The following is a 70,023-nucleotide window of genomic DNA, read 5'->3' on the forward strand; positions in this document are numbered from 1 at the left end:
CCCAAGACGCTGGACAGGAAAAGGTCTGGAAAGAAGCAGACAAGCGACACTCTGGGGGCCTCGGGAGGGCCAGTCTGCAGTCTGTGGTCAGAGCAGGACAGGGCACCTCGTGGGGAGTGAGGGACAACGAGGCTTAGGTCGAGCTCTCCCCAGGGGCGGGCTCCTCATGCTCTGTTTCCCATTACAAAGCAGAAGCAGGCCGAGTGGGCCCCTGGGCTGCAGGGTGGGCCTGGGCAACACAGGACACCTACCTTGAGGGCCTGGAGCCTGCGACGTGGGGACGGGGCTCCTCACGCATGCATCCCTGGGCTGGCACCGCCTCCCGGACCTCATCTGCCCACCCTTCTTTCCCGGGAGATGGGGGAGAGAGTGGAGGAGTCTCGCTCAGCCGGGGGTCCAGTGGTTGAGGACGGCGGCCCGCCCCTGACGCAGAAGGCAGACCCACAAAAGTAGGGGGAGGCTGTGCCCTTGTTTGATGACAAGTGAGGGCGCTGTTGGAAGGGGTGGGGTGGTGGGGTGCTGGGATCGACCTGCCACGTAGGTGGTGACCAGGGCTGAGCACGTGTGGTCAGTGAGCTGTGACCCCCCCATGACCTCGGTGAACGTGAATAAAACAATAGCAAAGCTCTGAAACCCTCCACTTTGTAATATACCCTCCAGCCCAGCCCCCCAGCCCTTCCCACAGCTCCCCGCCTTCCCCAGCTCCCCACCGTCCCCCACAGCCTGCCAGCCCTGGAGGAGGGCCAGACACCCTCACACCTGACAGAGAAGCCGGGCAGTGTCCACGTCATGTCAGTTTCCTCCTCACTGTATTACTGGAAACATGTCTGGGATTTGGGGCTTGAGGGCGTAGGTGAAGGGCTCGCATATGCTCATGGGACCCTCCAGCGAGCGAGTAGACCCGGCGGGCACCGGGGCCCTGTAAATGAGGAGCACGCGCCAGGTGACTCAGGTCCTCTGCCCATGGCCACCTCCCCAGGGACAGGATCTGTGGGGACAGAGCCTGGGAGGGGACTCCACGGCAGCCGGCTTCTGGGGCCCCACCTGCTGGGTTCCCACCCACGCCCCACCCCCTACCTGGATGACACCCTGTGTGCCCCCCTGGTCCCCCCCTCCCCTGCCAGGCGTGCCCACCCAGACCCCAGGGCCCACCATGCAGCCCCGTGGGGGCAGGAGGTCTGGAGAGCAGTGATCCGGGCAAGCTGTGGAAGTGACCCCAGGCGACAAGGCAGACCCCGCTCTCTGTCCACAGACCCTGACGCTCCCCACTCCCCAAACTGCAGGGAGCCCCGAGTGTGGTCCCAGGGTCACCTTGGTCCCCTTACTCTCCCTGGCTTTGCACACGGACCCCTAGCCTGGCCTGGACCGCCCTCCTCTCCACCCACTCTACCCAGCTTCCTTCTCCTGTCCGACTCTCACCTGGGTCCCGGGAACACCCCTCTGTCCTCCAGCCTTGGGGAGGCGGGACTTCCCCCATCCCGCACCCTCTGCCTGCAGAGAGTGGGCGGCCATGCAAGCTGCGGCCCCGGGAGACACTAGATGGGAGGGCATGCGTGGCTGTAGAGGGCTGAAGCGTGCCTGCCCCACACCCCCCAAACCCCTCCCTCCAGGACGTCCAGTGGATGGACACTCGCCACTCTGATGCTGGATCCACCCGAGGGCCGCGAGCCAGCCTCTGCCGGTGGCTTTGTGACTGTGAGGGGCCAAGAGCCTGGGAGAAGAGGCGCTGGGGGTGGGCAGGGGCATCGAGCTGGGCCAGCGGAGGGGCCTCCTCCCTGCCCGAGGACCTCGCAGGCTCCTCCCGCCCCTGGGGGAGGCGAGCCGGGACCCCGCAGTGCTGGACACGTTGATGGTGAGTAACTGCCCAGGGAGCTGCTGTCCTTCTGCTCCTGTCAGTCTCAGAAATGCTTTGGCTGTCGTCCTGAAGCCAGGGGTTAAAAGACCGTCTGGGCTCCTTGTGGACAGAGCCCGAGGGCACTGGGCCCAGAACCACTGCAGGAGGTCATGAGCCACACCGAGAGGGCCAATGGGCCAGACGGTTCTGTCAGAGAGGCAGCTCCCGATGCCCAGGGGCCTCAGAGGACCAGCGGCATCGTGACCCCCGTGAGCAGGCTTGAAAGGCGGGGGCCCACGGCCACGCTTCTGAAGGAGGCTGCCTGCCGGGGGGACGGTGTGCTGTGGTCAGGCTGATGGCCGGCGGGGAAGGAGGGCATTCTGACCCTCATGAGGGGCTGCCCGGGGCCCCCACCATTCACGGTGCGCCCCGGCCAGTCTCCAGCTCTGAGTGCCTTGGTTTTCTCCCCAGTAAGTGGGGGCGAGAGGGATGGCTCTGGCCGCACCGGGAGGAGAGGATTTCTGCGAATGGTCTGAGGAGGGACCTGGCACAGAGAACGCCAAAAGATGCCAGGTCCTCAGCAGATGCCACGGGCTCTGTGCCACCCTCCCCCAGCGATGGGGTCACCTGCATGAGAGTCCTGTTATCATGCAAGGCGGTGACTGGGTGCCCTGTAGGCTCACTGTGGGCTCCAGCACACAGACCGCTGTCTGACTTGCCGTGAGGGAAGTGTAGACCTGACTTGGCGCTGGCCCAGCCTCGGGGGCTGCTCTGCATCCTCTGGGGGTGTGCGTGCTGGGAGGATGAGGAGCACACAGGCCCGGGCAGCCCCCAGCCCACCTCACCCGCGCAGCCCTAGCCAGAGCGCCCAGGCCTCACCTGTGGCTCCCCTTGCCCCCCGTGCTTCTCGGAGACCCCAGGAGCCCAGTGGACACCTGGAACCTAGAGTGGGGGGTTGGCCCCAGGGGCGGCCCCAACCCGTAAGATGCAAGACCCCGACCAGCACTTCCTCTGGTCTGAGGTCTTGGGAGCCCCGGGCGGGTAGCGGGTCGTCCGTGTTCCAGCTTCACCCCTTCGGTTCACAGCTCCACCCAGATGCCCGCCTCTGCCCCCAGGACCATGTCCCCTGGACCATGTCCCAGATGGGGAATGCTGGCCACGCCCACTGCAGGACGATGCTGGCAGGGCTCTTGGTTTGGGGGAGACCCTCAGGTGCTCTCGGTACCCTGGCAGGAGCAGTGGGCAGCTCTTTGTCCGGCGTCTCCTGTAGCTCTCACAGGTGGGGACCAGGGGCCTCTGTCTCCAGGGCCTTTACTCCCATACAACCAGGGCCTCACCTACGGCCTGGACACGAGTCCACCTCCACCACAGAGCTGAGGCCCTGAGGCCTTCTTGGGGAGCATCTCCAGGAGAATGGCCCTGGTGCCCAGGAGTCTTGGAATGCCGGGGGACACAGCCTGTCCAGCCCGGGTGCGTCAAAGGCCCCTGGCACAGCTCACATCTAATGCGGACGCTTCTTCTCTGAGTCCTAGGACCTTGAGACATGGCCCCCCGTGTCCCTATCCTGGCCCTGCGGTCCCTAGGCTCCCATGGGAAGGGGGGCTCTTCCAGCATGGTCCAGCCCACCTTTCTGGCCCCATCAGGTTCCCTCCATGGCGAAACAAACTGGGCCAGCCCTAGACAGCTGCGGAGACTCTGGGTGTCCAGGGCCTGGAACTCAGGGCTGCAGGCCAGCTGCCATCCTGTGTGCCATCCTTGTGATCCTCCAGGAGGAAGCAGCTCGGAAAAGACTCTCCTGCATCTGTTCCACCTCCAGGGCTGGAGTCCCCACTGCCTGCCTGAGCCCAGAGTCCTGGCTCCCAGGCAGAGCCTGGGCTTGGCGCTGCGGGCCAGGCAGGGCCTGAGCTTAGCAAGATTGTCGTTTCCACAATACAAATACAGGCCCAGGTAGACCAGAATCTCAAATAATCAACGACTGCCTTTTAGTACTGGGGCGTCCTGCATTTTTCTGCCCACCCTGGGCTACTGCAAGCTCCCCACTGCCCAGCCTCCCTCCACCCCAGGCCAGGATCCCCTGGGCTCAGGAGAATGCTTCTCACGGAATGAACCAGGGTCTGGCCAGAAACGCTCACAGACCCCCCTAAAGGCAGGAATGATGTTCAGGGAGAGTCACGTGGGCCTTTTAGGCATTTAACTGGCGAATCTCAGCTGGGCTCTGCTCTCCTCGGATTCCGTGGGCCTGGCGCCCCCTGCGGCCCACTCCCGGGACATCCTCCGCGGCGCCCGGCGTGGGATCCCTCGGGGCGCAGGGACAGTCCAGGTTCCGGCCTTGCAGCGCCGCGGGTCCACGCCCACCTGGACATGGTTTCCGGTGGTGTCCTCCTTGAGTGGGCCTTCCCAAGGCAACTGCGTCCTCAGTCCCCTAAGCTCTTCCCGTGGATTAGACGTCACCAGCACAATCAGAGGCGCGGGAACAAATAGTTGAGGGTGAGGGGCGCCCCTTCCGCTCGCAGGGCCGGGCGCGCGCTGCCGGAGGGGTCCTGGGCGGAGCGAGGGCAGCAGGGCCGCCAGGTGAGCGGCCGGCCGGACCCGGCTCCCACGCCGACCGGGTGGGCCCGCGCGGCCCGACCCCCCAGGTGCTGACCCTGCGCCCTCCCCCCGCACCGGACACTCGGGACTCGGGGCCGCAGGCTCAGAAAGGGAGCCCGCCGAGCAGGGGCCAGCGTCCCCCGCTGGGGCCGCGCCCGAGGGACAGTGACCGCGCGAGCGAGCCCCTCCCGGGCACCCGGAGGTGGGCTGTCCAGAGGGGCCCTGCGAGCCCCGGGAAGCCAGGGCTGAGAGCCCCCCGAAGCAGATCGAGGCCTCGACGCGGGGCGGGGGTGCCTTGATCGCCCTGAGCCGAGGGTGGTTCACGGAGGGGCTGGGGAGCAGGAGCCTCCAGGAAGCAAGGGCGGGAAGCCCGTGGCCAGGGCACCTGTGGCTTTGGGCTTCGTGACGAGCCGGGGTCTGGCCTGCGTAGGGACAGCTGGAAGGGTCGTGACCCGGGCGCCCTCGGGCCCTTCCCGGAGACCCGGGTGGGCGGCCGCGCCGGGGAGCCGAGTCGGGCGGCAGGGGGCGCCCGGAGACCGCCCGATGGCAGCGACCGCGGCCTCACCTGGAGCAGCGGGAGCGGGGAGGAGGCCCCGAGCCCCCAGCCCCTCACGCCCTTCTCTCTGCCCAGTGAGCCCAGGAGGCAGACGGGCAGCTTCTGGCACTTCCTCCAGGAGGGCCTGCAACCAGAGCTGCTTCCCAAGGCAGGCGCGCGGGGGAACCTTCAGAGGGTCCTGTGCGGGCGGGGGCAGACACAGTCAACCAGGCTGCAGGGATTTCACCCATCACACTAGCGTCTGCTCCAGGAGAATGGGGGCTGGAAATGCCGCCGAGTTACAAGTCTGCAAGTGGTCCCCGTGAGTACCAGGGCCAAGGACTTCTTTGGGCAGCAGCTCTCAAAGCCTGGCCCTGGACCTGCTCAGCACCCTGGTGAAGTAATCGAGGTGCAGAGCCCCGGGCCCTCCCCTGAGCTCTAGAATCAGAACTCTGAGAGGCAGGGCCCGGGAAGGTGCACTCTGCCATGTCCCCTTGGCGATTCTGACACTGTCCGCGTGGACAGCCTGCTCGGGCCTCCCGCGCCACGTGTGCTCTGGAGCCCTAGCACGGACACCTTCTGGGGAGTCCCAGGCTCCATCCCGCCACCCGCTGAATCACAGCTGCGCTCCGTTCTGTCAGGGTCCCCAGCCGTGTGAGAACCAGGGTTCTGGTCCCGCCAAACAACAGCTGAACACGGCTGGATGAGCACAGCCCCTGCAAGGGTCACTGCGGGAAGGCTACTGGGTGAGGGGGCAGAGGGGCAGGCCCCAGTGGGGTTCTGCAGACGCGGTTCTCCAGGTGGGACCCTCCAGGTAGCGCCCTCCAGGTGGGCCCAGGAGGGTCTGTGCCCAGGCCAGCAGGGGAGAGTAGCTTGAAGAGCTCGGGAGGCGAGAAAAGGTGTGGAGGGGGACATGGGGGTGGTTATGGGAGATCTGGACGCTTGGCCCAGGCCAACAGGTCATAAGCAACAGGGAGTATCTGGTGGTCGGTTTTTTTTTTAAAGATTTTTTCTCCCTTTATAAAAGTAAACAAATGCATAGTTATCAAAGGGGAAAGAGTGGAAGAGAGATAAATTAGGAGTTTGGGATGAACATATATACACTACTGTATATAAAATACTCAGCGAGTACCTACTGTGTGGCACCGGGGACTCTACAATACTCTGCAATAACCTGGAAATAAATGGAAAAAGAATCTGAAGAAGACGCACAACTGAACCACTTTGCTGTACACCTGATGTCAACACAACATTGTACATCAACTGTGTTGCTTTTGTTTAGTCACCAGGCCATGCCTGACTCTTTTGCAACCCTGTGGACCGTAGCCACCAGGCTCCTCTGTCCATGGGATTCTCCAGGCAAGAATCTGGGAGCAGGTTGCCATTTCCTTCTTCAGGGAATCTTCCGACTCAGGGATTGAACCAAGTCTCCTACACTGGCAGGCAGATTCTTTACCACTGAGCCACCAGTCAACTATACCCCAATGTAAAATAAAAATTAAGTTAAAAAGAATAAATTAAGGAATATATTATACCCAGAAAGAAGAAAAAGCATATCCCTCCAGCTCCCAACATCATCACTGCTCATTGATCGTAGACTTTTTCTACATTGAGTGTGTTTGTTAAGGAAACAGTTGTAAAACAAGTACTGGTAATTCTATTTCATTGTTTCCTAGCATCATAGGGGCATTTGCACATTGTTGTCACACGTGAAATTGTTAACATTGCCACCAAAATCTTGGTCTTCTCTGCTCACGGAAGCTGAATGAAAAATACAGGCAGAGCCTGGAGGAGGTAGAAAGCTGGCTTCACTGTCAGCCAGCAGAGAGGGGGACACAGTGGGCCCCCGCCCCACCCGTGAGGGCCCGAGGGGCTTGCACGAGGCAGGGGCTCACGGGCAGGAGTCGGTGATGAGGAACGGAGGGGACAGGATCTTGATTCCTTCCTTGTTCCACAGACAGTCATAAGCTGGCGTCAGTCTCCCAGGAGCTGGTCTGGCAGTCAGGTGGCTCGGCGGCCTTCTCTCTGATGTGTAACGACCAGGGGAAGTGCGTTGGAAGGGTGAACACCAGGTAGGGATGCGTTTAGCATAGAGTCCACGGAGGAAATGTGACTGGCAGCTCCGGCAGCGTTAGGGGGCAGAAAAGCAAACAGTCACAGACCCAGCGTTAGGGGCCCCTGAAGCAAGAGGACGGGGAAATCTCAGGCCGCTCACTGTGCTCATCGCTTGTTCCCAGGAGGGGAAAGAGCAAGCTCACCCCCGCTTTCCTTTCCACGGCAACATTCGCCATGGACAGCATGCGGTGACGACGGCGGCAGGGCGGCTGGTTCTCGCTCCCTGCCCCCCACCCAGCTCCGCCTCTCCCACAGAACATCAGGGTCCCAGGCCCACTGAGATGCTGGGCCCTGAAGGCACAGACGTGAGAGCCACACAGAGACGGCTTCCCACGCTCCTTCCAGACAGACTCCACTTCCTCAGCTCCCCCCGCACACGCTCCACATAAGTCCTATTCCTACATACCATCCCCAGCCCGTCAGGCTCCTGGTGGCCCTGTCGGCAGAGCAGGGGAGGCAGGAGAGCGGCCCAGGGGACCAGACGGGTCAGGATGGTCTCGGGGACTGGGTCTCTGGTCTGATGTCAATGCTGCTGTTCCCAGTGGTCAGGGGCCTCCGTAAACCACAGTACCAAGTGCAAAGTCAAGTCTCAGAGCCAAGAGCCTGCAGGAGGTGCAGGTGACCCCGAGGTGCAGGTGACCGGGCGGCTGCAGCCCCTTAGTGAGGCTGTGGAGTGAGGGCTGGGCTTGGCAGCGTCTATGTGTGCTGGAGAATGTGGGAAAAGAAAACAGTGAGCTAAGAGCTTAAATTTCCAGCCCAGGAGACAAAGAACCAGAAAACTACGCTGTGCAGAAAAGAGTTAACAGACAGGCCCACCTGTCCCCTCGAGAGAGTCGTTGACCTGCTCAGGAGGGACTCCCGTGAGGCTGGCCCTGGGCTGGAGCTCGGGGAGGGTCCTTGGGGAGGAGGAGGGCCTCGCTGCCTTTAAACATCTGCAGAGTGAGGCTCCTGCCTGCGGAGCACTTCCTCTGGGGCTCTGGAACCTTCCCCAGGCACAGCTGCCTGTGACCACCACCCCCACCAGTAAAAGCCCCGGGTGCTGCGTGTCTACTGGGCTCCCAGGGAGATGGCCCCTGCTGGCTGGTGGCAGGGATGGGGGCATGTTGTGCGTGGGGCGGGGCTCTGGAAGCTCACGCCTGGTCCCCGGCCTGTCCCCGCCTGCCTCCCTTCTCTGCCCTGAATTCCAGCTGAGTCCTGGGGGTCCCCCCAGCCAGTGTGGGGGTGGACCTGGGGACCCTGATACAGTCACAGAGTTCCCAGCTGAAGACACTGGCACAGCTGCCCTAAGAGAATTCCTCTCCTGTAGCACAACAGAGCCCGGATTTCTAAGAACAAAACCCAGGGTCCGGTCTGGAGTGTGGCCGCGTGGCAGGAAGGTTGAGCAGACCACCTCTTCTGGTGAAGCTGGGACCAGAGCCCCTAAACTCTGCCAGGTCTTCTTTGCCAGAAGACACTCCGTTGCAGAGAAGAGGCCAATTCTGACTCCACGGTGAAACTGTTTGACTTGCTTTCCATTGGTTTTGTTATTAGCATCATACAGAACGGCCTGCCTGGGAGAATCCTGCCGCTCCGCCTGACTGTAAACCAAGTGCCTTTTGTTCAGAACCCGGTCCACCAGTAGATGGCAGGAAGGAAGAGGTCAACATGCCCCCTGCCTGAGGCTTGCCGTTCTAGGAGAAGAATTAATCTTTGCAAGATTAATGGCCTTTTTATTTTGCTTCTCACCTCCCCCCATCTCCAATCTATAAAAGAACCTGGCATCCAGACCCTGAAAACATCGTTATTTTGAGGGGCTAGCCTGTTGTTTTCTTGGTCAGCTGGCTTTCCGAATAAAGTTGTTTTCCTTGCCTCAACACCTGTCTCTCAGCGAGCAGAGTGAGTGTGGACTTGGTAACAATCATTCCTCCCTATCTGGGGTTAGTACCGCACACCGGGGAACCAGTGATGGTCACCCCCTAAGGAGCTGTCTTGCCGGGAGACACTTCATCGCTGCAGGGAAGCTGGTCACCCCTAAGGAGCTGTCTTGCCAGGAGACACTTCATCACTGCAGGGAAGCTGGAAGGCGCCTGTCTGGAGACACCCTCCCTTCCTGCCAACTCGGCTCAACGGTGACCTGTGGGCAGGGGCTGCTGGTGGCTCCCCAAGGGTCCCGTCCTGCCTGCCTGTCCCGGGGGCAGCCCTGTGATTGCCCTGTTCCTGCAACCCCATCAGACTTAGGCTGTCTCTCTCCCGGTAGAAAGGAAGTGGTTTATTTTGGGAAATGATGTTGAATTCAGTCCTAAACATCTTAGTTCTGTGCAAGGACAACTTTCTCCCATTTGATCTCTGGATCAGACTCCCAGAAGTGGTGGACTCCTGGCCGTCTGCCAGGGTCACCGGAGCCCTCAGTCCTCTGGGCGGGGATGGAACACTCAGCGTGACGGTTCATGGAGGTGACGCCTCCCCCCGGCCCTTTATAAGGACGAGCCTGAGTGTCGGCTGCAGCGCCCGGCGAGAGCAGCTGCAAGGTAACTGCCAGGAGGGCAGACGCCCGGGTCCGTCCTTAAGTGGCTCAGAGATAGGCCGCCCGCTTCTGAGTCGTGGGTTTAGCCCCGGAAGGACGAGGCCACTGACGTCGAAGTTGCCATGGGAACACTGAGCTGTTTTCCCGGGAGGTGCCTGCCTGGAGGTGGCGGTGGGGGGGGAAGCGGGGGGAAGCGGGGCAAGCAGAGGTGGCGGGGGTCCGGGGCCTGGGTGGTCTCACCCGTCTGGCTTCCTCTGGCTGCAGGTGGACCTACGCGCATCGGTCACTGGGGTCACCCTGGGGAAGATGCCGGCCCGCCTGCTGCCTGGGCTGGCGCTTTGTCTCCTGATGGCACCTCTGGCAGGTGGGGGCCGTGCTATCCTGGTGGGCGGTGGGGTCCTGCCCGAGGGCCTCGGGGTGACTGCTCTCCCTTTCCTCCTAGGGGCCAAGCCGGTGCAGGAGGAGGGAGGTACCGTATTGCTCTTGTCTCTGCTCTCGTGGGTGGTGTGGGTCTTGTTTCTGGTCTTGGGTGTCCGGTCCTGGCAGAAGGGGGGCTGGGTGGCAGTTGGCTTCTGGCCCAAGCTGGTGAAGCGGAAGCCCTGGGTCAGCTGGAGGTCGAGCCCCACAGGGAGAGGGACTGGAGCCTCTTCCCTGGGGACACACTGGGCAGGAGGGACCCCCTGCGCCCCCTAGGACCGGGCATGCCCACTTCAGACTCCCCATCTCGGGGCAGAGCGTCCAGATTCCAGGCCTGGGGGCCAGGGTCTCCTCTGGGTCCCCCCTCGGACGCCCCCACGTCCCACCACGGTGTCTCCACCCTGCTCAGTGTCTCCAGGACGACGGGGCCAGACCCCCCACCCAGGCCTCGCTCCCCTCCTGCGCCCCCAGCCAGGGGCTCAGAGGGGCAGGGCCGACTCAGCCTGCTCCCCGGATGACCAGGTGCTGTGCTCCCGGGCACAGCGGGCTGGCCCAGCCCCTGAACCCGGTGCCTCCCTCCAGACCCCTATGCCGAGCTGCCGGCCATGCCCTACTGGCCTTTCTCCACGTCTGACTTCTGGAACTACGTGCAGCACTTCCAGGCCCTGGGGGCCTACCCCCAGCTGGAGGACATGGCCCGCACCTTCTTTGCCCACTTCCCGCTGGGGACCACCCTGGGCTTCCACGTCCCCTACAGGGAGGAGTGAGCATCCAGGCCAGGGGCCCCCCACCCCACAGGAGCTGGCGGCCTCGTCCTTAATAAACTCCTGACTTGAGTGCAGTGTACCTGCGGCGGGTCTTGGTTTTCTTTGGGGAAGCAGCTCCACTCAGCCCCTCCGCCTCTCGCTTGATGAACCGGCCTGGCCCCTGTTGACCGGCAGGGAGCTCAGACGATAGGCTCTGTCCACGGAGCACTGGCTGCGATTCTGCCCCATCCTCCCACTGAACCTAGGAGGGGCCCTGGAATGCAGGTGGAGAAACTGAGGCATACAGACACCAGGCAACTGCCTGGCATGTTGAGAGAACCCAGACCCTGTCCAGGCAGGCTTGCCCTAGGGCCCCCGCCTTTGGCCACCGAGCTGGGCAGCGAGCAGACCTGCAGCGGCTACCCTGGGCTGGAGGCCTTGCCCAGGCACCACCCATCATGCTGAGCTCACCCTAGGGCAGCTGGTCTTTCAGGATCTCCAGGGGCTTGGGCGCTGGGTCTGCAAGCAGAAGGCCCCGGAATGTGACTGCCAGTGCTGCAGACTCAGGGACTCAGGGGTGGGGGGAGTGGGCTGTCCATCCTGGGCGCCGAGGAGCGGAGGGCCACACGGACAGCATGGACAGGGTGTCAGGGACTGTCCTCCGGCCCTGGGACAGCTGCTCCTCGGTGGGGGACCCCACCGCCCAGGTGCAAGGGCTGCGTCAGATGGCGAAGAAACTGGTTTCCTGGGCTGCAACCAGCTTTTCTTTTACAGTAAAATAATAGAAAGCGCTTACTATTCAACTTCTGTTGTTGTTCAGTTGCTAAGTCGTGTCTGACTCTTTTGTGACTCCATGGACTGCAGCCCGCCAGGGTCCTCTGCCCATGGGATTTCCCAGGCGAGAATGCTGGAGTGGGACGCCATTTCCTTCTCTAGGGGATCTTCCCGACGCAGGAATCAAACCTGGATCTCCTGCAGCGGCAGGCGGATTCTTTCCCTGGTGCCACCTGGGAAGCTCGTTCAACTTTAGACACTAGTGTTCGTGCTGGTGCTCAACCACAGAAACTAGCCCACATAATAAGAATTGTGTCAGGTCTCATGAAACTTGTGCGCTGCACATTATGTTCGGTGGAAACACGTGATGGAAATGAATTTATCCTTGTGCAGCTTCAAGGCCTTCCCTTTAGCGTATGAAGCAGGAAGGTCACTCTGAGCGTTGTCTCCCCGCCTCTGGCACAGACACCAGGCCAGGCGGGGAACGGCCCCGGAAGGGTGGGGGGGAGGTGGCCATGGTGCCCAGGCGCCGGCCTCGGGAGCCACCCACCGGCTCCAGGTGTCCAGTCAGGCTTCTTGCCCTCCCCTCTGCTCCACCTCCTGTGGTCACGGGCAGCTTCCCTTCTCGTGCCCCAGCTTAAATTCTCAAGAGTTTGTTGGCCTAGCCAGTCGATTTGGGAGAAACCAATACATGCTTTGTTTCTTTTCCCTCCTGAGCTAGTTTGAATTTGGTTTCTGTAAATTAACTGCAGACACACAAAAATTCCTGGTTCCTGTGATAGCCCACCTGTGGCAACTGGGCCTCAACCAAACACACCAGACAAAAGGCACCTTCGCCTCTCTGGACAGCAGGCTTCCCTTGGCATTGATCTGTGCATTAATTCGTGTGTGTGTGTGTGGTCATTTGCATGCCACTTGGATGTTTGTGCTCCCAGTTATGCTGAGCATTGGAGAGTGAAGGTCCCAGACGCCCCCGTAGGCCACTCCAAGGACCCCACCCCACGTGCCTCCAAAGGAAGGTCCTGGGGTGCCCTGGCTGGAGCTGTGTCCCCACTCGGACACACCACAGCTGCTCAGGACACGCGGCTGCATGCCACGTCTTCCAGGCCTAGCTGCCCTCCTCCTGTTCTCAGAAGGAGAAACCCCATCCCCAGGCCACCCTCGGCAGACACCCTGCCTGCTGCCGCGGCCCCGGGAGCAGCTCACTCCCCGCTTGGGACTCAGCCTTGGCTGTGGCCCTCCCCGTTCACCTGACACACAGCTCCAACTCTCCTCTGGGCACCCCTCCAGCCTCCTCCACAGTCGGAGCCCCCACTTCCCACCCCACAGCCCGCGTCACCGACAAGCACCAGCCACGGCCACTGTCTTCCCTGCCTTGGTCGACGATGGCTGGGGCACCACACGCCCACTGTGCCGAGCAGTTGATGCCCACGTTGACTGAGAAACATGCATAACCTTAAGGTCAGAACTGCGTTTATTTGGCAGACATGTTGCTGTCGTTGTTCAGTTGCTAAGTCGTGTCTGACCCTGTGCGACCCCGTGGACTGCAGCACACCAGGCTCCCCTGTCCTTCACCATCTCCCAGAGCTTGCTCAGATTCATGTCCATCGAGTCAGTGATGTTATCTAACCATCTCATCCTCTGTCGTCCCCTTCTCCTCCTGCCCTCAATCTTTCCCAGCATCAGGGTCTTATTCAATGTGTTGGTTCTTCGCATCAGGTGGCCAAAGTATTGGAGCTTCAGCTTCAGCATCGGTCCTGCCAGTGAATATCCAGGGTCAATTTCCTTTGGGATTGACTGGTGGGATCTCCTTGCTGTCCCAGGGACTCTCAAGAGTCGTCTCCAACACCACAGTTCAAAAGCTTTCTTCAGTTTTCTTTATGATCCAACTCTAACATCCATACACGACCACTGGAAAAAACCATAGCTTTGACTAGACAGACCTTTGTCGACAAAGTGATGTCTCTGCTTTTTAATACACTGTCTAGGGGAGCCTGGTGGGCTGCCATCTATGGGGTCACACAGAGTCGGATACAACTGAAGTGACTTAGCAGCAGCAGCAGGTTTGTCATCACTTTCCTTCCAAGGAGCGAGCGTCTTTTAATGTCATGGCTGCAGTCGTATTTGACAGGGATTTTGTAACTCAACACAATGAGCTCTGTCCCTGCTTCCACGTTCTCCCTGTCTCTGCTAGCACAGGGCTGGGACTGGATGCCATGATCTGAGTCTGGCAGGCACACACCAGGGCCTTGAGCTGGGGAGACAGCCTCCTGGATCACTGTGATGGGCTGTCTTGAAGAGGTAAGGGAGGAGCCAGAACATTTGCCAAAAAAGACTAGGTAGTTGGAACATGAAAAAGAGTACTGCTAATTAAAGAAAACCGGACATCTCAAGTTAGTGAATTTGGTGCTTCTCTATGTTTGGGAAGATACAAGAATCTGGGCTTATTGAATCCATTGCCCTGACATGCACCTCAGCTATCTGGGGCCAGCATCCTGCCTTTCTTCCTTCTGAATCCCCTCTGGGTGCAGGGTTGGGGGCAGCTGCAGAGGAGGATGGCCTGACGGCCTCACGTTGTTTATTTACCGATGGGATACCGCATTCTTCGCCCACACCTCTGTCCTGGAGCACTCACAAATAGGGCCCTTTGCCTCTCAGAGGACATGGGCTGGCAGTGATCACCAGCAGCAGCCTGCAGCCCCCGTGCCCTTGGGCCCCCAGTGCGCCCTGACCTGGCTCCTCCTGTGCGGCACCACCGTGCTGGTTCTGCCCGTCCGTGAACATCAGCTTCCCTGCGCCCAGCTCTCCTGGAGACCTCGCCCCCCATGGGAATGGGGGCTCCACGCTTTGAATCCGCTCAGGAGGGGAGCCTCTTGGTGCCAGAGGCCCCAGCGTCCCTGGTCTGACTTTCACTCAGGCACTTGAGGTGACTCGTGTCGCAGTGACGCTGGAGGCTCACCCACATGTCCAGTTGCTTCTCCCTTCTCCCTGGTCCACCCACGCCCGACCCATGCAACAGTCCCAGCTCAGTCCCTGTTCAATTCCTATCTCCCTGGAGCCACCCTCCCCTCCCCCACCCCCAGCTCTCCCACAGCCCAGCCCCCAAGCCCACCCACTTCTGCCCCTGTCACTCAAACATCGGCCCTCCTTCCTACCCTCTTCCCCCCTTGTCCTCCCTTCTCATTCACGTTCTTCTTTAGAAAAGCTTATGACAAAATAAAGATAACACAAGATTCATTATCTGAGCCATTATTGAAGGGCATTAAGTGCATTCACACTGTTAGGCAGCAGTCCTCACCCTCCACCTCAGACTAGCTCCTCGTCCCAAACTGAAACTCTGTCCCCAACAAAAGCTAACTGCTCTTCCCATCAGTTCAGTTCAGTCACTCAGTCGTGTCCGACTCTCCGCGACCCCATGAACCGCAGCACGCCAGGCCTCCCTGTCCATCACCAACTCCCGGAGTTCACTCAAACTCATGTCCACAGAGTCGGTGATGCCATCCAGCCATCTCATTCTCTGTCGTCCCCTTCTCCTCCTGCCCCCAATCCCTCCCAGCGTCAGACTCTTTTCCAGTGAGTCAACTCGTCGCATGAGGTGGCCAAAGTATTGGAGCTTCAGCTTTAGCATCAGTCCTTCCAATGAACACCCAGGATTGATCTCCTCTAGAATGGACTTTGGATCTCCTTGCAGTCCAAGGGACTCTCAAGAGTCTTCTCCAGCACCACAGTTCAAAAGCATCAATTCTTCGGCGATCAGCTTTCTTCACAGTCCAACTCTCACATCCATACATGACCACGGGAAAAACCATAGCCTTGACTAGACGGACCTTGGTTGGCAGAGTAATGTCTCTGCTTTTCAATATGCTATCTAGGCTGGTCATAACTTTCCTTCCAAGGAGTAAGTGTCTTTTAATTTCATGGCTGCAATCAGCATCTGCAGTGATTTTGGAGCCCAAAAAAATAAAGTCAGACACGGTTTCCACTGTTTCCCCATCTATTTCCCAAGAAGTGATGGGACCAGATGCCATGATCTTCGTTTTCTGAATGTTGAGCTTCAAGCCAACCTTTTCACTCTCCTCTTTCACTTTCATCAAGAGGCCTTTGAGTTCCTCTTCACTTTCTGCCATAAGGGTGGTGTCATCTGCATATCTGAGGTTATCGATATTTCTCCCGGCAATCTTGATTCCAGCTTGTGCTTCTTCCAGCCCAGCGTTCCTCATGATGTACTCTGCATATAAGTTAAATAAGCAGGGTGACAATATACAGCCTTGACGCACTCCTTTTCCTATTTGGAACCAGTCTGTTGTTCCATGTCCAGTTCAGCCCTGTCCTATTTTCTGTCTCTATTAATTTGGTTACTCTACAACCCTTATGTAAGTGGAATCATATATTTGCTTCTTGGTGATTTCACTGAGCATGGTGTCCTTAAGGTTCTTCCGCACTGCAGAAGCAGTCAGAATTTCCTTCCTTTTAAAGGCTGAATAATAGTCCATTGCATTGAAGCACCACATTTTGCTCAACCATTCCAATGTTGATTCATATCTATTTGAGTTGCTTGCGCATTGTAGCCATCGTGATGAATGTTGCTGTGAACATGGCTGTACAAATACTATCACTTCGGGACCCTGCATTCAGTTCTGGATATATGCCCAGAAGTGGAATTGCTGGACCATATGGCAAATCTGGCTTCCCAGCTGGTGCTAGTGGTCAATAACCCTCCTGCCAACACTGGAGACGTAAGAGATTCGGGTTCAATCCCCGGGTTGGGAAGATCCCCTGGAGGAGGGCATGGCAACCTACTCCAGAATTTTTGCCTGGAGACTCCCATGGACTGAGGAGCCTGGTGGGCTGCTGCTGCTGCTAGGTCACTTCAGTCGTGTCTGACTCTGTGTGACCCCATAGACGGCAGCCCACCAGGCTCCCCCGTCCCTGGGATTCTCCAGGCAAAAACACTGGAGTGGGTTGCCATTTCCTTCTCCAATGTGTGAAAGTGAAAAGTGAAAGTGAAGTCGCTCAGTCATGTCTGACTCGTAGCGACCCCATGGACTGCAGCCCACCAGGCTCCTCCATCCATGGGATTTTCCAGGCAAGAGTACTGGAGTGGCTTGCCAGTGCCTTCATGGGCTAGTGCTTGGCAAATCTGTTTAATCTTCGAGGAACCTCCGTGTTGTTTTCAAGAACAGCTGCACCATTTGACATCCCAACCAGCAGTGCATAAGGGTTCCCATTTCCCCACATTCCCCCAACACTTGCTATTTTCTGGGGTGCCGATAGTAGCTGTCTCGATGGATGTGAGGTGGTATCTCCTTATGGTTTGGTTTGCATTTTGCTGATGCACAGTGACACCAAGCATCTTTTCATGGTTTGTTGGTCATTTATAAACCTGCTTTGGAGAAATGTTTATTTGAGACCTTTGCTGATTTTTTAATGAGCCACTGTGTTCCTTGTTGTTGCATTTTAGGAGGTCTCTATACATTCTGGATATTAACGTTTTATCAGATACACAGTTTGCAAATATTTTCTCCATTCTCTGCTTGCCCTTCACTCTGCTCACCACTCACATTCTTTAATGGGTAATTTCTTGGGCACCTATCTGTGCCAGCCCATTAGGGCCAAACTGTCTGTGGTGGCGGGCCACCGTGAAGTCATCAAGCAGCTTCTCTTACGTGCTGACAGGCAGCCAAGACCTGTCCACCGCAGGCCAGACCAGGACTGTCCTCCCCCGACCTGCCCTGCTGCTGCTGCTAAGTCGCTTCAGTCGTGTCCGACTCTGTGCGACCCTATAGACGGCAGCCCAGCAGGCTGCCCCGTCCCTGGGATTCTCCAGGCAAGAGCACTGCCCTAATCAAGACGAATGTAGGAGGGGACCATAGAGTTGAAGGTCCTCCGGAGTCTAGACCCGCCAAATGGCGGTGGGGATGGGGAGGGGGAACCATAGAGTCGGCCGCCTTCCGGCGTCTAGACCTGCCGCGACGGGGCCCGCGCCGGAAGAGGCGGTCGGCGGGCCGGAAGTGAGCCGGGGGCGCCGGGGCTGCGTGAGGAGATGAAGCCGGCGGTGGACGAGATGTTTCCCGAGGGCGCCGGGCCGTACGTGGACCTGGACGAGGTGCGGCGGGCCGCGCCGGGCCGGGCGGGGGAGGCTCCGCGGCCAGCTCTCGGCGCCCTTCTCTGCCGGGCCGCGGGGAGGCAGCGGCCTGCAGGGCCCCGCGCTCGCCCTCCCCGCGGTGCCGCCGCAGCGCGGGCCCCTGGGGCGCCTGAGGGCGGCGGCCGGGCTGAGCCGAGCGACGGGGCCCGGAGGGCAGCCCCGGGCGTGGGCGCCGCCCTGGAGGGCGTGCTGCCGGGCGGCGGGGCGGGCGCGGGCGCGGGCCGTGGGTGGGCGCCGCGCGGCTGCCTCCCGCCGCTCTGGGCCGCCGCAGGTCCCTGTGCTGCTGTTAGTGGGCTCCGAGCGTCAGGCCAGCGCCCCAGGCCCGGGGCCTCCGTTTCTGCCTGTCACAGCCCCGGCCTGCGTGCTCCCGGAGGTCGCTACACAGTCATTGCCAGCCCAAGTGTCTGGGGAGGTTGGCGGTGCGGGTTGTTAGAAGCCCTCCTAGGGCTTAGGGGTGGCCCAGCAAAGCCTTCGGAGCGCAGCTGGCTGCAGCCAGATGCCGGAGGCCGTGCTGGGTGCGCTGGGGACGGCGGAGGGCGTCTAGGGGAAGGCACGGTTTCGGCTTAACGTGCGGGCCAGACCTTTAGGTGCCTGAGAGGGAGCCGGGGGGTAGGGGCGCGGGCGGAGGGTAGCAGATATTGAATTGCTCCCCGCTGTCCTGGGATGGGTGGGTTCTCCAAACCCCACCCCTCCACTAACCCTGCTTCTCAGCCCTCACTCCAGGCGCTGCCTTAGGCAGGTGTGGGGTCCCTGGAAGCCTCTACTGTGGGGGTGATGGGGTGGTGTGAACCGAAGAACAGGAAACCGGAAGAGGGTCTGAATGAAGGCCAGGCCTCCAGGGACCGAGTCCGCACCGATGTCGGTGCAGGGTCGGGGGGACGGGGCGCTGGCTAACTGAGGAGAGAAGGGAGGCCTCTGAGAACCCTGGTTGCTGAGAGCAGCCGCCCGCAGCTCTATGGGGAACTCAGGAGCTCCTCAGTGGTCTGAGCCGGAAGAAGTGGACAGCCAGCCTGGAGGGTGCTGGGAGTCAGGGTGCAGAGGGACCTGAGGGCCGGCTGGCTGGGGTGCCGCCCCGAGAGGCCTCTGGTCTAGTGCCCCATGTTACCTGAGAGACTCAGAGTCCTCACGCCGCCGCCGAGCTTTGGTCCTGATGTTTTTTTACTGCCCGCGTTGAGGGGTGGCCCGTGATGACACCCCCACCAGAAGAACCCCAGGTGAGCAGGTCAGTTTCTCAGGGGAAATGACTTAATTCTCAGAAGAAGCAGGGGGCATTGAGAGCAGAGGGATCGGTGGGCTCAGTGGGGGCCTCTGTGGCCAGGCCAGTGGGGACAGGAGCCCCCTCCCCGGGTGTGTGCAGGAGAGCTGCCTTCCAGGCAGGATTCTCCGTAAAAGGCACGGAGGAGCCTAAGAACGCAAGACCTGAGGGGACCTTCCCATCATTCCTCCAAATGCTGCCTGCCTCACCCCTGCTCCAGCCACTTCCTTCTCTGGACTGAATTTGGTCCCTCACCTGGACACTTTCTGCCCAGCAGTGGTGTGGAGCCCGTGAGGCAGTTAGCCTTCATTCTCTCTGAAAACCCCACTGACGTAACCTTTCCTTCCCCCCAACCAGGCAGGAGGCAGCACCGGGCTCCTGATGGACTTGGCAGCCAATGAAAAGGCAGTTCACGCAGACTTTTTTAATGGTAAGGACGCTGGGATTGGCTTGCCAGTTTCAGGCTGTGTTTCTTCTGCAGGTTATGGGGTGGAGCAGTCTCTTGAGATGAATGACGTGGGTTGTGGCCAGGTCCTTTGTTCTTGGACCACGGTGCAGCTGTGGGAAATGGGCTGCCCTGTTTTTCAGGAGGGAGAGGAGCGCCCGGCCCGCGTGCCAGGTGTGGAGTCTGAGTGCGGGAGGCGCACCTGAGCCCGAGACTGGCGGCCTCCGCCTGCTCCGCCTGCCAGGCTGTCTCCGCGCTCCTGGCGGCTGTGCTCTGGGCTCCTGCGTCCACCCGGGTGCTCGTCCCCGGTGCCTGTGCCGAGTGACAGCCGCCCTCCTGCTCTCCCTGTGCCTCTTCTCTGAGACCAGCAGCTGTCTGCAGTTTGAGGAACATGGGTGGAGTTTTATGAAATAACAGTGAAAAGCAAACTTTATAGGAAGTCTTCATCCACGTTTGAGGGTGTATTTCTCTTGTTCCCTTCCGATTTCTTAGGGCGTTGTTCCTACAGATTTATTAATCCTTACTGAGGGTTAAATCGTAAGTAGAAACACAAGACCGCTTTCTCAGGAGAGTTCAGTGGTGTTTTCTCTCTTGTCATCCTTCTTTCATGCGGGGTGCCTATCACTGCAAAGAACTTTGGTCACTGGTCAGCTAGGATGTTATCTTGCCCTGTTGGATTTTGCTGGCCCTAGATCCCTCTCACGCCCGAGCCCATTTTCTCTGTTCTGTTCAGGCCCCCGTTGGCTAAACAGAAAAGCCAGGTTGCTTCATGAGGACAGGAGGTGACATTTGGGCCCCTGGAACTGAGTAGCATTTAAGTTTTTTAGGGGAGCGGGTGTGGGGGGCGTGGGGTGCAGAGTCCTGAGCCTGATGGGTGGGCACAGTGCCTCCAGGCCGGGTCTCAGGAGGCGGTCCCTGCAGGGGGTGGGGGTGCCTGGTGCGGCTGTCCCCGGGAGCAGCTGTGTGGGGGCTGGTGGCCCTCGTGGTTCGTTCACGCTGCACATCCCCAGTGCATGGCACACGGGAGTTTAGTGTTTTTCCCCTCTTGTGAAAGTAACACCCATGGTGGAAGTTTAGAAAATTTACACAGAAGGACGTAATGCTGAACTAGGTTTTACCCCTTGCAGATGCAGTGCTCCTTGATCTGGCGGCATTTCTTCCAGTGGGAATGGGGTCGGGCTGTGATTTTCAAGCTAACCAGAGGTCCGACCGACTCTTTTAACGGGAGTCTCACTGGCTCTGAGTTCTCACAGCGCTCCTTCCCTCCACCACCTTCCTCCAACCCCCCGCCCCCGCCCCCACCCCGCGTTTCCACTCTCAGGCTGCGAGCCTCCGGGGGCTTCCACCAGCCGCCCCTTCACCTCCACGCAGCGTCAACACGAGTGGGGCCCTGGCTGTGCTCACAGGTGCAGGTGCTGCCCTGCACAGTCCTGGCTGTGAGGGTCGCCCACAGGATCCAGAGCACACTGCCTCTTTACTCGAGGTTGTCGTGTAAATGGAAAAAGCCTAAAGGTGCCCGCTGGACCACTGTCCTGTTGGCCTACGTCAGCCCTGGTTGGGTGAAGTTGAGAGCCCGTCATGGGGAAGTCGTGTATCAGATTGTCTTCTATTTTCTCTCTGGTTTTGAACGACCGCGTGACCCCTTTATGTTATGTCTTCCGTTATTGACCTTGTGTGACCATCAACTTGTGGTTTTGTTCATTTTGTAGATTTTGAAGATCTCTTTGACGATGACGATATCCAGTGAGGTGTGTCCAGCGGTGCGTTTGATCGAGCTTCGCCACGTGGTGGTGTGGTGGGTCTCCTTAAAACAGTTTCAGGTGGTTCCGGAGAAGTTTTGGGAATCGCTAGAATTTAGGAGATGATTAGCCAAGAGAGAGAAGAAGGTTTTAACCATCTGGAGGAGGCCTGTTAATCTCGAATGTGGCCAGCTTTGTCCTTAACTTCAGTTAAAATAAAGTGATGTTATTACTTGCAGGGTAACTTTGATTCTTGCGTTTTCAGTGAATGTTACAATCCCTGGGCGTCTCGTCTGTGTGTATGCCCTGTGTGTGTGTTCCATGCTCAGAGAAGCAGGTCTCCACATAGAAACACACAGTGCTTTTTCTGCATTGTGACCTTGCGTGATTCTGACAACTCACAGTTGCTGAGGTGGTGCTTGTGTGAGACCCTGCTCCTGTCCCAAGGGCTCCCCTGGGCTGTGACGTCAGAGCAGCTGCTGCCCCCAGACCCGAGGTGTGAGGAAACAGGCAGCTTGGTGGTGACTGACGGAGACAGCTCCCACCTGAGGAATGTGTGCCTCGGTCTGTTTCAGAGGACGGCCCAGCGTCTCTGGGCGGTTTCTTACTGGTCCAGCTCAGCAGCGACAATGGCTGTGAGCACTCAGATCTCACATCAGTCTTGAGGGTGTGTCTTCCATCAGGAAAGACCCAGGGCACATGACTTGGTGGTTCCCACAGCTCCGAGCAGGGCAGAGCCACATAGTGGGTGAGCCAGGCTGTCCCCTCGCTGTGAGAGCCGCCAGATGGAGCAGCTTGGCGGCCTGGACGTGAGAGAGCCATCTTTACTGAGAACCGGGTGACAGTTTAAACAGAGCGAAGCGTCATCTCCTAAGTGCCGAGTGGGCTGCTCTTCGCGTGCCCCTCCTGGTGCAGCTTGGCTCCCAGCAGGGAGGACCAGCTGTCCAGGGCAGCTCGAGGGGCTGACACGAGGGCAGCATCCCGGGAAAGGCCATGTTGGGGGGCCTGGGGGCCCCTCACGGGAGGCCCTGCGCTGGGACCCGAGGCTGCTTCCACGTCGGACTCAATGGCAGGGCCTCCAGCAGGAGCCGCAGAGCTTGACTCCAGGGAGAGGCATCTCGGGGCCTGTTCTTGAGATCACGTACTGGGGAGTCTGGTTTCCTCAGTGGGCTCCTCGGAGCATGCCCTAAAGGCTCTCTGGGGAAGAACTGGGCATTTGGCCATCAACAGTGGCCACGCTTTGGGGTGTGAGCTGTGAGGGCAGCGCCCGTTCAGACCTCAGGATTGGGAAGGACCTTTCGGATGAGGGGAGGTGCTCGGAGGAGGACCCCTGCTCATGGCCGTGGTGGGGACTTACTTGGAGGGTATTGTCTGCTAAGGTGGGGTGTCTGGATCCTTGTTGCATTGCAGGTTTTTGGAAGTGAGAGCTTCTAATGCAGGGAGCCTGTCAAAACCACGTGAACAAGCACGTGGGTTATTGGGGTTGGGCTCTTGGGAATTTGGGTTTGGAGGAAGTTGGAGAAAGAGCTGTTTTGATGCTCTGAGCTGTGAAGACTAGTCGAGGCCTTTGGAGGAACCATCTGCTCTCCCTGCCCTTACAGTTCTCAGTCTTCCTGGGCACAGGGAAAACATTTTTCATCAGCCTCTGCCCCGGCTGCTTGTTTGAGTGGAAGGAGGCTTATGTGCTTTATCAGGGCTCAGGAGACCGCCAGGAGAGGAGGCTGGCCTCCACATACGGGAGCAGCTGGGTTAGGGACACTTCCAAAGCAAGTGTCAGGAAGCAGCGTTATTGACTTCAGAAACGTGACTGCTGTGAGTGCTGCTTGATGTCAAAATGAGAAAAAGGTGCTGAAATGAAGAGTCCCTTTGTTGCTCGAGAGGCCAGAGGCCAGGGCTTCTCCCCCTGGAGTTCCTGTCCTGTGGGAATGCTGTCTTGTCACACACTTGACTTGCTCCAGGTCACCCAGTGTTTGGGGGGCAGAGGGGTGCCAGCCCTTGGTCAAGGGCTGCATTCTCTCACCGAGACCAAAAACAAAGCCAGGAGACACTCAGCAGATTGGGAAGGAAGACAGGAAGCCTGGGTCCCAAAGGGCTGAACTGTTAGCATTGCTGACGCAGAGAACTTTTGCAGACTGGCACGAAGGAGGCGTGGACTGGGATTGATGGGCACCGAGACGCCAGTTTACAGAAGAACCAACTCGGATGGCCAGGGAGCACGTAGAGGTGCTCAGGTCACAGGAAGTCGGCGAAACGTCCACTGAGGCAGCAGGTACCCCTGTCCTCACTGCAGGGCAGAGGCTTTGAGCGACGAGTGCGCCGTGCCGGCGGGGGTGGGGTGGGACGGGACGAGGGGGTGTTGTGGTCTCTTTGGAAGAGATGCAGTGATGGTGATGGAGACTGGAGACCTGGCAGAACCCAGACACAAGGTTGATTCTCGCGGTTTTCCTCTGGGAAACAAGAGGGAAAGAATGATCGTGGGTGAGGAAGTGGCGGTGCGGGCACACCGGGGAGCCCTGCGCCACCTGCACAGCGGCCTTGGACCTGGGGGGTTGCACGGGCCCCTGTGGGTGGGGAAGCTGAGAGGCAGCAGAGGGGCTGTTACCTGGCACACTTATACCTGTCCATCTTACGTACAGACTATTTCTTTGGGCTCCAAAATCACTGCAGATGGTGATTGCAGCCATGAAATTAAAAGACGCTTACTCCTTGGCAGAAAAGTTATGACCAACCTAGACAGCATATTAAAAAGCAGAGATGTTACTTTGCCAACGAAGGTCTGTCTAGTCAAGGCTATGGTTTTTCCAGTGGTCACGTGTGGATGTCAGCGTTGGACTATAAAGAAAACTGAGCACCGAAGAATTGATGCTTTTGAACTGTAGTGTTGGAGAAGACTCTTGAGAGTCCCTTGGACTGCAAGGAGATCCAACCAGTCCATCCTAAAGGAGATCAGTCCTGGGTGTTCATTGGAAGGACTGATGCTGAAGCTGAAAGTCCAATCCTTTGGCCACCCGATGCAAAGAACTGACTGATTTGAAAAGACCCTGATGCTGGGAAAGATTGAGGGCAGGAGGAGAAGGGGACGACAGAGGATGAGATGGCTGGATGGCATCGCCAACTCGGTGGACATGAGTTTGGGTGAACTCCAGGAGTTGGTGATGGACAGGGAGGCCTGACGTGCTGCAATTCATGGGGTCACAAAGAGTCGACTGAACTGAACTGAGCGACTGAACTGAACTGATGTACAAGACTCGCCTTTCATTGGGTATGTAAAGGTGTATTTAACCCTGAGTATGCATGTGTGCAGGGCGTTCCTGTGGCTCAGATGGTTAAGAATCTGCCTGCAGTTCAGGAGACCAGGGTTTGATCCCAGGGTCAGGCCCCTGGAGAAGGAAACGGCTACCCACTCCAGTGTTCTTGCCCGGAGAATCCCATGGACAGAGGCTACAGTCCATGGTGTCACAGAGAGACATGACTGACAACTACCATTCCATGCGTGTGTGCAGGGGGCTTCCCCGATGGCTCAGTGGTGAAGAATCCACCTGCCAGTTCAAGAGACGTGGGTTTGAAAGATCCCCTGGAGAAGGAAATGGCAACCCACTCCAGTGTTCTTGCCTGGGAAATCCCATGGACAGAGGGGCCTGGAGGGCAGTAGTCCCTGGGGTCGCAAAAGAATCAGATACAACTTAGTGACTAAACAACAACAAATGCATTTGTGCAGGGACACCTCCTCCTATGCACCCACCTTGGCCTACAGGCTGTGATGACACACGTGTGTATATATGTGATCATATGTGTGTGAATGTTTCAGAAAAGATGGAGCTCCCAGCCCTGAGGGGAAGGGCAGTAAATGAAGAGCCTGTGAAAACACAGTGTACAGGTCGGGGGACAGGTGTAGGGTCAGGCAGTCAGGGGCCTCCCTCTCTGGAGGAGGCCCTTGTGGGGAACCCAGGCCTTGAGGTGAGGGAGGAGGCCTTAGGAGAGGGCAGGAGAGCGGCCCAGCTGTGTGCAGGGCCTCGAGGTGGGAGAGTGGGTGGCCGTCAGGGAAGGAGAGGGGGCCCTGAGCCATGAGGGGCACGGGGTAGAGGGCAGTGCTCGGGAGGCTTTTCCTCCCGTCTCCTGCGTCTGCCCCAGGCTGGTTCCCCGTGTGCAGCTGAAGCGGAGCAGGGAGGCCTGGCCTTCGTCATCAAGGACCAGTAGCTGTAATGGAGGGAGTGATTTCTCGGCTGAGCCTGGAGCCTGGAGAGACACAGTGCTGGGGCCTGGCTGAGCCATGTGGGTGGGGTGGGGTTTTTGGGGGCTGTGTTCAGTGGAGTCTGCCCTGCATTGCAGTATTTTCTGCTCTGCTGAGAACTGGCTTGTGTCCTGACAGCACAGAGCTGACTCTACCCCTCAAGGGCACTTGGGGTCGGCAGGCAGGTGGAGGCTTTCCGTAGGAGGGGGCCTCCGTTGGGACTCAAGAGATAGCTCCAGCCAGCAGCCCTTTGCCAGTACTGTTGGTTTTGCTTTTTTTTTTTTAAATTTCCTTTGACTCAGCTTTAGCATTTATTTTGCTGAGACTTAATTTATCCTGTCACTTGGAGGGCTCAGTTCTGTCTCCAGCTGTGTCCAGAGCAGTTAAGTAAATGTTGAAGGAACCTGCTGGAGTCCTTTCTGAGACAGGAAAACCACCAACCTGCCATGAAAGGACATTTGAAGCAGTTGGCTGGATTTTTTTCTTTACTTAGCGTCTTGCTGATGATCATAATAATGTCCCAAGAATGCCTTTCATTGAGAGCCAGCTTTGAGCACAGCATTTATATTCCACCAAGTCCTCTGAATGTTCCAGAGAGGAGAGTCATGTATTCAGTTGCCGGTAAATACACCGAGGCTCATGGAGGTGACGGGCCCTCCCGGGGCTGGCCCTCCAAGTGGGGCAGAGTGGGCTTCGCCCCAGAGCCGTGGAGAGTCCCTACTTGAGACATTAGGCAGGGGCCCTGGTTCTGCCCTCTAAGACATGGGAGCTGGAGGAAACTGGTTAATGGCCCTGCCTCCGTGTTTCTCATCTACACAAATGAAGGATATAAAGACACCCAGCTCAAGACAAAGTGAAAATTTTTTCTCAGCAGAAGATAGCATTGAGGGACAGTCAAGCTGTGGATGGGGGAGCATTGCAGTACAGGTCCCAACAAAAGGCTCGTTCAAGATACATGAAGGAACAGTAAAACCCAGACAACCTAAGCAAATGTGGGCAAGAAACGGCAAGGGAAGACTTGCACACGGAGACGTGCACATGTCCTCTGAGCATCTGAACCGATGCTCGACACTCAGGGAGGTGACGGAGCAACGTTCCTTTCCCACTGACTAGAGTGAAAACTAACGTGTTAATTGACCAAGTGCCCCCACCCCTGTCCTGTCCCGCCTCCATGACCAGGTGACTTCACTGCAGTGTGAACCGTGTTCTTCACGCATCATGGTTGATGGTCCCAAAGTGTGTGGTCAGCACGCCCGCCTTGCAGAGCAAGCTGTGAGCGCGGATCCGGCCGGCTGTTCTTTCCTGTGGATTGTGGGGTGGGGCTGCCTGCTCAGATCTTCACCTCATTTTGTCACTCATCCTGCACCACTCTACAAGGTAGGTCTTGTTATTTTCTCCTTTTTTAAGACTCTCTGTTAGGCCCTGAAATTTGCCCCCCATTCACATGTGATGTCTGCGTCTCGTCTCGGTATTAGGAGAACACTGGCCTCGCAGAATGAGCTGGGAGTTATTCCTTCTGCTTCTGTCCTCTGAAAGCAGTGGTAGAGAACTGGCATAGCTTCTTTCTTAAATGTCTGGTAGGACCCACCCGTTTTCCCATCTGGGTTTGGTGCTCTCTGTTTGGGAAGGCTACTCATTACTGTCTTCAGTTTCTTGAAAAGATACAGCCATAACAAGATTGTCAGTTTCTTCTTGTGTGAATTTTGGCAGATTGTGTCTTTCAAGAAATTAGTCCACTTCATCTAAGTTATCAAATTATTGGGCATGGAGTTTTAGTATTATTTCATTATCCTTTTATTTTTTTCTTTTTAATCTTCTTTGTTGGAATAGAGTCGCTTTACAGTGTCGTGTTAGCTTCTGGTATAGAGTGAAGTAACTCGTCTGTGTGTGTGCACATGTCTCCCGCTTGGGCCTCCCTTCCTCCCTGCCCCATCACACTCCTCCAGGTCAACACAAGAGCATGGAGCTGGGCTCCCAGCGCTCTACCGCAGGCTCCTGCTGGCTGGCTGTGTTACACGTGGCAGTGTGTGTATGTCAGTCCCAGCCTCCCGACGCATCCCACCCTCTCTGTCCCTCACTGGCACCCACGTGTCCACTGACTACATCTCCGTTCTTGCAGAAGAATGGATAAAGAAGGTGTGGTCAGTGAGCTCTTTGTGACCCCACGGACTGCAGCACGCCAGGCTTCCCGTCCATCACCAACTCCCGGAGCTTGCTTTTAAACTCATGTCCATCAAATTGCTAATGCCATCCAACCACCTCAGCTTTTGTTGTCCCCTTCTCCTCCTGCCTTCAATCTTTCCCAGCATCAGTCTTTTCCAACGAGTCAGTTCTTTGCATCAGGTGGCCAAAGGATTGGAGCTTCAGCATCAGTCCTTCCAATGAATATTCAGGACTGATTTCCTTTAGGATTGACTGGTTTGATTTCCATGCAGTCCACGGGACTCTTAAGAGTCTTCTCCAACACCACAGTTCAAAAGCATCAGTTCATCAATTCTCAGCTTTCTTTATGGTCCAACTCTAACATCCATACATGACTACTGGAAAAACCATGGCTTTGACTAGATGGACCTTTGTTGGCAAAGTAATGTCTTTCCTTTTGAATATGCTGTCTAGGTTGGTCATAGCTTTTCTTCCAAGGATCAAAGGTCTTTTAATTTCATGGCTTCAGTCACCATCTGCAGTGATTTTGGAGCCCAAGGAAATAAAGTCCCTCACTGTTTCCATGTGGTGCAGATATACAATGGAATATTATGCAGCCACAAAAAGGAACAAGATAGGGCAAGTTGTGAGATGTGGGTGGACCTAGGGTCTGTCATACAGAGTAAAGTAAGTCAGAAAGAGAGAAACAAACGTATATTAACATGCTTGTGGAATCTAGAAAACTGGTCCAGATGAACTTTATTATCCTTTTATTGTCCATGGTACAGTGTAGTCACATTCTTTTTCTAATTTTTGATATTAGTAATTTTTCTCCTTTTTCCTTTTTTCTGTTTTTCTTAGCTTCCCTAGTGGCTCAGCAGTAAAGAATCCACCTGGCAATGCGGGAGATGCCAGAGATGTGCATTTGATATCTGGGTCAGGAAGATCCCCTGGAGAAAGCAATGGCAACCCACTCCAGTATTCTTGCCTGGAGGATCCCATGGACAGAGGAGCCTGGTGGGCTGCAGTCTGTGGGGTCACAAAGAGTCAGACACGACTGAGCCTTAGTGACTGCATGACAACAGCAGTGTTTGATGTGTTTGCTTTTCCTCCCAGTCCACGGTTTGAGTGGTGGGCTGGTGACTGCCAGGGCGGCCTGAGGCCTCTGCCTGCTGTCTCCTGCTGGTGTCTCCCGTGAGGACTCTTACTTCCTCCCAAGGAGGAGGACGCAGCAGAAGTGACGCTGCGATTCTCCCAAGAATAGCTTAGTTATGTAGAGGCTGCAGCTTCTCCCTTGACCTCTCTCTCTCTCATCCCCTCCTCTGCGGCAAGACGGCCCTCACACCGTCAGGACGTGCGGGCGCCGTGTAGCGAGGTCACGGTGTATCTCGGCCTTTCCTCGGGGCTCCTTTTATGTCTTTCAGTCACAGTTAAAGTTTTATTTCTCAAGGTATCATTTGTTACGTTTATTCATACATGCCGAGGAATTTATATTGTATTTCACTTTTAAAATATTTAATAATACAATATAATATAGCATAAGAATAAACAAATAGCAAAATAAGACCTAGAAACAGACCCACATGTACAGAGGCCCTTGGTTTATGATAAAGGTGACACTATACAGCAGTGGGGGAAAAACATTTAAAAAGTGGTCAGGGGGATAACCATATGAAAAAATAAAGCCATTTCTACGTAAAAAACCCACAAATTTAATAGGGTGAATTATAAGTTCTAACATAAAAGACTAAGCGGAAGAAAAGTTCTACAGGAAACATAAAAGAGATTCTTTTGGATCTTGCATGCACAATATTTCTTTAAATGTGCTGCAGAATGAAGTAGCCATGGAAGAAGTGCCTGATAATCTTATTAAATTTAACAACCTCTGTTCATCAAAAATAATTTTAAAGGTCAATACAAGTATAAATATGGAAGTAAGAGAAGAGAAAGTAAGAGAAGATATTCAGAAATCATGTAACCGACAAAGGGCTCACATCTAAAATACATTAAGAATTTCTGTGATCTTTGTGAAGAAGATCATAGAAACATATGTACTTCCTAAAAAAGAGCATTCAGTTTGCTGCTAAATATATGAAAATAACGGTCCAGCTCATTAGCCATTAGAGAAGGGGAAAACTTCCTCCTGAAAAAGAATTGCAACTTTTCTCATTGGTAGACTTGTATTACAGAAAACAGTGTTCAGTTGGTATTATACTTTGAATTTTGTCAAACATATATAACTTTCTTTCCTCTCCTGTTGTGTATAAGTAACTAACAACATATATTTAGGCCACAGATGCCTAAAGTGTGCTTTATAAGTTTCATTGGCGTATGGCTGATTTCCATCTACAGTGTTAGTTTCAGCTGTGTGTGTTACTTCCGTGCACAGCGAAATGACTCTGTTACACATATACATATATTCACTGGTTTTATTCGTTACCTGCACTGATCATTACACTGTATGGAGTGGAGTTCCCTGTGCTGTGCAGCAGGGCCTTATTAGTTGTCTGTTTTATATATAGCAGTGCATATATATCAATCCCAGTCTTCCAGTTTGACCCTCACCCCTTACCCCCTGGTAACCATAAGCCTTTCTGTGTCTGCTGTGGCCAGCACAGCAGGTAGGGATCGAAAGTGGTTGACACGCAGTTTGGGAAAAAGCAACTAGAGACAGAATTAAAGTTTTAAAGATGGGACCGGGGCACTCAAGACCTCTTGGGTCAAGAGTCCTGTTCCTTGGAGCCACATCACTTTTATTTAGTGTCTGGGCAACAGAAAGGATTTGTTGTGTTACGATGAAGTTGGCCTCCTGTGTCTCTGGTCATGTCTCCCATTTTATTGATTACTTTAAGCTATCCTTGTTGTTTTCTTGTGCAATGGCTGTCACCTAGCTGGAGGTCATAGACCTGCATATGCCTTGGGAAAACTTGGTGTGTGCACAAGCAGTGTGCTGAACTTGCGCTGACCCGGCATTCCGAGGTCCATACTGTGTTTTTCCTTAGCTTAGCAGGGCATGGCAACCCCAACTGATCATCTGATATACTTTTATTTGGGTTATGCTGTATTGCTATATTTTGCTTTTATTCTTTTTCCATGGTGATTTTCTCATGGCTTAGCCGGAGCAACAGGTGGCTGACTGTCAACCCCTGGATATGTCTGTGAGTCTATTTCTATTTTTTAAAATGTTCTAAATTATTTATTTAAAAAATAAAAGTGAAGTTGGAATGGTATATGACATACCCAGCAGAAAGGCTAAAATTGATAAAGCAGACAATATGGCTTGTCCATATTAGACAATGGGCTTTCCTGTGGGCTCAGTTGGTAAAGAATCCACCTGTGATGAGGGAGACCTGGGTTTGATTCCCTGGGTTGGGAAGATCTGGAGAAAGGAATGGCTACCCACTCCAGTGTTCTGGCCTGGAGAATTCCATGGACAGTATAGACAATAAAGCGTGTCCATGTTAGATGGCATCACTGACTCAATGGACATGAATTTGAGCAAGCTCCAGGAGACAGTGAAGGACAGGGAAGCCTGGCGTGCTGCAGTCCCTGGGGCCGCAAAGAGCTGGACATGACTTAATGGCTGAACAACAGCAAATGGCTTGTCCATGATGACGCATGCGGCAGGAACTCTCATGCACTATTTGTGGGACGAAAATTGCTTTTCTATTTTGGTAAAACTTTAGAATTAATCAAAAGCATGAGCATTCAGCTCCTAAGAATGCCAACAGTAATTCACTCATAGCAAAAGACATAAAAAAAATTTTGTAGAAGCAAGGAAATCCAACCAGTCCGTCCTAAAGGAAATCAGTCCTGAGTGTTCATTGGAAGGACTGATGCTGAAGCTGAAACTCCAATCATTTGGCCAGCTGATGCGAAGAGCTGACTGATTTGAAAAGACTCTGATGCTGGGAAAGATTGAAGGCAGCAGGAGAAGGGGACGACAGAGGGTGAGATGGTTGGATGGCATCACCGACTCAATGGACATGAGTTTGAATAAGCTCTAGGAGTTGGTGATGGACAGGGAGGCCTGGTGTACTGCAGTTCATGGGGTCGCAAAGAGTCGGACACGACTGAGAGACTGAACTGAACCGAATATACTCGAATAACCATCAGTGCTAGAATGATAAATTATGATATTTTCATATGGTGGAATCTTATGTAGTGATGGAAAATTAAAACTACCATTACGGCAGTCACATGGGTTAATCTCATAAATACATTAACCAAAAAAAAAAAAAGAAGATAAACTGGATGATTCTATGATGCTATTCACTGAAAGTTCACAGCAGACAAAACTAATCTGTGTGTCAGAAGCAGGATTCGCATTAACCCTGGCAGCCAACGAGTAGAATGAGGGGAGATCTTGTGAAAATTGGGTGAACGTCTCATCCTCGACCTGGGTGGTGGTGAACTCCCTGAATGGATATGATCTGAGTACTTTTTCTGAAGAGACATCAAAATTGCACATGTGTCTGTGCTTCATGCCTTCCATCCTGTGACTTGGAAGGCGGTGCCGTGGATGGGGTCATCATCCCTGACCACAATGCCATCCATGCCCTCGGTGTGATGGAGCAGGGGCCCAGCGGTGCTTCTGTCCCCAAGTGGGACCACCACGCTCACATCAGGCCACTGGCCTGGCTCCTCCCTGAGAGGCCCTGCTTGTCAGCCCTGAGCCACTGAAGCCACGCCTGTTCCTACTCACCCCTACTGACTGCGGGGAACACCTTGGCCATTATCATCTTAAACAAATCTCCTGGGTGGTGGTGTTGAAAGTGGGCTGAAAAAGGCCAACTGGAGGCAGAGGGCCCTCAGTGGATGGTCATGTCCTGCCAACAGGTGATGGTGAAGTCTGCATCCCAGGTGGGGTTGGGAGATGGAGGTACATTGCATGCAAACACCTTTTCTTCCAAGTCTGATCAATGCACGTATGTCTGACTTCTTTCCTACCAAAACCCATGGCATGACCCAGAGAACCATGATACACAAAGGGACAAGACCTGCCCCTGCCCTGTTCATTCAGCCTTCATGTGACTTCGGTCCCTGCTGCTGCTTGCAACACGGAGAGTTCTGGGTGCAGAGCATCCTTGTCCATCTCTGCATGTCACACATAGTGAATGTATGGTTCATAAATGCCTTCAAGCAATGTGATTGAACAAATGGATCAGTGAGTCCTCAACACCCCATTCCATTTGGAAGTGGAAGAGGTTTGAGGGACTCCTCGTGGTTCACTGTCTCTGAATTCTCCATCCAGCCCTCAGGACACTGGGTCTCTCCGGCCGCCCTCCTTCAAGTGGCTGTGTGCTTCTGCCCCAGTCTCCGCAGGGCATCCTTGACCTCCTTGTTTCTCAGGCTGTAGATGAGCAGGTTGAGCATCGGGATGACCAGGGTGTGGAAACAGAGATCGCCTTGCCCTGCTCCGTGGACCCCACAGCTCCCGGCTGGGCATGCGTGACAAAGAGGGTCCCGTAACAGAGGGACACGGCCGTCACGTGGGAGCCACAGGTGGAGAAGAGCTTGTGTCTGCCTCCTCCTGAGCGCATCCTCAGGATGGTCACTGTGATGTAGCCGTAGGAGACGAGGACCACGAGTGTGGTGCCCACGATGATGAGGCCACAGATTCCAAACAAGACCAGCTCACTGATGGTGGTGTCAGCACAGGCAAGCTTGAGCAGAGGGGGCACATCACAGAAGAAGTGGTCGATGTGGTTGGAGCTGCAGAACGGGAGGCTGAATGTGAAGCTGGCCTGCAGGATGGAGCTGAGGCAGCCCCCACAGTAAGAGCCCAGCACCAGGCGGGCACAGACCGAGGGGCACATGGAGATGGGGTAGCGCAGGGGGCTGCAGATGGCCACGAAGCGGTCATAGGCCATCACGGCCAAGAGGAATGCCTCAGTGGTGACCAGCAGGGAGAAGAACTGGGTGACACATCCCCCTAAGGTGATGACCTTGGAGGAGGACAGGAAGTTGACCAGGGCCTTGGGGTGGATGACAGACGAGTAGCACAGGTCCAGGAAGGAGAGGTTCTTGAGGAAGAAGTACATCGGGGAGTGTGGATGGGCATCCAGCGTGATGACCACGATCACGGTGAGGTTCCCCAGGACGGCCACCACGTACAGGGCCAGGAACAGAGCAAAGAGCAGGGCCTGGGTCTGTGGGCCACCCCCAAACCCATCCAGCACAAACTCCTGCAGAGGCGTCACTGAGAGGTTTCCGTTTCTGTGCGGTGACATGGCCCTGAGCTGATGATACCCAGAGTAGACAGCAGAGAGCAGGCGGGGGCAGCGAGAGGGAGCAGGTCAAGGTTGAAAGGTCATATTCTCTTGCAGACCAGAGAGCCTTCAGTGCCTCACTGCCCACTAAGAGACCACAGCTGCCCAGTTCTGAGGCACTCAGAGTAGCCTGTAATGCAAAGGTTTTCTCCGATTCAGTAATTCTTAAATATGCAGATTTCATTCCCTCTGTGGGAAAGTCTGAGCGGCCATTTATTGGGGAAGGGACTGGGTGCTTCAGTGAGACCTTGCAGTGTGAGCAGCATTGCAGCTCCTTGTCCCTCCAATCAGAGAAAAGCTTTCCATCCTTAAGGGAATGCCCCTAATGGTGCTTCTTCCACAGTTGCTCACGTATCTTACTGTAAATTATCTACGCCTCATTAACTAGTTCATTAATCTTAGAAATCTGAACCGAGGGCTTCATACCTACTTGCTCTTGTATCGGTGATGATTCCATCTCCATGAAGGGAACAGAACAAGCACCAACCCCCATAAGGCAAATTTGTGTGTTTTCTGTCTGTTTCTCCTGCAACCCCTGAGCCCCAATCTCAGCTTCAGTGTCTGGAGCGTGGACCACCGTGTCATGGTGTCAGCAGACTGCTGTGTATCATTGAGGACCTCAGGGAGCCTCCTGCCAATGTCCCAGTGTTGGAAAAAATGTAGAGGGGACAGCGCACCTCCATGGTCTGAGAAGCAGCTGGACAGGGACTGCGACACTTTCATGAGATGGGCATGTCCTTCCCTGTCCTGGCTCCTCGGAACACCCTGTGAGGTGACTGCTCAAAGCCGTGGGAGTCTCCAACACTGTCACATTTGCCTCAAGGTCTGTCTCCTGTTGGGTGCTGCTTCCTGTCCCTGTCACAGCCCTCCCTTGATGCACTGGACCAGGATGACCACCACACTCTCATGGGACATGGGGACCCGCTGTATGATGGCCAGAGGAATGGTCGAGGAACAGTTGAGTGGGGAAGAATGGTGGGCCCAGAGCCACGGTGCATTTTGGGGGTGAGGGGTGGGACCAGAGGGTTAGTGAGAGGGTGGAAGCTGATTCCAAAGAGATTCCATGCTTCTTAGAGGTCAGACCTGCAACATCATGGAGCTGGCTGCCTTTGGAGGGAGACAGTTCCCCAGAAGTGGGGGTGTGCAGGCAGAGGGTGGTGGTGAGCGGTGCCTGTTGAGGAGCAATGGCCCCCATGTTCCCTCCCAGCCTGGAGTTCTTAGAAGGTGATCCCTGAGAGGCAAGACTTTCCAGTAGAAGTGCAAGTGAAAGAGTGGGTTGTCCAACATTTCTTGCCTGTGCTGTTTGACTCCAACCCTCACATGACAGCAGAGGGGACAGTCAGACCAGGGATGCCCAGGACAGCTCCTCTCAAATCAGGTTTTGATCTGGGAGTTATGGGTGGAGTTGGGGTCTGCCCAGCTCAGCTTGGTCACCCAGCCCGTACATGGAACCCCTCTGTGCACACCCGAGATGGCCATGCCCTTGTTGTCATCTCTGCTCACTCCCTGCTCATGCACACGATGGAGCTGCTTTGACCAGAGTGACCAGCTCTCTCATCCACCATTCTCAGGCAGGCTGTCTTGTTTCTTTGTCCCCTGGGCTTCCCAGTTTCCTGATTCTGTTCTGTTTCCCAGGACAATTCATCCACCTCAGGAACCTTGGGTCATCAAAACAGTGACCCCTAGGATGCCATGAGCAGAGATTGACATTTTCATCCTAAAAGCCAAGAGTTTGTTTGTTTTTTGGAAAAAAACAAACTCACATTCCTTTGGCTTGTTGAAATGACCCAGTAGGGCTGTGGCGGTGGCTTCAATAAACCTGCCTCTGAGTTGATCTTGAAAACTACTTTCCCGAGGAAGCAGAAGAATCAGTGTTGTCTGTGAGACTCACTTTTAGTGACTGCATCCTGGGTCCTTTCATTGTGAATCTAGTAGCTCAGGTGTGGTCTGAGGTCCTGCAGAACCAGCAGTACTGTGAGCTGTTCTGAAATTCAGAGTCTCAAGCACTGAATTAAAACCTACATTTATACAATATCCTCTGATTATTTCTACTTCTCATTAAGCTCAGACCCGCTGCCCTAGCTGACCCTGCCCAGGGCAGTGGGGAGTGGGGGACTGTGATGTCCAGGACCCAGGCTCCCAGGACTCACCTGTCAGTGATGCTGACCACGCTCTGCTGAGTGATGACCGCACCGCTCCTGTGATGTCAGGAGGGGCATGGCTCACCCAGGACGCTGTGCTCCCGGGGAGGACAGGACTCCTGACCCCGGTCTGTGCTGATGATAATGATGTGGCACTGAGGACTCCCTCTGTCATCCACCTCTGGCCTGTGCAGGGAAGTGAGAGTGAGGAGGGGCAGGCTCTGGCTGCAGGAACTCCTGGGTCTTGATGGAAGCAGAGCAGGGGATGGACTCAGTCACCTGACTCTCCACATGATCTGTCATCTGGGAAACATGTCAGGTTCCTGCACCGTGGGGTCACTCTGCTGGGAAGAGGCTCTCTATTTGCAGGTCTGGGACTTGAGGCCTCGAATGGCCAATTAGGTGAGATCTGGGCTTCTGAGTGCACTGGGACTCGCAACCCCATGGGTCCCAGGAGCTGCAGTCCTGTGGCCAATCGTCCCTTGATGCATCTCAGTCCAGCACAGGGGGGGCAGGAAGACTGAACTCCATCAGGGAGCCTTGAGCGTGGGTGGGACAAACAGTAGAGAAACGCAGATACTTGTACAGACTCTATGGACGTTCTTGGAGAGATCTCCCTGGCCCACAGTCCTTTCTCCTCCTCTGCTCCATCCCCATCTGCTGTGAGGGAAACTGGCAGGTAGGGAGTCTGTGCCCAGGGGAGCAGCACAGCCCTTTCAGTGACACCTATTACCATTATGATCCTTTTGCTAAAACTGTCCTGTTTTCGGCTCTTTGGATTCTCCTCAAGGCGGCCCTACATGCAATAAGCTCAGTAGCTTCAGTCCTGTCCGACTCTTTGCGACCCCATAGACTGTCGCCCACCAGGCTCCTCTGTCCATGGGATTCTCCAGGCAAGAATACTGGAGTGGGTTGCCATTTCCTTCTCTGGGGGATCTTCCCGACCCAGGGATCAAACCCACGTTTCTTATGTCTCCTGCATTGCCAAGAAAGTTTTTTTAGCAATAGCATCACCTGGGAAGCACTAAATATATCCACTTAAAAAAATGTTAATCCTGGCTGGAAAAGGAAGACCAATATACAAATGTGATAAATGTTTAATATTAAAACACAGAAAATATGCTGGAAAAAGTTCTATTGTAAGCATTCTTTAAAAAAATGTAAGACTGTGTGGCTCAATAATTATTTGAAAAAGTAGATTTCAGGACTAAATGTTCATGTGGTGACATTTTATAATAAGAATGTTTTATCTTGGATAATGTGAGCTTTCAATTGGATAATGTGAAAATTTAAATTTGATTACAACTAATAGAGATTTACGGAGAAGGCAATGGCAAGCCACTCCAGTACTCTTGCCTAGAAAATCCCATGGACGGCGGAGCCTGGTAGGCTGCAGTCCATGGGGTCGCTACGAGTCAGACATGACTGAGCGACTTCACTTTCAACTTTTCACTTTCACACATCGGAGAAGTAAATGGCAACCCACTCCAGTGTTCTTGCCTGGAGAATCCCAGGGAAGGGGGAGCCTCGTGGGCTTCCGTCTATGGGGTCACACAGAGTCGGACACGACTGAAGTGACTTAGCAGCAGCAGCAGCAACAATAGAGATTTAAAATATAAAAACTGACAGAAGTAAAGTGAAGTGCATACATTCAAATTGCAGTTGATTTCTTAACATACCTCTCAATAATAATGAAGCAAGGGGAAATTGTAGTCATTTGTTAGACTGATTCGAAACATTAGCTTAATGGACCCGCTTGGCGTAGATGAGCACTGTACTCAGCAACTGCGGAATATAAATTCCCCTGAAGCACACTGACCATCAGTGCAGTAAGGTGAATAGTGTCTCCCTCTAACAATGTCTACCCAGACATTCAGAAGGAGATCTTATTGTAACATAGGGTCTTTCCAAATGAATGAGTTAGGATGAGGTCATGCTGGGTTAGGCGGGCCCTAAATCCAATGACCGGTGTCCTTATAAGAAGAGGGACCGATACAGAGGCCCAAGACACGTGGACAAAGGGCACGTAAAGACTGGGCGGAGGCTGGGGTGACGCAGGGACAGGGGAGTGGACGCCAAGGATGCCAGGAGCCTCCAGGAAGAAGCAAGGAAGAATGCCTGTCTAGAGCTTTCATGGCCAGCAAGCCTGCTGACAAATCGATTTTGGACATCTTTCTCCAGGCCTCAAGAGACTAAATTCCTGTTGCTACAAGTCACCAGTTTTGGGTTAACTAGTTACGAGGGCCCTGGTGACCGACGCAGGAGGGCAGGGAGGGAGTTTGCTTTTACCTGGCATGGTCAGCAATACACCTTTACTCTCCTGTCTCGGGGGTGGGTCATCTCTCCAGCTCTATGTGAAATGCACTCTTTAGAGATCTTGATCACCTTTCTTAATTCTTCCTTATTCTAGTTCTCTTATTTCTATTGTTTAAACGTGATAACATACTCTAATTACTTGTGAAATCTTCTTTAGAGAAATGTTTATATTGCTTCCTTTTTTGAATTTTTCAATAATGTATATTATGTAATGGACATTTTCCCCCTCTAAGTGTATATCTACAATAGAAATGGATTCCTGAGTAGAAAGACACATTTTTCTCAACCTCATTCAGTTTCATATTAATCTTACATTATGAAGGTTCTTTTCCTTACAACTTTCTTCATTTTTGTCAACCCAGTACTCAGTACTCAGGCTAGAGGCCTTCCCTTTTAATGAAGTTCTGTGGAATTGAAGCAGTCTATATGGTGCCCTAGTGACACAGTATTGGCTAAGCATCAGCAGAAAGGTTGCCCATGCCGATCCATCCCTTCTGTTCTAGTTTCTTCACCAAGACTCTGTGTGTCTGGACTGTCTACAGTCATAACTTCCACGAGGAGAGGAGGGTGAATTGTTCTTGCTGTAAATCATTCTGGCCGTTCAGTGTTCTTGGTGAGCAACTGCAGCATATAAAATTCTTCCTTTCTCTGCTCATCTGGCCAGTTTTCCTACAAAACTTTTGTAGCAATGTAACACATCCAGCATTGTAGTTGTCTCTGTTTGTCCCATCCTTGGTCGTATTGATGGGTATATCAAATCTATGCCATTTATGGAAAACCGCTTCAGTATTCTTGCCTTCGGAACCCCATGAATAGTATGAAAAGATAAAAGATAGGACACTGAAAGATGAACTCCCCAAGTCGGTAGGTGCCCAAAATGCTACTGGAGAAGAGTGGAGAAATAAATCCAGAAAGAATGAAGAGATGGAGCCAAAGCAAAAACAACACCCAGTTGTGGATGTGACTGGTGATGGAAGTAAAGTCCAATGCTGTAAAGAGCAATATTGCATAGGAATCTGAAATGTTATGTCCATGAATCAAGGCAAACTGGAAGTGGTCAAACAGGAGATGGCAAGAGTGAACATCGACATTCTAGGAATCAGTGAACTTAAAATGGACTGGAATGGGTAATTTAACTCAGATGACCATTATATCTGCTACTGTGGGCAAGAATCCCTTAGAAGAAATGGAGTAGCCATCATAGTCAACAAAAGAGTCTGAAATGCAGTACTTGGATGCAATCTCAAAAACGATAGAATGATCTCTGTTAGTTTCCAAGGCAAGTCATTCAATAAAACAGTAATCCAAGTCTATGCCCCAACCAGTAATGCTGAAGAAGTTGAAGTTGAATGGTTCTATGAAGACCTACAAGACCTTCCAGAACTAACACCCATAAAATGTGTCCTTTTTGTTATAGGGGACTGGAATGCAAAAGTGGGAAGTCAAGAAACACCTGGACTAACAGGCAAATTTGGCCTTGGAGTACAGAATGAAGCAGGCAGAGGCTAGTAGAGTTTTGCCAAGAGAATGCTGAGGAAGGCGTTCTTATCTCTCCTTGCTATTCTTTGGAACACTGCATTCAAAAGGGTATATCTTTCCTTTTCTCCTTTTCCTCTCACTTCTGTCTTGTCAAAGCTATTTGTAGGCCTCTTCAGACAATAATTTTGGCTTTCTGCATTTCTTTTTCTTGGGGATGATCTTGATCTCTGTCTCCTGTACAATGTCACAAACCTCTGTCCATAGTTCATCAGGCACTCTGTCTATCAGATCTAATCCTTGAATCTATTTCTCACTTTCACTGTATAAGCGTAAGGGATTTGATGAATGGCCAAGATGGGCACAATAAAGGACAGAAATGGTATGGACCCAACAGAAGCAGAAGATATTAACAAGAGGTGGCAAGAATACACAGAAGAACTGTACAAAAAAGATCTCACGACCCAGATAATCATGATGGTGTGATCACTCACCTAGAGCCAGGTATCCTGGAATGCAAAGTCAAGTGGGCCTTAGGAAGCATCACTATGAACAAAGTTAGTGGAGGTGATGGAATTCCAGTTGAGCTATTTCAAATCCTGGAAGATGATGCTGTGAAAGTGCTGCACTCAATATGTCAGCAAATTTGGAAAACTCAGCAGTTGCCACAGGACTGGAAAAGATCAATTTTCATTCCAATCCCAAAGAAAGGTAATGCCAGATCCTGGCATCTGGTCCCATCACTTCATGGCAAATAGATGGGAAACAATGCAAACAGTGACAGACTTTATTTTGGGGGGCTCCAAAATCACTGCAGATGGTGACTGCAGCCATGAAATTCAAAGATGCTTTCTCCTTGGAAGAAAAACCGTGACCAACCTAGACAACATAGTAAAAAGCAGAGACATAACCTGCCAGCAAAGGTCTGTCTAGTCAAGGCTGTGGTTTTCCCAGTACTCATGTATGGATGTGAGAGTTGGACTAAAAAGAAAACCGAGCACCGAGGAATTGATGCTTTTGAACTGTGGTGTTGGAGAAGACTCTTGAGAGTCCCTTGGACTGCAAAGAGATCCAACCAGTCCATTCTAAAGGAGATCAGTCCTGGGTGTTCATTGGAAGGACTGATGCTAAAGCTGAAACTCCAATACTTTGGCCACCTGATGGGAAGAACTGACTCATCTGAAAAGATCATGATGTTAGGAAAGATTGAGGGCATGAGGAGAAGGGGATGACAGAGGATGAGATGGTTGGACGTCATCACCGACTCAATGGACATGAGTTTGAGTAAATTCTGGGAGTTGGTGTTGGAAAGGGGGGGGCGGGCTGGCATGCTGCGGTCCACGGGGTCACAAAGAGCTGGACACGACTGAGTGACTGAACTGAACTGATACTCACCAAGAGTCATGTACTGAGAACTTACCTATGACAGCAGCTTGTAAAGCATTGTATGGGATGAACAAACAAAATAAAACACTTCTAACATTGTGCAGTGATTTCCACTGATATCTGAAATATAGGTAATGTAAACAGAAACACAATCTGTGGGATTTTAAAAAAATCTTTTCCTTCAGATTATTGGAGAATTTCTATTCTATTAATATCTGACCAGCTCTCTTGATTTATTCCAAAGTCCTAACCAATGCTTTTCTAAGAACAATAAGTTGTTGTTGTCCAGTTGCTGAGTCATGTCCGACTCTTTGCGACCCCATGGCCTATTGCCTGGCAGGCTCCTCAGTCCATGGGGTTTTCCAGGCAAAAGTAATGGACTGGATTGCCATTTCCTTCTCCAGAGGACCTTCCCAGGCCAGGTATTGAACCTGCATCTCCTGCATCAGCAGGCAGATTCTTTACCACTGAGCCACCAGGGAAGCCTAAGAACAATGGATACTTCACTGTTTGCACATTAAAATTTTTCATATCGATGATAATTGCACTCTTGTGTAAGAGAAAAAGAAGATTGCACTTTCTTTTTTCCATTCCAAGTCTGGTTTAAGATTAGGAGTCCAGTGCTTTGGAAAACCCATGGAATGGGAGAACAAGTGAGAGACCGGGGTGAAATGAACAGGAAGAGGAAGGAGGGAGGAGGAGGAGCAGGAAGAGGGTGGGAGACAGGCTGGGGGTGGGACGATGCTCACCTGAGAGGTTAGGAAACCATGTCATTTGTGGAGCAGAAAGTTTGGGGATTTCGTTTTAAAAATTGCATTCCCAGATAAATATAGTCAAGTAGGACAGACTTAGAATTAATTTTGGAGCTCAGTGGGCAAAAGAGTTCGACAGAGGCCGTATCGTGTATATCAGATTGAGTAATAATGAGCTGCAGTCCGATAACTTAGCTGTCAGCCCCTTCAGGCAGTTCTCCTGGGAAGGGAGAGCCATGCTCCGACAGACAAGCCACATTCCTACTGACCCTGCACAGTACAGACTGTCTCCGTGTCCAGGGGGCCTTGGGAGTGACTGTGAGAGTGCATGATTCTACTAAAAGGAGGCCACTGGGCTCTGAGTCCAGGCTGTGTGTTGGGTCCATGGAGGGCAAGAATGGAGCGCTGACTGGGCAGGTCAAAATTAAGGGTCCCAGGGAGTCTGGGACAGAGAGCAGGGGGCTGTGCTCACCACCAAGAAAGGGCACCTTCCCTCTCCACCGCCTGCTCTCTGTTGTAGCCACAGTGAGCTTCATCCTTCTTCAGAGGTGTCTGTGCTGACAAGCCCCCTTTCTTAGTGTCACAAGTAGTCAGGACAGTGTCGCCTGTCAGGTTGGATGGTGAACTTTGGGTGTCAGGCATCCATGTTGGCTCCCTGGGACTCCCAGCTGCTGTCTGGGGGGAGGAACCCAGGACAGGGAGCACGAGGAGCCTCTGAAGCAGCAGCACAGGTGCTCCCTGCTGCCTTGCTGGGTGGCAGCATCGGTGAACAGAAGCGGGAGGGGAGGAACAGCCCTGCTGCAGGACTGAGGGGAAACGTGGTCTTCCTAACTTCCCGAATGGCCTGTGGTGACCCAGGCTGTCACCAAGGGCGGGGCCGGTCTGAGTGTCCTGACGCCCCCCCCGCCACGTACTCCAGGGGAGGTGGCTAAGCACGCATTGTACGTTAGATTCAAAGATGAAGTGAAGGGAGAGGCCGAACACTATTAGTTTCATGCCTCCCCTGGAGGACGTTGAACCTGGAACACACGTGTTGTCTCAATACTCTGCTCATTACTCTGCCTGCTGTATTGTCCAGGCTTCGAGATTAGAATTTTGCGCCATCACGGGCCATTGTTTTTCCAGTGGCATTACCCATCTCTGCGTCTCAGACTTGCATGTTTGGTCCGACACGTGCTTCCACAAAGGACTCAGTGACACGGGTGAAACAATGAGTAGCACGAATGCAGAATGAATTCCTCAGACGAAACCCAGTGCCTCCCCAGTCCTCGTGTCCAGCCCTCAGGACACTGTCCCCTCCGGCCGCCCTCCTTCCCGTGGCTGTGTGCTTCCGCCCCAGTCTCCACAGGGCATCCTTGACCTCCTTGTTTCTCAGGCTGTAGACGAGCGGGTTGAGCATCGGGATGACCAGGGTGTGGAAACAGAGACTGCCTTGCCCTGCTCCATGGACCCCACAGCTCCCGGCTGGGCATGCGTGACAAAGAGGGTCCCGTAACAGAGGGACACGGCCGTCACGTGGGAGCCACAGGTGGAGAAGAGCTTGTGTCTGCGTCCTCCTGAGCGCATCCTCAGGATGGTCACTGTGATGTAGCCGTAGAAGACGAGGACCACAGTTGTCACACCCACAATGATGACCCCACAGACGCCAAACAAGAGCAGGTCATTGAGGGTCGTGTCAGCACAGGCAAGCTTGAGCAGAGGCGGCACATCACAGTGGAAGTGGTCGATGTGGTTGGAGCTGCAGAACGGGAGGCTGAATGTGAAGCTGGCCTGCAGGATGGAGCTGAGGCAGCCCCCACAGTAAGAGCCCAGCACCAGGCGGGCACAGACCGAGGGGCACATGGAGATGGGGTAGCGCAGGGGGCTGCAGGTGGCCACGAAGCGGTCATAGGCCATCACGGCCAAGAGGAATGCCTCAGTTGTAGCCAGTAAGAAGAAGAACAGCTGTGTGGCACATCCCCCAAAGGTGATGACCTTGGAGGAGGACAGGAAGTTGACTGACCAGGGCCTTGGGGTGGATGACAGATGAGTAGCACAGGTCCAGGAAGGAGAGGTTCTTGAGGAAGAAGTACATCGGGGAGTGCAGACGGGCATCCAGTGTGATGACCATGATACGGTGAGGTTCACCAGGATGGCCACCACGTACAGGAGAAGGAACAGAACAAACAGCAGGGCCTGGGTCTGCAGACCACCCTCAAAGCCCTCCAGCACAAACTCCTGCAGAGGCGTCACTGAGAGGTGTCCGTTTTGAGGGGTTGACATGGCCCTGAGCTGGGGGACACGGAGCAGAGAGCAGAGAGCTGGTGGGAGGCGGGGAGAGGGAGCAGGTCAAGGCCACAGGGTCATACCCTCTTGGAGAACAGGAGCCCCTCAGTGGCTCACTGCCCACTGACTAAGGGATCACCAGCCGCCCAGCTCTGCTTTCAGAGGAGCTCAGACTGGCCTGAAATGGCAAACAGTCCTCTGATTCACATCTTCACATACTTGCCTGGAGCGCTCCCTCCGTAAGAAACAGTGTTGCTGAGGATCCGAGGGGGCGTCACAGGTGTCTGTCTGAGCTGAGAGCCTTCGGTGTAAAACAGAAATGTAGCCATGTTTCACTCCTTTCAAGGAAATACTGCTCCACCTCAAGGATGCTCCTGAGCTGTTGCATCTACACATGTTGCTCAAGTATGTAGCCCTGTGTTTTCCTCACCTGATTTTACGGAGTCATTAATCTCAGAAGTGTTATTAAGCACCTTCTGTTTCAGGACTGACCTAGTGATTGCTCCACTCGCACACTAAGCTGGCAGCGGAGCAGGGACCAGTCCTCACCAGGCTAATTCGTGTGCTTTCTGTCTCTCTCCCCTGTGGATGCTCAGCCCCAACTCAGCATCTTTGTTTTTTTTTTTTTTTGAGCCTGGACCAGTTCTCTGCATCATTGAGACCTCAGGGTGCTTTTAGCCAATGTCCAGATGTTGGACAATTAATAGAAAGGGGACAGCCCAACTCTATGGTCTGAGAAGCAGTGGGACAGAGGCTGTGACACATTCAGGACCTGAGCATGTCTGCCCCTGTCCTTACTTCCATGCCCCTGGCTCCTCTGCACACCCTGTGGGGTGATCGCTTGGAGCCGTGGGAGCCTCCAGCACGGCCACATCTGCTCAGCGTCTGGACCCTCCTGCTGGGTGCTGCTTCCTGTCCCTGTCACAGCCCAGGCCTCTCTGGTCTGTCTTGAGCAGGCCTGACCACCACACTCTCATGGGACATGGGGACCCACTGTGTGATGGCCAGAGGAAGGGTCAGAGGAGATTGAGTCTAAAAAGGGAGGAGTGGGGAAGGAAGGTGGGCACAGAGCAACTGTGCCTCCCAGGGAGGGGGAGACGATTGGTCAGAGGGCGGAGGCTGGTTTCAGAGAGATTCCATGTTTTCTGGGGGTCAGAGCTGTAGCGTCGTGGATCTGGCTTTCTTTGCAGGGAGTGAGCTCCATGTGGGTGGAGGTGTGCAGGCAGAGTCTGGATGGTCAGTGAGAGGGAGAAGGGATGCTCCTCACGTTCCCTCTCATCCTGACGTTCTTTTGGAAGGTGGTCTATGAGAGCCGCGGCATTCTAACAATACAGGTGTGGTGAAAGAGTGGGTGGTCTGCCATTCCTTTCCCGGGCTACTTGACCCCACCCTCACATGACAGCAGAGGGGATGCCGGTAGACCCCCTCCTGGTGCTCTGGGTGGAGTTGAGGGTCTGCCCATACACCTTAGCCGTGCACCTGTCCAGGTCACACTCACACCTGAGGGGGCCACGTCCTTTCCCTCCCTCCGCTCTGCCCTCCCACGAGCTCACCCACATAATGGTGTCAAATGTGACCAGAGGGGCCATCTCCCACCCACCACCCCAGATTGAGTGACCCTGCTTCTGTGTCCCTGGGGTTTCCGGCTTCATATTTGAGACTGTTTCCCAGAGCAATTTGTCCACCTCAGGGCCCTTGGGTCATCACAACAGTGACCTTAGGATGCCTGGGGGAGAACACGAGAAGCAGTTGGCGTTTTCATCTGGGAAGCCAAGCTTCTGGTTTGGTTTTTGGAAAAACAAACTCACATTCTTTTGGCTTGTGAGATGACCCAAGTGGGGCTGTGGTGGTGGGTTCAATAAACCCGCCTTTGAGTTGAGCCTGAGAAGTACTTTCCCAGGCAAAGCAGAAGAATCCATGCCATTTATGAGCATCTATTTGTAGTGACTGTGTCCTGAGCCCTTTCCTTGTGAACTCTCATTACTCGTGTGGTCTAAGCTCCTGCAGCATCAGCTTGAGAAGCCAAGAGCCTGTCAAATGCAGAATCTTTGGCACCAAAGTAAAACCCACATTTACTATAGAACTCCTGATTATTTCTACTTCTCATTAAGCTCAGACCCGCTGCCCTAGCTGACCCTGCCCAGGGCAGTGGGGAGTGGGGACTGTGATGTCCAGGATCCAGGCTCCCAGGACTCACCTGTCAGTGGTGCTGACCACGCTCTGCTGAGTGATGGCCGCACCGCTCCTGTGATGTCAGGAGGGGCATGGCTCACCCAGGACGCTGTGCTCCCGGGGAGGACAGGACTCCTGACCCCGGTCTGTGCTGATGATAATGATGTGGCACTGAGGACTCCCTCCGTCATCCACCTCTGGCCTCCTGCGCAGGGACGTGAGAGTGAGGAGGGGCCCGAGGAGGGCGGCAGGCTCTGGCTGCAGGAACTCCTGGGTCTTGATGGAAGCAGAGCAGGGCATGGACTCAGTCACCTGCCCTCCACTCTGTCCGTCAGTTGGGAAGCACATCAGGGTGCCTGCACCTTGGGGACACTCTGCTGGGAAGATCTCTCCACCAGCACAGCGGGTCTTTGGGCCTCGAACGGCCAATTAGGTAAAGTTGTTCGTGTTCTGGCCTCTAAAGTGCTGTGGGACTTCCGCTTCTACTGTGTCCCCTGTGGCCACCCTTTTTCTGACCCCTCTCACCTGCAGGGCTGGGAACGGAACCCAGAAACTCCTCTGAACCCCAGAGCAATGAACAGTAGGTAAGCACTGAGTCTGACAGCAGACCCCAAGGCCTTCCCTCAGGGCAAGATGTGTGAATCCCTGGGCCCAGATTCCCTCCTCCTAACCAAGCCCTCCTGCTACACTCCCACTATGTCAGTTGAGAAACAGCGACCTGGTGTGAAAGAGTCCTGCCTTGAGGAGCTGGGTCCCTCCCTTCTATCACGGTTCTCCTCCCTCAAGCCCCAAGACCTTGTGCAAATCCCTCTGTCCTTATCCTATCACATGTATCAGTTAATTTAAGAGCATCCTGTTTTACATTTTTTAATTTCTAACATACATATTTAAAATTATCTATTTTTAAAAAATTCAAAATGAACATCTGCTTGCAGAAATCCAAGCAATGAAGACGTGGCAAAGGAAAAAGAGAAACTAACCCACATAAAAACCTCAGTCCTACTTAGAACCAGGTGGATTCCCTACAGATGTGTGTGCATGCTGGTGGGTTTTATTTTATTGGTTTTAACTTTTCCAAAATAAGGATCACAGCATTCATTAATTCTACAAGATGATCTTTTCACTAACTCCATGAATATCTAAGTCAGTCTTTTTTTTCCTTTAATGGGTATATTAACTAAATTTATTTATCCATCATATTAGTGGCCCATGAGACTATTTTTATTTTTTATTGTTATAAACAATATGGCGAAGAATGCTCACTCTGTCCTCCTGGTCACACTCTTGGGGACTGGCAGCTGATCTTTATGCCTGTACCCTATTGCACTCTGAGACCTGGTACAGTTTCTGCCTCTGGCATCAACACATTAAAAATGCACACGGGTCTCCCCTCACTAGTACTTAACATCTTTCATCTTCTGAATATTTGTGCATCTCACATGGTGTGATGACCAGTTGCATCAATTTGACTGGGCCAGGGCATGTCCAGATATTTGGTCAAATATGATTCTAGGTATTTGGGTGAGGGTATTTTTGGATGGATTTTAAATTGGTACACAGGGCAAAGCAGATAGCACTCCCTAATGTAGGGAGTCTAATCAGTTGAAAGGTTGAATAGAAGAAGACCTTGACCTGCCTCTAAATAAGAAGGAATTCCATCTGCCTTTTAAGCTGGGACATCAGGGTTTTCCTGTTCTGGTACTTGAAACTGAAAACAGCAGCTTTTCCTGAATCTTGAGCCTGCCAACCACAGATCTGGGGGCCTGTTGGCATCCATAATAGTCTGGGGGTGATTCCTTGTAGTGACTCTCTTTCTATATATGTCTGTGTTGTTGTTTAGTTGCTAGGCCGTATCTGACTCTTTGCAACCCCATGAACTGTAGCCTGCCAGGCTCTTCTGTCCATGGGATTTCCCAGGCAAGACTCCTGCAGTGGGTTGCCATTTCTTTCTCCAGGGCGTCATCCCAACCCAGGGACTGAACCCATGCCTCCTGCGCTGGCAGGTGGGTTCTTTACCGCTGAGCCACCAAGGAAGCCCTGTACACGTCTGTACGTGTCCTGTAGGCTCTGGGTCTATGGGAGACCCTGACTGATCCACCAGCACTAGCATCTACTTTTAACGAGCACAACTGTCAGTGTGGACAAACATTTTCCATACAGTTGTTGGCTGTTTGTGCTTCTAATTCTGTTATTTGCTCCTTTACAAGTACATTACGGTAATGCAGTCCTGGCTGGGGGCTGTGAACCAAATCAGACAAGCAGGGGAGGCTGATCCTGGACTTAACCCCTTCTGTGCAGACCACAGCCCCGGGAACTCTGGCCCGAGAGTCCACATCACTGGGCTCAGTGGCTCACGTACTTGCTGTTCCAGTGTGAGGCAGAGCTCTTCCCATTTATTTCAGTCTTTGGCCTTAAAAATCCTACCCAACCTCATCTGAGACTAAACTCTGGTCCACTTCCCTGCTGGGAGGAAGGCTTCCCACACGACAGCCAGTCTGCTCTCTCAGTCTCTGCTTCCTGTTTCACAAAATCGTTTCATGGATTCCGAGCTCTTTCCATACTCAGTTCAGTTCAGTTCACTCAGTCGTGCCAACTCTTTGTGACCCCATAGACTGCAGCACGCCAGGCTTCCATGTCCATCACCAACTCCCGGAGTTCATTCAAACTCAAGTCCATTGAGTTGGCGATGCCATCCAGCCATCTTACAGACCCTGTATATCTTACATGTGTTCAATGTGCTGCTGGCTTTTGAGTGGTCTCCTTGGCTCTCATATGACTTTCTTCAGGGATACTCCCATCTCCCCTCAGCCTCTTCCTGAAGAAATTGGAGTTTCCTAAGGGTAAACTGCAGAGTACATCATGAGGAACGCTGGCCTGGAAGAAGCACAAGCTGGAATCAAGATTGTCGGGAGAAATATCAATAACCTCAGATATGCAGATGACACCACCCTTATGGCAGAAAGTGAAGAAGAACTAAAAAGCCTCTTGATGAAGGTGAAAGAGGAGAGTGAAAAGGTTGGCTTAAAGCTCAACATTCAGAAAACAAAGATCATGGCATCTAGTCCCATCACTTCATGGGAAATAGATGGGGAAACAGTGGAAACCGTGTCTGATTTTATTTTTTTGGGCTCCAAAATCACTGCGGATGCTAATTGCAGCCATGAAATTAAAAGACGCTTGCTCCTTGGAAGGAAAGTTATGACCAACCTAGATAGCATATGAAAAATCAGAGACATTACTTTGCCAACAAAGGTCCTTCTAGTCAAGGCTATGGTTTTTCCAGTGGTCATGTATGGATGTGAGAGTTGGACTGTGAAGAAAGCTGATTGCCGAAGAATCGATGCTTTTGAACTGTGGTGTTGGAGAAGACTCTTGAGAGTCCCTTGGGCTGCAAGGAGATCCAACCAGTCCATTCTAAAGGAGATTAGTCCTGGGTGTTCATTGGATTTGATTTAGGTCATACCTGAATGGTCTAGTGGTTTTCCCTACTTTCTTCAATTTAAGTCTGAATTTGGCAATAAGGAGTTCATGATCTGAGCCACAGTCAGCTCCTGGTCTTGTTTTTGCTAACTGTATACAGCTTCTCCATCTTTGGCTGCAAAGAATATAATCAATCTGATTTCGGTGTTGACCATCTGGTGATGTCCACGTGTAGAGTCTTCTCTTGTGTTGTTGGAAGAGGGTGTTTGGTATGACCAGTGTGTTCTCTTGGCAAAACTCTATTGGCCTTTGCCCTGCTTCATTCCGTATTCCAAGGCCAAATTTGCCTGTTACTCCAGGGGTTTCTTGACTTCCTACTTTTGCATTCCAGTCCCCTATAATGAAAAGGACATCTTTTTTGGGTGTTAGTTCTAAAAGGTCTTGTAGGTCTTCATAGAACCGTTCAACTTCGGCTTCTTCAGCATTACTGGTTGGGGCATAGGCCTGGATTACTGTAATATTGAATGGTTTTCCTTGGAAACGAACAGAAATCATTCTGTCGTTTTTAAGATTGCTTCCAAGTACTGCATTTCGGACTCTTTTGTTGACCATGATGGCTACTCCATTTCTTCTAAGGGATTCCTGCCCACAGTAGTAGATATAATGGTCATCTGAGTTAAATTCACCCATTCCAGTCCATTTTAATTCACTGATTCCTAGAATGTCGACGTTCACTCTTGCCATCTCCTGTTTGACCACTTCCAATTTGCCTTGATTCGTGGACCTAACATTCCAGGTTCCTATGCAATACTGCTCTTTACAGCACCGGACCTTGCTTCTATCACCGGTCACATACAGAACTGGGTATTGGTTTTGCTTTTGCTCCATCCCTTTATTCCTTCTAGAGTTATTTCTCCACTGAGCTCCAGTAGCATACTGGGCACCTACCGACCTGGGGAGTTCCTCATTCAGTATCCTATCATTTTGCCCTTTGATATCAAATCCCTATGATTATACAGTGGAAGTGAGGAATAGATTTAAGGGACTAGATCTGATAGATAGAGTGCCTGATGAACTCTGGACGGAGGTTCATGACATTGTACAGGAGACAGGGACCAAGACCATCCCCATGGAAAAGAAATGCAAGAAAGCAAAATGGCTGTCTGAGGAGGCCTTACAAATAGCTGTGAAAAGAAGAGAAGTGAAAAGCAAAGGAGAAAAGGAAAGATATAAGCATCTGAATGCAGAGTTCCAAAGAATAGCAAGGAGAGATAAGAAAGCCTTCCTCAGTGATCAATGCAAAGAAATAGAGGAAAACAACAGAATAGGAAAAACAAGAGATCTCTTCAAGAAAATTAGAGAATCCAAGGGAACATTTCATGCAAAGATGGGCTCGATAAAGGCCAGAAATGGTAGGGACCTAACAGAAGCAGAAGATATTAAGAAGAGGTGGCAAGTATACACAGAAGAACTGTACAAAAAAGATCTTCACGAGCAAGATAGTCACGATAACATGATCACTGACCTAGAGCCAGACATCTTGGAATGTGAGGTCAAGTGGGCCTTAGAAAGCATCACTATGAACAAAGCTAGTGGAGGTGATGGAATTCCAGTTGAGCTATTTCAAACCTTGAAAGATGATGCTGTGAAAGTGCTGCACTCAATATGCCAGCAAATTTGGAAAACTCAGCAGTGGCCACAGGACTGGAAAAGGTCAGTCTTCATTCCAATCCCAAAGAAAGGCAATGCCAAAGAATGCTCAAACTACCGCACAATTGCACTCATCTCACACGCTAGTCAAGTCATGCTCAAAATTCTCCAAGCCAGGCTTCAGCAATATGTGAACCGTGAACTCCCAGATGTTCAAGCAGGTTTTAGAAAAGGCAGAGGCACCAGAGATCAAATTGCCAACATCCGCTGGATCATAGAGAAAGCAAGAGAGTTCCAGAAAAACATCTATTTCTGCTTCATTGACTATGCCAAAGCCTTTGACTGTGTGGATCACAATAAACTGTGGAAAATTCTTCAAGAGATGGGAATCCCAGACCACCTGACCTGCCTCTTGAGAAACCTGTATGCAGGTCAGGAAGCAACAGTCAGAACTGTACATGGAACAACAGACTGGTTCCAAATAGGAAAAGGAGTGCGTCAAGGCTGTATATTGTCACCTTGCTTATTTAACTTATATGCAGAGTACATCATGAGGAACGCTGGGCTGGAAGAAGCACAGGCTGGAATCAAGATTGCTGGGAGAAATATCAATAATCTCAGATATGCCGATGACACTACCCTTATGGCAGAAAGTGAAGAGGAACTCAAAAGCCTCTTGATGAAAGTGAAAGAGGAGAGTGAAAAGGTTGGCTTGAAGCTCAACATTCAGAAAACAAAGATCATGGCATCTGGTCCTATCACTTCATGGGAAATAGATGGAAAAACAGTGGAAACAGTGTCAGACTTTATTTTTTTGGTCTCCAAAATCACTGCAGATGCTGATTGCAGCCAGGAAATTAAAAGACGCTTACTCCTTGGAAGGAAAGTTATGACCAACCTTGATAGTATATTAAAAAGCAGAGACTTTACTTTGCCAACCAAGGTCCGTCTAGTCAAGGCTATGGTTTTTCCCGTGGTCATGTATGGATGTGAGAGTTGGACTGTGAAGAAAGCTGATCGCCGAAGAATTGATGCTTTTGAACTGTGGTGCTGGAGAAGACTCTTAAGAGTCCCTTGTACCGCAAGGAGATCCAACCAGTCCATTCTAAGGGAGATTGATCCTGGGTGTTCATTGGAAGGACTGATGCTAAAGCTGAAACTGCAATACTTTGGCCACCTCATGCGACGAGTTGACTCACTGGAAAAGACTCTGATGCTGGGAAAGGTTGGGGGCGGGAGGAGAAGGGGACGACCGAGAATGAGATGGCTGGATGGTATCACCGACTCTGTGAACATGAGTTTGAGTGAACTCAGGGAGTTGGTGATGGATAGGGAGGCCTGGCGTGCTGTGATTCATGGGGTCGTGGAGAGTTGGACACGACTGAGCGACTGAACTGAACTGAACTGAAGGGTCGACTACCCTCTTGACTACACATCAAACTAACAAGTACACCTTCAGTGAAGACTTCTTCATGTTCTTCTCATAAACTTTGGGTTTTTACTTTTTTCAACAATCACATTGTTAATACATCCAGAACCTGTATTGGTGTGTTCTGTGAAGCTAATACTAATTTTTTCCCAAGCAGAAAAAGTTTACTGAATACTTTGACCTTTCCATAGCTACTGAAATCATTCTGATTTTACTGTTGTTTCTTCAAAATATATAAAACTGTCTCTGTTCTCCACATTCTCACTGACAAGTGATGTTACAAAACATATTTTTTTAATTTGATAGGCAAAAAAATCATAATAATTTTGATTTGCATTTTAAAATTTTAAGTGAAGTTGGGAGGGAACCAGATGGCGGAGGAATAGGACGGGGAGACCACTTTCTCCCCCACAAATTCATCAAAAGAACATTTGAGTTCTGAGTAAATCTCACAAAACAACTTCTGAATACTGGCAGAGAACATCAGGCACCCAGAAAAGCAGCCCACTGTCTTCGAAAGGAGGTAGGAAAAAACATACAAGATAAAAAGAGAGACAAAAGAGGTAGGGACGGAGCTCCATCACGGGAAGGGAGGCTTAAAAAAGAGAGAAGTTTCCAAACACCAGGAAACACTCTCACTGGCGAGTCTGTGGCAAGCCTTGGAACCTCAGAGGGCAACATAACCAGGAGAAAAAGAAAGAAATAATTAAAACTCACAGATTACGTGCCCAACGGTAACTCCCAGCAGAGAAGCTGCGCAGACGCCCTCATCTGCCACTAGCAAGCGGGGGCTGGGCAGGGAGGCGCGGGCTGCACTGCTTAGAGTGAGGACTGGGCCTGAATGCCCCGAGGGCAATCTGAGAGAGTTAAATGGAGATAGCAAAGCAGACCGTGGGATAGCTACCCCGCGAAAAGGCGAAAAGCAGAGCTAGTCGGCTGTGGTCAGCCCATCCCCCATGGGAGACAGGCAGGCGAGGGCAGCCAGAGCCGGGAGGGGGCAATCACGGCTACAGAGAGGCATCTGATACCAAACTGCAGGCAGGCTTTGTCGCTAACCAAGACTTCTTGGGTTTCTGGACGGTCGACATCTGCCTGAGAAGGTGCGCCAGTTGTACACCCAGAAAACACAGCAGCAGGGACAGGGGAGGCGATAAGTCGCAGCAACCACACTCACTAAACACCTGGTCACCTGAGCTGCTCAGACCGGGGAAGGGCACAAAACGCAGGCCCAACCGAATCTCCACCTTTTAGGAGTACCTGAGTACCTGAACCTGAGCGGCTTAGACCTGGGAAGTGCATGCAACCCAGGGCCCACCTCAGATAGTTCCCGGCAGAGCAACCTAGAGCCTGAGCAGTGTAGACTGGGACAGCACACACGCCGTGAGTGGGGGCAAACCCAGTGTGGCAGAGACACTGGGGGCACTCCCCACAGACGCCAGTGATATTTGTTTGCAGCATTCCTCCCTCCCCACAGCACGACTGAACAAGTGAACCTTAAAAAGGAACCACCACCGCCCCCTAGTGTCAGGGCGGAAATTGGACACTGAAGAGGCCAGCAAACAGAAGTAAAACAGAGGGAACCGCCTTGGAAGTGACAGATAGAGAAGTCTTGAGCCTACTGCAAGAATATGACTTAAAACCAGAGGCAGGAGGCTTAAGTCCAAATCCTGAGAACAGCAGAGAACTCCTGACTCCAGGGAACATTAATTGATAGGAGCTCATCAAACGCCTCCGTACCTACACTGAAACCAAGCACCACCCAAGGGTCAACAAGTTCCAGAGCAAGACATACCACGCAAATTCTCCAGCAACACAGGAAAATAGCCCTGAGTTTCAATATACAGGCTGCCCAAAGTCACTCCAAACCCACTGACATCTCATAACTCATTACTGACACTTCATTGCACTCCAGAGAGAAGAAATCCAGCTCCATCCACCAGAACACCGACACAAGCTTCCATAACCAGGGAACCTTGACAAGTCACTCGTCCAGCCCCACCCACAGCAAGGAAACTACATAATAAAGAGAACTCCACAAACTGCCAGAAGGGAAAGGCCACCCCAAGCAAAGCAATATAAGCAAGATGAAGAGGCAGAGAAATACCCAGCAAATAAAGGAACAGGATAAATGCAAACCAACAGAAACAAAAGAGGAAGAGATAGGGAACCTACCTGATAAAGAATTCCGAATAATGATAGTGATATTGATCCAAAATCTTGAAAACAAATTGGAGTTACAGATAAATAACCTGGAGACAAGGATTGAGAAGATGCAAGAAAGGTTTAACAAGGATCTAGAAGAAATAAAAAAGAGTCAATATACAATGAATAATGCAATAGATGAGATCAAAAACAGTCTGGAGGGAACCAACAGTAGAATATCGGAGGCAGAAGATAGAATAAGTGAGTTAGAAGATAGAATGGTAGAAATAAATGAAACAGAGAGGAAAAAAGAAAAACGAATTAAAAGAAATGAGGACAATCTCAGAGACCTCTGGGACAGTTAAACGCCCCAACATCCGAATCATAGGAGTCCCGGAAGAAGAAGACAAGAAGAAAGACCATGAGAAAATCCTTGAGGAGATAATAGTTGAAAACTTCCCTAAAATGGGGAAGGAAAGAGTCACCCAAGTCCAAGAATCCCAGAGAGTCCCAAACAGGATAAACCCAAGGTGAAATACCCCAAGACACATAATAGTCAAATTAACAAAGATCAAACACAAAGAAAAAATATTAAAAGCAGCAAGGAAAAAGCAACAAATAACACACAAGGGGATCCCCATAAGGATAACAGCTGATCTTTTAATAGAAATTCTTCAGGCCAGGAGGGAATGGCAGGACATACTTAAAGTGATGAAAGAAAATAACCTACAGCCCAGATTACTATACACAGCAAGGATCTCATTCAAATATGAAGGAGAAATCAAAAGCTTTACAGACAAGCAAAAGCTGAGAGAATTCAGCATCACCAAACCAGATCTCCAACAAATGCTAAAGGACCTTCTCTAGACAGAAAACACAGAAAGGGTGTATAAACTCGAACCCAAAACAATAAAGCAAATGGCAACGGGATCATACTTATCAATAATTACCTTAAACGTAAATGGGTTGAATGCCCCAACCAAAAGACAAAGGCTGGCTGAATGGATACAAAAACAAGACCCCCAGATATGTTGTCTACAAGAGACCCACCTCAAAATGAGGGACACATTCAGACTGAAAGTGCAGGGCTGGAAAAAGATATTCCACACAAATAGAGACCAAAAGAAAGCAGGAGTAGCAATACTCATATCTGATAAAATAGACTTTAAAACAAAGGCTGTGAAAAGAGACAAAGAAGGACACTACATAATGATCAAAGGATCAATCCAAGAAGAAGATAAAACAATTATAAATATATATGCACCCAACATAGGAGCACCGCAATATGTAAGACAATTACTAACAAGTATGAAAGGGGAAATTAACAACAGCACAATAATAGTGGGAGACTTTAATACCCCACTCACCCCTATGGATAGATCAACTAAACAGAAAATTGACAAGGAGACACAAACTTTAAATGATACAATAGACCGATTAGACCTAATAGATATCTATAGGACATTTCACCCCCAAACAATGAATTTCACCTTCTTCTCAAGCTCACACAGAACCTTCTCCAGGATAGATCACATCCTGGGCCATAAATGTAGCCTTGGTAAATTCAAAAAAATTTGAAATCATTCCAAGCATCTTTTCTGACCACAATGCAGTAAGATTAGATCTCAATTACAGGAGAAAAACTATGAAAAATGCCAACATATGGAGGCTGAACAACACGCTGCTGAATAACCAACAAATTATAGAAGAAATCAAAATATGCAAAGAAATGAATGAAAATGAAAACACAGCAACCCAAAACCTGTGGGACACTGTAAAAGCAGTGCTAAGGGGAAGGTTCATAGCAATACAGGCATACCTCAAGAAATAAGAAAAATGTCAAGTAAATTACCTAACTGTATTCAGAAAACGAAGATCATGGCATCTGGTCCCATCACTTCATGGGAAATAGATGGGGAAACAGTGGAAACAGTGTCAGACTTTATTTTTTGGGGCTCCAAAATCACTGCAGATGCTGACTGCAGCCATGAAATTAAAAGACGCTTACTTCTTGGAAGGAAAGTTATGACCAACCTAGATAGCATATTAAAAAGCAGAGACATTACTTTGCCACCAAAGCCCGTCTAGTCAAGGCTATGGTTTTTCCAGTGGCCATGTGTGGATGTGAGAGTTGGACTGTGAAGAAAGCTGATCGCCGAAGAATTGATGCTTTTGAACTGTGGTGCTGGAGAAGACTCTTGAGAGTCCCTTGTACCGCAAGGAGATCCAACCAGTCCATTCTAAAGAAGATCAATCGTGGGTGTTCATTGGAAGGACTGATGCTAAAGCTGAAACTGCAATACTTTGGCCACCTCATGCGACGAGTTGACTCACTGGAAAAGAGCCTGATGCTAGGAGGCATTGGGGGCGGGAGGAGAAGGGGACGACAGAGAATGAGATGGCTGGATGGGATCACCGACTCGATGGACATGAGTTTGAGTGAACTCCGGGAGCTGCTGATGGACAGGTAGGCCTGGCGTGCTGTGATTCATGGGGTCGCGGAGAGTTGGACACGACTGAGCGACTGAACTGAACTGCACTGAACACCTAAAGCAACTAGAAAAGGAAGAAATTAAGAACCCCAGGGTGAGTAGAAGGAAAGAAATCTTTAAAATTAGGGCAGAAATAAATGGAAAAGAAACACAAGAGACCATAGCAAAAATCAACAAAGCCAAAAGCTGGTTCTTTGAGAATGTAAATAAAACTGACAAACCACTAGCCAGACTCATCAAGAAACAAAGGGAGAAAAACCAAATCAATAAAATTAGAAATGAAAATGGAGAGATCACAACAGACAACACAGAAATACAAAGGATCATAAGAGACTACTATCAGCAATTACATGCCAATGAAATGGACAACTTGGAAGAAATGGACAAATTCTTAGAAAAGTACAACTTTCCAAAACTGAACCAGAAAGAAATAGAAAATCTGAACAGACCCATCATAAGCAGGGAAATTGAAACTGTAATCAGAAATCTTCCAGCAAACAAAAGCCCGGGTCCAGACAGCTTCACAGCTGAATTCTACCAAAAATTTAGAGAAGAGCTAACACCTATCCTACTCAAATTCTTCCAGAAAATTGCAGAGGAAGGTAAACTTCCAAACTCATTCTATGAGGCCACCATCACCCTAATACCAAACGTGACAAAGATGCCACAAAAAAAGGGAACTATAGGCCAATATCACTGATGAACATAGATGCAAAAATCCTTAACAAAATTCGAGAATTCAGAATCCAACAACACATTAAGAAGGTCATACATCATGACCAAGTGGGCTTTATCCCAGGGATGCAAGGATTATTCAATATCCGCAAATCAATCAATGTAATATACCACATTAACAAACTGAAAAATAAAAGCCACATGATTTTCTCAATAGATGCAGAGAAAGCCTTTGACAAAATTCAACATCCATTTGTGATCAAAACCCTCCAGAAGGCAGGAATAGAAGGAACATTCCTCAGCATAATAAAAGCTATCTGTGACAAACCCACAGCAAACATTATCCTCAATGGTGAAAAATTGAAAGTGTTTCCCCTAAAGTCAGGAACAAGACAAGGGTGCCCACTCTCACCACTACTATTCAATATAGTTTTGGAAGTTTTGGCCACAGCAATCAGAGCAGAAAAAGACATAAAAGGAATCCAAATTGGAAAAGAAGAAGTAAAACTCTCACTGTTTGCAGATGACATGATCCTCTACACAGAAAACCCTAAAGACTCTACCAAAAATTACTAGAGCTAATCAATGAATATAGTAAAGTTTCAGGATATAAAATCAACACACAGAAATCCCTTGCATTCCTATACACTAATAATGAGAAAATAGAGAAATTAAAGAAACAATTCCATTCACCATTGCAACGAAAAGAATAAAATACTTAGAAATACATCTACCTAAAGAAACAAAAGACCTATACATAGAAAACTATAAAACACTGGTGAAAGAAATCAAAGAGAACACTAATAGATGGAGAAATATACCGTGTTCGTGGATTGGAAGAACAAATATTGTGAAAATGAGTATATAACCCAAAGTAACCTATAGATTCAATGCAATCCCTATCAAGCTACCAACCGTATTTTTCACAGAGCTAGAACAAATAATTTCACAATTTGTATGGAAATACAAAAAACCTCGAATAGCCAAAGCAATCTTGAGAAGGAAGAATGGAACTGGGGGAATCAACCTGCCAGCCTTCAGGCTCTACTACAAAGCCACAGTCATCAAGACAGTATGGTACAGGCATAAAGACAGAAATATAGATCAATGGAACAAAATAGAAAGCGCAGAGATAAATCCATGCACCTATGGACACCTTATTTTTGACAAAGGAGGCAAAAATATTCAATGGAGAAAAGACAATCTCTTTAACAAGTGGTGCTGGGAAAACTGGTCAACCACTTGTAAAAGAATGAAACTAGAACACTTTCTAACACCATACACAAAAATAAACTCAAAATGGATTAAAGATCTAAAGGTAAGACCAGGAACTATAAAACTCCTAGAGGAGAACATAGGAAAAACACTCTGACATAAATCACAGCAGGATCCTCTATGACCCACCTCCCAGAATACTGGAAATAAAAGCAAAAATAAACAAATGGGACCTAATTAAAATCAAAAGCTTCTGCACAGCAAAGGAAACTATAAGCAAGGTGAAAAGACAGCTTTCAGAATGGGAGAAAATAATAGCAAATGAAGCACTGACAAAGGTTTAATCTCAAAAATATACTAGCACATCCTGAAGCTCAATTCCAGAAAAATAAACGACCCAATCACAAAATGGGCCAAAGAACTAAACAGACATTTCTCCAAAGAAGACATATAGATGGCTAACAAACACATGGAAAGATGCTCAACATCACTCATTATCAGAGAAATGAAAATCAAAACCACAATGAGGTACCATTTCATGCCACTCAGAATGGCTGCTATCCAAAAGTCTACATGCAATAAATGCTGGAGAGGGTGTGGAGAGAAGGGAACCCTCTTACACTGTTGGTGGGAATGCAAACTAGTACAGCCACTATGGAGAACAGTGTGGAGATTCCTCAAAAAACTGGAAATAGAACTGCCATATGATCCAGCAATTGCACTCCTGGGCATACACACCGAGGAAACCAGAATTGAAAGAGACACGTGTACTCCAATGTTCATTGCAGCACTGTTTATAATAGCCAGGACATGGAAGCAACCTAGATGTCCATCTGCAGACGAATGGATAAGAAAGCTGTGGTACATATACACAATGGAGTATTACTCAGCCATTAAAAAGAATACATTTGAACCAGTTCTAATGAGGTGGATGAAACTGGAGCCTATTATGCAGAGTGAAGTAAGCCAGAAAGAAAAACACCAATACAGTATACTAACGCATATATATGGAATTTAGAAAGATGGTAACGATAACCCTGTATACGAGACAGCAAAAGAGACACAGGTGTATAGAACAGTCTTTGGGACTCTGTGGGAGAGGGTGAGGGTGGGATGATTTGGGAGAATGACATTGAAACATGTATATTATCATATGTGAATCGAATCACCAGTCCAGGTTTGATGCATGATACAGGATGCTCGGGGCTGGTGCACTGGGATGAACCAGAGGGATGGGAGGTGGGAGGGGGGTTCACGATGGGGAACACATGTACACCTGGGGTGGATTCATGTCAATGTATGGCAAAACCAGTACAATAATGTAAAGTAATTAGCCTCCAATTAAATAAATTAAAAAAATAAAATTTTAAGTGAAGTTAAATAAACACCATCATATGTGTTAGTCATCTCTGTTTTTTCATTAATGCAGCTGAAAGGGAAAATTTTAAAAATACAGTATTGTATCTTATAGTAGCACTATTATTTATTTCATATTAATAAAATCTTACATTTAAAAAATTATTGAAATATAATTGATTTATAATGCTGTGTTAGGTTCAGGTTACAGGAAAGTGAAGCAGTAAAAGCTTGTTTATTTTGGGCTCCAAAATCACTGCAGATGGTGACTGCAGCCATGAAATTCAAAGACACTTGCTCATTGGAAGAAAAGCTATGACCAACCTAGACAGCATATTAAAAAGCCCGAGACATTACTTTGCTGACAAAGATCCATCTAGTCAAAGCTATTGTTTTTCCAGTAGTCATGTATGGATGTGAGAGTTGGACTACAAAGAAAGCTGAGCACTGAAGAAATGATGCCTTTGAACTATGGCCTTTGAACTATGGTGTTGGAAAAGACTCTTGAGAGCCCCTTGGACTGCAAGGATATCCAACCAGTTCATCCTAAAGGAAATCAGTCCTGAATTCGTTGCAAGGACTGATGTTGAAGCTGAAACTGCAATCCTTTGGCCACCTGATGTGAAGAATGGACTCATTGGAAAAGACCCTGATGCTTCAAAAGATTGAAGGTGGGAGGAGAAGGGGATGACAGAGGATGAGATGGTTGGATGGCATCACCAGCTCGATGGACATGAGTTTGAGCAAGCTCCAGGAGTTGGTGTGGTCTCTGTGTGGATCAAAATAAACTGTAGAAAATTCTTAAAGAGATGGGGATACCAGAGCACCTGACCTGCCTCTTGAGAAATCTGTATGCAGGTCAAGAAGAAACAGATAGAACTGGACATGGAACAACAGACTGGTTCCAAATCAGGAAAGGAGTACATCAAGGCTATATATTGTCACCCTGCTTATTTAACTTATATGCAGAGTACATCATGAGAAATGCCAGACTGGATGAAGCACAAGCTGGAATCAAGATTGCCAGGAGAAATATGAACAACTTCAGATATGCAGATGACATTACATTTATGGCAGAAAGTGAAGAACTAAAAAGCCTGTTGATGAAAGTGAAAGAGGAGAGTGGAAAAGTTGGCTTAAAAGTCAACATTCAGAAAAGTAAGATCATGGCAGCTGGTCCCATCACTTCATGGCAAATAAATAGGAAAACAGTGGAAACAGTGAGAGACTTTATTTTGGGAGGCTCCAAAATCACTGCAGATGGTGATTGCAGCCATGAAATTAAAAGTCAATTGCTCCTAGAAAGAAAAACTATGACCAACCTAGACAGCATATTAAGAAGCAGAGACATTACTTTGTCCACAAAGGTCTGTCTAGTCAAGGCTATTGTTTTTCCAGTAGTCATGTATGGATGTGAGAGTTGGACTATAAAGAAAGCTGAGCACTGAAGAATTGATGCTTTTGAACTGTGGTGTTGGAGAAGACTCTTGAGAGTCCCTTGGGGTGCAAGGAGATACAACCAGTCCATCCTAAAGGAAATTAGTCCTTAATATTTATTGGAAGGACTGATGTTGAAGCTGAAACTCCAATACTTTGGCCACCTGATGTGAAGAACTGACTTATTGGAAAGACCCTGATGCTGGGAAAGATTGAAGGCAGGAGGAGAAGGGGACAACAGAGGATGAGACGGTTGTCATGCCATTGTTATGTCAATGGACATGAGTTTGAGTAAACTCCCAGAGTTAGTGAAGGACAGGGAGGCCTGGCTGCAGTCCTTTGGTCACAAAGAGTCAGACAGACTGAGCAACGGAACTGAACTGAGTAGGGAGTTGGTGATGGAGAAGGAAACCTGGCGTGCTGCAGCCCATGGAGTCACAGAGAGTTGGACATGACTGAGCTACTGAACTGAACTGAACAAGGCATTAAGTATATTCCCTGTGCCATACAGTAGGTCCTTGTTGGTTACTTATTTTATACATAGCAGTGTGTATATTTTAATCCCAAACTAATTTATCTTTCTCTCCCACTCTCTTTTGGTAACCACAGATTTGTTTTCTATGTCTGTGGGTCTATTTCTGTTTTGTAAATAAGTTCAGTAGTATCCTTCTTTTAGATTCCATATATAAGTGACATCATAAAGTATTTATCTTTCTCTATCTGCCTTACTCCACTCAGTATGACCGTCTCTGGGTCCATCCATGTTATTGCAACGGTGCTATTTTATTCGTTTTTTATGTGTGTTAGTCACTCCTTTGTGTCCAACTCTTTTTGACGCCATGGACTGTAGCCTGCCAGTCTCCTCTGCCCATGAAAGTCTCCAGACAGGAATACTGGAGTGGGTTGCCATTCCCTTCTCCAGGGGGTCTTCCAGACCCAGGGATCGCAACTGGGTCTCCTGCATTGCAGCGGACTCTTCACCAGCTGAGTAATGTTCCATTGTGTGTGCGTGCCACATCTTCTTGATCCGTTCATATGTCAGGGGGTGCTTCCTGGCCATTGTGAATAGTGCTGCTATGAACATTCTGGTGCGTGCATCTTCTCAAATTATATTTTTCTCTGGATATACGCCCAGAAGTGGGATTGCAGGGTCATAAGTTTATAGTGAGGAAAATTTTACTACATTTTTTGTTGATCATTACGTTTTTCATCACAATAGCTTTTCTAGTGTCCCGCCATGATTTATTTCATAAGCTTTCTCTTTTTTTATTCATGGATTCTCTTTCTTTGCGGAGTAAACACCTAAAAGGAGATGGATGTGAGTGAACGTCACATCAAGGCTACAACTGCTTCCCTCTCTGGCCAACTGTAGCTGGTTTGTGTTACTAGATCTTGGGCCTTTTGAATGAAATGGAAGTTCAGATTTCATATGTGCTCTCCTGTTATTTTTGTTGTTGGGAACCAACATGAAATGGAATTTTAAAAAACATCTGCAACTCACCTAACCAAAGAGAAAAATACCATGTTCATACAGATGATCTTGCTAACCATGTTTAGAGCTACAAAAACACAAAATTGGAATATTAGCTTTCATAACACGGGAGTTGAAACTGTTTATAAAGCAAGAGGACTTTACACATCCAAGAAAGAAGTTTCTGGCACAGGAAAAGTCTTAAGGCCTTCCTGATAAGTATAGAGAAAAAAAGAAAAAAGGTATTAAAGGGAAGTTTACAAGTATAAAGGACAGATATGTAAAATTCAATATAAAATTAACTAACTTTGATAGAGAAAAACCAACAGTGGAAGAGAAAATAATTTCAAAAACAGAATAGGAGAGAGTCTTAGAGCATTGAAGAAGAAATCCCATTGGCAATGTGTGTTTTGGGAGGGAGGGTGTTGCAGAACAATGAACTCCAAGACACATCCTGACTAAGCATCGTGATGAGGATGAGGAAGGGGAGGAGGAAGGGAAATTTTGAATACACAAGAAGAGCCCACAGTGTAATGAGCCCCGATTACGCATCACTGAGCTTTAATAGCCATCAACTCGTGGCCAGTCTTGTCCAGCCCTTGCCCTGCTCCCATAGCCCCTGTATTGTTTTGAAGTAAGTATTAGACAAATAGGGTTTCCATTATAAGCATTTCAGCATGCATCTCTAAAAGAAAAGAATATCCACAATACACAAATTCTTTAATATCATCAAATATCAGCCATTGCTTGAATGTCTATCTCATAAATGTAATAAATGCTTTTAAATGGCATTGATTTTAAGTGGTATCAAAAAAGATGCTCCCTGTGACTGGCTCACTGTCTAAGTCCGCCTGAGAGGCGGGCTTCCCTGCTGCCTCTCCTGCTCTGTGTCTCCGCCTCGGCGCCTCCCCCACCCTCCTTCTCCAGTCCCTCCCCCGTCTCCTCCTCCCCCCTCTCCTCTCACCCCCCTCCCCTCCCCCTCTCCCTGCTCCCGCACCCTCGTCTTCATCCTCCTCCTCCTCCTCTTTCTTTCTCTGTGAGGTCCTCTAGACTAACTGGCACAGCCTGCCTTTCAGGTTCCCGTTTCTGCAAGATTGCTCCCATCAGTAAACTATTCAGCCCCAAGAGATTCATGATTCAGCCATGGAAGGAAAGGTAAAGGCCTCACAGTTTGTCTTGCTATGCAGAGTTGAGGTGGAGAACGTGGCCTGTGTCTCTGACTCCTCCCTGTCCTACTCATGTGACTCTGTTGTGCTGTGCTAGTCACCAGTCTTGCCCAACTCTGTGTGATCCCTTGAATTGTGTCCTCTGCCCATGGAATTCTCCAGGCACGAATACTGGAGTGAATTGCCATTCCCTTCTCTAGGGGATCTTCCTGAGCCAGGGGTCAAACCCAGGTCTCCTGCATTACAGGCAGACTCTTTACCATCTGAGCCACCAGGAAAGTCATGACTCTACTGACTATATTATCCTAGCTTCAAGATTAGGGTCTTCATCATCATGAACCATTCTTTATCTGGTGGCAAAGAAATGAAGTACCCATTTTGCCTCTCACACTTGAAATGGGCAACCCATGATTTGTTTCCAGGAAGGGTTGAATGAAATGCTGGATGAAAGAATGAATGAGATGAATAAAGAATTAATTCCTCAAACCAAACCCAAGCTTCCCCTCAAGCCCTCAGGACACTGGATGTCCCCCTCTGGCCACACTCCTTCCCGTGGCTGTGTGCTTCCACCCCAGTCTCCGCAGGGCATCCTTGACCTCCTTGTTTCTCAGGCTGTAGATGAGCGGGTTGAGCATCGGGATGACCAGGGTGTGGAAACAGAGACCGCCTTGCCCTGCTCCGTGGACCCCACAGCTCCCGGCTGGGCATGCGTGACAAAGAGGGTCCCGTAACAGAGGGACACGGCCGTCACGTGGGAGCCACAGGTGGAGAAGAGCTTGTGTCTGCCTCCTCCTGAGCGCATCCTCAGGATGGTCACTGTGATGTAGCCGTAGGAGACGAGGACCACAGTTGTCACACCCACAATGATGACCCCACAGACGCCAAACAAGAGCAGCTCATTGAGGGCTGTGTCGCCACAGGCAACCTGGAGCAAGGGGGGCACATCACAGAAGAAGTGGTCGATGTGGTTGGAGCTGCAGAACGGGAGGCTGAATGTGAAGCTGGCCTGCAGGATGGAGCTGAGGCAGCCCCCACAGTAAGAGCCCAGCACCAGGCGGGCACAGACCGAGGGGCACATGGAGATGGGGTAGCGCAGGGGGCTGCAGATGGCCACGAAGCGGTCATAGGCCATCACGGCCAAGAGGAAACCCTGGTTGGTGCACATCAGGGAGAAGAAGAACAGTTGGGTGGCACATCCAGCAAAAGTGATGACCTTGGAGGAGGACAGGAAGATGACCAGGGCCTTGGGGTAGATGACAGACGAGCAGCACAGGTCCAGGAAGGAGAGGTTCTTGAGGAAGAAGTACATTGGGGAGTGTGGACGGGCATCCAGCGTGATGACCACGATCACGGTGAGGTTCCCCAGGACGGCCACCACGTACAGGGCCAGGAACAGAGCAAAGAGCAGGGCCTGGGTCTGCAGACCTCCCTCAGACCCATCCAGCACAAACTCCTGCAGAGGCGTCACTGAGAGGTTTCTATTTCCATGGGGTGACATGACCTCAGTCTTCAGACCAGGAGAATTACACCTCCAGTGATGGTGAACTAGGTAAATCAAACTAAACTTCCTGCTGAAGACTATTAGAAAAGATCAACAATAAAAATGAAATCTGATCGAACATTTGGGAGAGTTAGTTAATGACTTAGTGAAGAATTGCTGACAAAGTTCAAGATAAACACAGAGGACCAGGGATTCCAATGCTGAGAGTACTCTGCCCTGGATATATAGACCAGCTTTGAAAAGGAAGTCCGAGAGGCCCAGTGCCTGGGCAGTGACTTTTCGCTGTATTGCTTGTTTTGTGGAACTAATGGTGACAACAGAAAAAAAAAAAACCAAAAAACCCTTGCAAAACATATATTTGATCCTCGGAACCACAAAGGATGCATCCACAGAAGTAAATTACTAGGAAAGGAGACAGAGAAACAGGCTGAATCTGAATTGGAAGAGATAATGGCCAAGTGTTTTATCAAACCAATGGAAAACATCGATCTGCAGATTCATGACCCCTGTTAAATTAAAGCAGAGTTAATGTAAAGAACAGCACATTCATGGATATCAAAGTAAAAACATTTAAAACTGAAACGGAGGGAAAAATCTTAAATGCAGCCTGAGGAAAAAAAAGACTGTCCCTTCAAAGACTGTACTGCAGGAGTAAGACTGTCAGTTGGCTTTCTACCCATTTGTAGCCAACTGATTTTCAACAGGATGCCAAGACCAATTAATAGGAAAAGAATAAAATCTTCAGCAAACAGTGATGAGACAACTGGAAATCCACAGGCCAAAAAAGGAATTAAAAGCTCTACCTCACACTACGCACACAAATTAACTCAAAACAGGAAAAGACCTAGCAGTAAGCACTGAAACTATTAGAGAAGAAAAGATCAGTGCAAACTGCCGTGAGCCGGGATCAGTCAGCAGCACCCCGAGCGCAGCTCAGAAACACAAGCAGCGACAGCAAGAAATGGCCGGGTTTCATCGAAATTAAAATAGTCTGTGCCTCAAAGGACATTATCCAGAAAATGAAAATAAAAGCCAAGAGATAAAGCATCTGCAAATTATACATCTGATAAGGATCTAGTCTCCATAGACCATAAAGAACTCTTACAACTCAGCAACAAAAAGACAATTTTTTAAATGGGCAAAGGACTTGAATAAGCATTTCTCTGAAGAAGATACACCAATGGCCATTAAATACAGGAGAAGATGTTCAACATCCTTAGTCGTTAGAGAAATCAGGGATGAAGCCAGGTATGAGATCCACTCAACCCACGAGAATGCCTATAGTGGAGAAACAGAATAGCACCCGTCAATGGGGATGCGGAGAAACTGGAACCATCATACAATGTTAATATAAGCGTAAATGTGGTGCAGCTGCTGCAGAAAACGGTTTGGCATTTCTGCACAAAGTCCAATGTAGGGCTACCATATCACACAGTAATAATCCCCTTTTAGGCATGTAACCCAAGAGAATTGAAAACATACAGTCACATAAAAGCTTGTACACAAATATTTATAACAGCCAGAAAGTGGATGTGAGCCAAATGTATGTCAAATGATGAATAGACAAAATTTGATATAGTCATAGAATGGAGTAATATTCAGCCATAAGGGGAATGAAGTTCTAAAACAAGACACGATATGGAGAAGCCTTGAAAACAATGCTAAATAAACAAAACGAGAAACGAAAGGGCACAGATTCTATGACTCCATGGAAATGTCCAGAAAAGGCAAACTCGGAGACAAAAAGTGTATTAGCAGTAGCCAGGGTCTGGGAGAGCAGGAGGGTGGAGAATATTCTGGAACCAGATCGTGGTGATGACTGAACACCATTGTGGATATACTAAAACAGAAAGGAAAAACACGCCTGTTTGTACACTTTAAACCTGTGAAAGTGTAAAACTTTTGTCATGTAAGAATTGTTGCTCAATGTAAACATTAAACATTATTTTTAAAAAAAGAAAGAAGGAAGGTGATATAAAGACAGTTACCAGCAAGATAAAACTGAGAGAGTTTGTCACTAATGGACACAAACTACAGGAAATACTGAAAGACGATCTTCAGGTAGAAGGGAACTGGTCCCAGATGGAGGCTCAGAGACGGCAGAAACAATGAGATCAAGGAAAAGGGCAGAAATATCTAAAGAAATATGGATTTTATAAAATGCTTGAAGGTTCAAAGAGAGTGAGATTAAAATACAAAACACCAAATGTATGCAATTCAGGAGGGGGTGAATAGGGTTCAAAATAGTCTAAGGCTTTTTGCCTTGTTCAAGAAATGAACAAAAACACTACTGTCAGTTGTATTAATTCAAAAATACAAGTTCAAGTTTTTGGTAACAAGAGAAAAGGCTGAAGCTGAAACTCCAACACTTTGGCCACCTCATGCGACGAGTTGACTCACTAAAAAGACTCTGATGCTGGGAAAGGTTGGGGGCGGGAGGAGAAGGGGACGACAGAGAATGAGATGGCTGGATGGCATCACCGACTCTGTGGACATGAGTTTGAGTGAACTCCGGGAGTTGGTGATGGACAGGGAGGCCTGGCGTGCTGTGGTTCATGGGGTCGCGGAGAGTCGGACACGACTGAGCGACTGAACTGAAGAGAAAAAGGGAAGGGATGTGAAACATCTAAAGCAACATAAAGAAGAAATGGGATAATAATATTTGTCAGTGGATGCAAAAGAATGGAAGGAAATAGAGCGTAGGCAACCGACACTGTTGGTGGGAACGTAAACTGGTGCAGCCACTGCGGAGAACGGGAGGCAGGTTCCTTGAAAAACTAAACATAGAGCTACCATATGATTCAGCGACCCCCCTCCTAGGCATGTATCTGGAGAAAGCCACGGTCTGAAAGGATACCTGCACCCCAATGTTCACTGCAGCGCTATTTACAATAGCCAGGACATGGAGACAACCTAAGTGTCCGTCAGCAGAGGAATGGATAAAGAAGATGTGGAAGATGTGTATATTGGAATATTGTGTATGTGTGTGTGTGTGTGTGTGTATGTGTGTGTGTGTGTATCTGTATGTGTGTGTGTATGTGTGTGTGTGTGTGTGTGTATGTGTGTGTGTGTGTATCTGTATGTGTGTGTGTATGTGTGTGTGTGTGTGTGAATATTGTGTGTGTGTGTCTGTGTGTCTGTGTGTGTGTGTGTGTAAATATTGTGTGCGTGTGTATGTGTGTGTGTGTGTGAATATTGTGTGCATGTGTGTGTGTGTGTGTGAATATTGTGTGTGTGTGTGTGTGTGTGCGCTCAGCTCTTCAGTCGTGTCCAACTCTGCAACTGCATGGATTGTAGCCCACCAGACTCCTCTGTCCAAGGAACTTCCCAGGCAAGAATATTGGAGGGGGTTTCCATTTCCTTCTCCAGGAAATGTTCCTGACCCGGGGATCATCTGGCATCTCCTGTGTGGGCAGGTTCGTTCCTCACTACTACCCACCTGGGGCTCAGCCATTAAAAGGAATGAAAAATGCCATTTGCAGCAACATGGATGGACCCAGAGATTGTCATACTGAATGAAGTCAGGCAAAGAGAAATATGGTATGATATAGCATATATGCCCAATCTAGAAAGAAATGATAGAAGTATTTACAAAATAGAAACGGACTCAGAGACTTAGAGAACAAACTTATGGTCACCAGGGAGGAAGACTGGGGGAAGGCGTAACCAGGGAGCTTGGGATGCACATGTGCACACAGCTATTTTAAAATGGATAACCAACAAGGACCTACTGTGTAGCGCAGGGACTCTGCTCAGTGTTACGTGACAAACTAAATGGAAAAAGAATTTGAAAAGGAGTGGATGCGTGTACACTGACCA

The 70,023-nt window shown here is 50.6% G+C and overlaps 3 protein-coding genes, 1 long non-coding RNA gene and 2 pseudogenes across 4 annotated transcripts; 3 read left to right on the forward strand and 3 right to left on the reverse strand.

The window, feature by feature from the left end:
* The first annotated feature begins 9,377 nt into the window (after window positions 1-9,377).
* Window positions 9,378-11,069, forward strand: OTOS (otospiralin). Its single transcript, XM_055403803.2, has 4 exons — window positions 9,378-9,580; window positions 9,841-9,940; window positions 10,019-10,045; window positions 10,576-11,069. The coding sequence occupies exons 2-4, from the start codon at window positions 9,883-9,885 to the stop codon at window positions 10,758-10,760; spliced, it is 270 nt and encodes an 89-aa protein (XP_055259778.1). The 5' UTR covers window positions 9,378-9,580; window positions 9,841-9,882; the 3' UTR covers window positions 10,761-11,069.
* Window positions 11,070-17,472: 6,403 nt separating this feature from the next.
* COPS9 (COP9 signalosome subunit 9) lies at window positions 17,473-21,341 on the forward strand. The gene is made up of 3 exons (XM_088835053.1): window positions 17,473-17,619; window positions 19,271-19,343; window positions 21,068-21,341. Exons 1-3 carry the CDS (start codon window positions 17,557-17,559, stop codon window positions 21,103-21,105), a joined length of 174 nt encoding a protein of 57 aa, XP_088691179.1. The 5' UTR covers window positions 17,473-17,556; the 3' UTR covers window positions 21,106-21,341.
* Window positions 21,342-23,388: 2,047 nt separating this feature from the next.
* Window positions 23,389-31,714, forward strand: LOC129541021 (uncharacterized). Its single transcript, XR_016037150.1, has 2 exons — window positions 23,389-24,359; window positions 26,508-31,714. It is a non-coding gene; the product is annotated as an uncharacterized LOC129541021 (long non-coding RNA).
* A 1,045-nt stretch (window positions 31,715-32,759) lies between these two features.
* On the reverse strand, window positions 32,760-33,703 carry LOC148777957 (olfactory receptor 9S13-like). Its single transcript, XM_088835052.1, is given in 2 exon segments — window positions 32,760-32,869; window positions 32,872-33,703. Coding segments are annotated over 2 exon segments (942 nt in total).
* An 8,744-nt stretch (window positions 33,704-42,447) lies between these two features.
* Window positions 42,448-44,105, reverse strand: LOC148777958 (olfactory receptor 9S13-like; annotated as a pseudogene).
* Window positions 44,106-64,577: 20,472 nt separating this feature from the next.
* Window positions 64,578-66,201, reverse strand: LOC129541020 (olfactory receptor 9S13-like; annotated as a pseudogene).
* Between the last annotated feature and the right edge of the window lie 3,822 nt (window positions 66,202-70,023).

This window comes from Moschus berezovskii, chromosome 4 (assembly GCF_049115385.1).
Source record: "Moschus berezovskii isolate FMDL1 chromosome 4, NW_MosBer_1.0, whole genome shotgun sequence".
NCBI classification, from domain to species: Eukaryota; Metazoa; Chordata; class Mammalia; order Artiodactyla; family Moschidae; genus Moschus; species Moschus berezovskii.

What these genes read in the sequence shown, in the direction of transcription:
- OTOS (XM_055403803.2), top strand. Translation starts at nt 9,883, where the DNA reads ATGCCGGCCCGCCTGCTGCCTGGGCTGGCGCTTTGTCTCCTGATGGCA. An exon ending in CCTGATGGCACCTCTGGCAG is followed by an intron (nt 9,941 to 10,018) that starts GTGGGGGCCGTG and finishes CTTTCCTCCTAG; the next exon opens with GGGCCAAGCCGGTGCAGGAG. An exon ending in GCCGGTGCAGGAGGAGGGAG is followed by an intron (nt 10,046 to 10,575) that starts GTACCGTATTGC and finishes GCCTCCCTCCAG; the next exon opens with ACCCCTATGCCGAGCTGCCG.
- COPS9 (XM_088835053.1), top strand. Translation starts at nt 17,557, where the DNA reads ATGAAGCCGGCGGTGGACGAGATGTTTCCCGAGGGCGCCGGGCCGTAC. An exon ending in CGTACGTGGACCTGGACGAG is followed by an intron (nt 17,620 to 19,270) that starts GTGCGGCGGGCC and finishes CCCCCCAACCAG; the next exon opens with GCAGGAGGCAGCACCGGGCT. An exon ending in TCACGCAGACTTTTTTAATG is followed by an intron (nt 19,344 to 21,067) that starts GTAAGGACGCTG and finishes TTCATTTTGTAG; the next exon opens with ATTTTGAAGATCTCTTTGAC.